Here is a 72,089-nt window from a genome sequence, read left to right on the forward strand (position 1 = left end):
TCATGAGTGGAAATGTATTCACTATATTTACCCTTCTGAATTCTTTATAGTATGACTCTATTAAAAATGAATATAAGCTCATAATTCCTCAGCTCTGACATCTCTGTTGTAAATTTGTTTTGCATGTTCTGAGTCCTTCTGTTTTTTATTGTATGATATTGGGAACATGGTACTTGTATGCTGATGGAAGGGAGATGATTTTGGATTATTTACACAATTCTATGATTGAACTATAATCACATATTTGAGGTTGAATTTGAAATCTAATTTATTTCCATTTTCCTTTTCGTATACATTGTTATTTGAGAAAATATTGCTTTAGACAAACAAATATTGAAGTCACATTTGAAATCTGAGTGTCTGTTTATTGGGATGTACAGATTGATTGAAGCAAAGTTGATCAACCTGCCTTATTCTTCAGAAGATATTAAGTGCAAAGAAAGCAGTTAGTGGAGGATTAGAAATATTTCAACTTTCAGCAGAAGGACAGTTGAGTAATGTGAAATTGATTTTAATGACTTTTTTTAAAGTATAACAAAGAAATAGCTTAAGCCAGCATGCATTCTTTATGGACTGAGACAAGTGGGATTGTATTAGGAATAAAGAAAGCAGAGAAATTAAGCAAATCTTGTTCCCTCATTTCACAAAAGTTTTCAGGAGACAAGCCTGGGGTGAATGGGGAGTTCAGAGAAATTAACATTAGTTGAAAAAATTATTGGAAAATTTCTGGAACTGAGAAGCATTAAACCCTGAGGGACCTGATGATCTGTACCATAGAATTTTGGAAGGGCTTGTACAGTTATGGGTGGAAAACAAGGCCCTTTTGGCATTGACATACATCCATACTAATAGGCTTAAAGTGTTCTGTGCCTTGGTAATTCAGGTGGTTATCTAGATGCTGCTTAAATTCTGTTAGAATACTTGCTTCCATTATTCTTTCAGGCAACACATTCCAGATTCTGGTCTCCTACTTTTATGTTTTTTGTAGGATTAGTGAGGAATTGAAATAAATGTGTCTGTTTCCAAAAGGAATAGAAAAATTGACAGCTGATGTATTACAGTTGTCAGAGATATGTTGCTTGAGGAGGTAATTTTCACTGAGTCCTCAATGACCACCTTTTGTGAGCCCTTCAAAATTCCATCGGTTTACACCTGGAATGACTACTTTGCAGACTAACTTGAACCAATGACCATACTCCTTAAATTAGAGAACCATAGTTTGGCTGTTTATTTTCATCTTATGAGAGTCAAGTTCTTATTTGTGTCCTTGTAATTCCAGTGGTGGGAGGTCTAGTAAAGGAAAATAGCATTGTGTATAATCTAATTCTAATGAATTGATGTTTGACTGTGCAAACAATCTCGATCATCAAATGATTCACATTTTTGCTAACAGTGGAATTAGATTAGTGATGTAAGAGCTTGCATGAAAGCTGGTTAGACCATCTGATTTTGAATGGACAGTTCTGTCTACCTGGTTAAGGAATTGCATCATTATTGATTTTAAAAAAATACACAAAATGTTGCCATACTTACGAGTTTATGTATTTGTTCATGAGTTTGCTGGCAATGCTGATGCTTATTGGTCTTTACTAAATATCCCTGAATAGAGGAGGCAGATAAAAATCAATCTCTTTGGATGTTGAGTCACAATTGAGCCAGATCGAGAAATGATAGCGGATTACCTTCCCTGTCTGATGTTAGTGAAACACTTTTTTTAATCACAGTCTGGTAGTTTCATGATTCTTTTCATTTCTGATTGACTTGCTATTTGACTGTAAATTCCTTGGTTATGTGATATGTTCATACACATACAAATAGATCAGAGGTCTAGAAGTGCTTACTGTTTTATGAACCTTGACCCATTGGTAGCTACTGCTGTTTCCTGCCTCACCAATTGAAGCAAATCTTTTATTTAAAAAGTCAATGGATATTGAATATAAAGCTGAGTTTAAAAAACAGGATCTCGTGTTTTCCTGGCGTATATGATGAATAAGCTTGACTTGGGTTTCCAGCCGGGTACAAGTATCTATTTTAACCAGCAATTTTGACTGCAAACTCTTCCTTCCACATCAGGGATAATTTGGATAATCCAGCTTTTTTGTACGGCTGGAAAAAATTAACTCTTTTTGAATAGATCAAAAAATATAATGAATGGAAAGGCAAATTAAAGAACGTTATGTTCTGTGTGTAGTCCATTTATACTGTACTACATCATTCATCGAAGCTTTTACATATAGCTTGTGAAAAATTTTTTTTTCAGAAATTTAACCTGAATCCTAAAATCTTGAACCTACTTTTGTGGTAGAAAATCCAGTGAGGGTCCTCTTATCTAGTACATAATGTTCCTATTGCATTTATTTTATTGGAATGTTAGGCTTAACTTAACAAAGATGATGCCAGTATCCAATGCTCCCTCAGGCAACATCTTCCAGACAGTTCATGAAAACAACTTTTTATTTTTATGTTTGTTTTTCACCTTAAATGTGTTTCTGGGACTGTTAGAACCTCTTGCAATTTACAGCTTGGAGATTGTTTGAGTGATCTAGCATTTTGCTGGCTCCAGGAAGCAAGCGCATACTCTAGTCTCGATGCAACAAAACTTTGAGACTGGGCGTGAACCTATGTTTGACTCTGTTTCGCCATTTAAGGCATCCATTAATTGCCAATTGAAGCGTTGAAGACTGAGACATCGAGGCGAATGCAGAAGGTGAGTGAGAGTTTTGGCGCTGACTGCTGGAGAAGGAGTCTGTGAGGGGCCTATCACTGTGGCAGGTGGGTCGGCCACTGCATCGTGTGGTGTCCCTTTCTTTCGATGAAAGCCGGTGATATTGTGGTTGTGCTTTAATGATTTGGACTATTGCATTTAGGGACCATGGATCTTTCCAGACTTGTGGTTTTTGTATTCTGTTTTTTTTATCATCCATTCTTTTACTATTTTATTGTGTGACAGGGGGGAATTTGGGAGTTGATGTTCTGTTAGTTTGGTTTTTGTGTAGGGAAGTGGTCCTTTTTTTTGGTGTTGACATTCCTGTTCTGTTTTGTACAGGGGGGGATTGATGATCAGGATGCTGTTCTTTTTTGTATGGGGGTGGGATGGATTTGATGTTTCTCTTTGTGGCTATCTGGAGAATACACATTTCAGAGTTGTTTGTGGATACTTGCTTTGATAATAAATGAACGTTTGAATCTTCTAACTTCATGCAGACTTAAATAGAACTGCATAGTACTCTGTTAAAGGAAAACCTGATATAGAAAAGCATTGTGGAATGGGTCTTGTATTTCAGAGATTTGTTCAAAACCTGTCTAAAATACTGCCTCTTTTGCTGTTAATTTGCATGTTTAGAATGAAATCTAACCTTTTGGGATAATAGCACGGAGTTGGCTTCCAACAGTTGTTGGCCTTCAAATCGGCATATTTTGAAAGTCAGGCTGATAAATCAAATTCCAGACATGTGATTACATTTTGAAATCTGATTGACCAGCTCTGGAATTTGTATGCCTTTATATTATGTGTGTCTTATCTTAGGGCTATATTCAAAAGAGATCTAATTTATAAATTGGACAGTTCTTGAAATTAGGGAAGCACAAATGTTCTTAAGTGATCTAATTGTGTTTAACAAGTTTACTAATAAGGCAGCGAGTCAACTAAGGCATAATTCTGTATTCACTTGGAGCAATGAGATAAAGTAATGGGTTCATGCTCTGCCACTTCTGACCTTTTCCATTACTGTGCTGGATATTGGAAAAGGTTCTATTTAAATTGACAAATAGTTGGTGTAAAAATGCTTATTTATTTATATATTTATTCATTGTGACAGCACGGGATGGACCCTTCCAGCGCTTAAAGCCTCTCCATCCAACAATCCCCTTAGTTAATCCTATCAAATTATGAGACAATTTACAATGACCAAATAACTTACCAACTGGTACGTCTTTAGACTGTGGTAGGAAGCTGGAGCACCCAGAGGAAACCCAGATGGCCACAGGGAGAATGTACAAACTCTAGAACCCTCGAATGTCTTTTAGAATGGCTGTGAGGTCAATTTGTGCCAATCTGGATACCTCAATACAATTAAAAACAAAAATTTGAGCACGGCAATATGCAAGACATGATAAGTTAGAGTTATCAGTTAGGTGAAGGCCAATTGTTACAACAGTGGACTGAAAATATACATGTTTATTTTGCGGAATAGTTCAAGGAAACACAGTACCAATAACATGAGTTTAGAGCAGATGCTATCTTTGGCAATATACAAGTAGAAAGGATTCAAAATTGTTGAAAATTCTGGGTGGAGTATGTCGCCTTGTACAACATCTAAGCATACTGAGATGTTGTACAGGAGGACATTGCAGATGTGTCAGAATTGGCAATTATCATTGTTTAAGTATTTCTATTTGACCGCTAATTGAAGTGGAGTGTTCTGACTTCAGTGAAAGACTAATTGAATGTATTTGCTATATTTAGAGATGGTCAAAAGAGCAACAACTATTGTAGTACTTAATTAACTCCACAATGTAATATTACCATTTGATTTACAGTGTTTCTAAGGAAATTTGCTCATCCTATCTGCATTGTTTTAATTCCTAAAGCTGAGAATATAAATCCAAAATTTATCACGTGCAGAATCTAGCACTAATTTGATGGGGGCTGAGGATGGGGCAGTTGGTCCAGTGTGTATTGAGACTGAGGAAGAACAGGCAAATGATAGGCCAAAATTGAAGTCAGCAGGATGAGTTGAAATGCAACGTAAGGGCAAAATCGAAAAGGGTGATTAATAGAGGTCTGAAAGTGTTGTATTTGAATGCTCACAGTCTACTGAAAAAGATAGGTAATCTTATAGGTAGGGATTGGCAGGTATGATGCATGGGCATTCTCTGAGTTGTGACTGAAAGAAGATCATAGTTGGGAGCTTAATGTGAAAGAAAAAGGGCATATAATATATCAAAAATTAGTGGGAAGTTAGTGATTGGAAAGCTTTTAAAAATTACAGAAGGCAACTAAAAAAGCCATGAGGAGGGAAAAGATGAAATATGGAACTTAGCAAGCCAATGGTATAAAATGTAAAAGAGTGGCAAGAATAGATATTGCTGAAAAATGATGCTGGAGAGGTAGTCTTGGTGAGCAAAGAAATGACAGACCAATTGAATAAATATTTTCAATTAGTCTTCATTATGGAAGACTCTAGCAGTATGCCAGAAATTTGAGAGTGGGGATGGGCATGAGTGTTGATGCTATTAAAAGGAGATGGTGCTTGGAAAGTTGAAAGGTGTAACGGCAGGAGGTAGCTGACGAGATTGTGGAGGCATTAGTAATGATTATTAAAGAATCACCAGATTTTGGAATGGTTCTGGAGGACTGGAAAATTGCCAGTGTTACTCCAATTTTTAAGAAGGGAGGAAGGCAGATGAAGGAAGTTATAGCCAGTTAGCCTGATGTCATGGATGAGGTCACAGGCTACTTAGGACACATGATCTATTAGGCTGAAAGGGGATGTGAGGGGTAAGAGTTCGACTCAAGGAATTGTGGATGCCTGGAATGAGCTGTCTGGTATGTTGGTAGAGGCAAATACATTAGAGGCTTTTAAGAGACATTTAGATTGGCACATGGCTGTAAGGAAATGGAGGGATATGGACATGATGCTGGTTGGAAGGATTAGTTTGGGTGTTCTTGATATGCTTTTTAGCTGGTTTGGCACAACTTTGTCAGCATGGTTTTCTTCAGGAGAAGTTTTGCTTGACAAATCTGTTGGAATCCTTTGAGGAAATAGTACACAGGATAGAGGAGAATCAATGGATGTTGTTTACTCGGGCAAAGGAGTGGCAAATGGAATGTAGTGTGGGGATGTGTATGGCCGTGCACTTTTGTAGATGGAATAAAGGCATTAGACTACTTCTCAAATCTGGAAAAAATTAAAAAATCAGAGGTGCAAAGGGAGTCCCTAAAAGTTAACTTGCTGGTTGAGTCAGTGGTATGGAAGGCAAATACAATGATCAAAGTACATTTATTATCAAAATTTATATGCAGTATACAACCCTAATATTCGCTTTCCCTCAGACAGCTACAAAGCAAAGAAAACAGGACGTGTTGTAATGGAAAAGGGTGACAATATTGACTGGAGGTGTTATATTTGAATTTGCGCAATTTACAGAATAAGGTAGATGAACTTGCAGCACAGTTGCAGATTGACATATATAGTGTTGGAGACATCACTGAACCATGGCTGGAAGATTATAACTGGGAGATTAATGTCCAAGGATACACATTGTATTGAAAGGACAGGCAGGAAGGCAGAGGGGGCAGCTTTGCTCTGTTGGTTTAAAAAAAATGAAATCAAATCAAATCATTAGAAAGAGATGACATAGGGTTGGAAGGTGTTGAATCATTGTGGATAGAGCTCAGGAACTGCAAGAGTAAAACGATCCTGATGGGATTTATAAATGTAGCCTCAAGCGGTAGTAAAGCTGTGGTCCACAAATTGCAATTCAGAGATAGAAAATGCAAATCCAAAGGGCAATGTTACAATAACCATGGGGATTTCAATATGCAAGTAGATTGGGAAAATCAGATTGGTGCTACATTCCAGGAGGGGGAATTTCTAGAGTGCCTATGAAATGACTTTTCAAATCAGTTCGTGGTTGAGCCCACCAGTGATTAGTTATTCTGGATTGTGCAAAGAACCAGAATTGATTGGAGAGCTTAAGGCAAAAGAACCCTGAGGAGAAGTGATTATAATGTGATCAAATCCACCCTGAAATTTGAGAAGGAGAAACTAAAGTCAGATATATCAGTATTACAGTGGAGTAAAGGGAATTACAGACGCATGAGAGAGGAGTTGGCCAGAATTGATTGGAGAAGAACACTGGCAGGGATAACAGCAGAGCAGCAATGTCTGGAAGTTCTGGAAGGAATTCAAAAGACACAGGATATATACATCTCAAAGAGGAAGAAGTATTTTAAAGGAAAGGTGACACAACCATGGCTAACAAGAGAAGTCAAAGCCAACATAATAGACAAGGAGAGGGCATATAACAGACAAAAATCAGAGGAAAGTTAGAGGATTGGGAAGCTTTTAATAACCAACAGAAATCAACTAAAATAGTCATTAAGAAGGTAAAGATGGAAGACAAAAGTAAGCTAGCCAATAATATTAAAGAAGATACCAAAAGTTTCTTGAGATACATAAAGTGAAAACCAGAGGTGAGAAGGGATATTGGACTACTGGAAAACATTACTGGAGAGGTAGTAATGGGGGAACAAGGAAATTGCGGGCAAACTGAATATGTAATTTGCATCAGTCTTCACTGTGGAAGGCACTAGCAGTATGGTGGAAGTTCTAGACATCAAGGGTCATGAAATCTGGGAAGTTACCATAACTAGAGAGAAGGTTGTTGGGAAACTGAAAGGTCTGAAGGTAGATAAGTCACCTGGACCAGGTAGTGTGCAACCCATCTTCTGAAAGAGGTGGATGAAGAGATTGTGAAAGCATTAGTAATAATCCTTAAAGAATCACTAGATTCTGTAATGTTTCCTGAAGACTGGAAAATTGCAAATGTCACTCTACTCCTCAAGAAGGGAGAGAGCCAGAAGAAAGGAAACTATAGTGCGGGTAGTCTGACCACAGTGGTTGGGCAGATGTTGGAGTCGATTAGTAAGGATAAGGCCTCAGTGTATTGGATGTGCTACGATATGGCAACAATGAATATAGAATTGAGGCAGGTTTTTTTTTATAAACAAATAAGCATTTATTTAAACCCTGCTCAATAAAAATGAAAAGTAAACAAACGACTAACTTAACTGGAAGTTAACTGCTATATGGCAACTCAAACAGTTCTTAAAGTGATAAATGCGAACACAGTTCTTAAAGTGATAAATGCGAAAGTCCAAATAATTTATACAGTCAATTAGGAGGGACTTTCCTGAAGTAATGAATTCCTCGACGATGTGATGTTATTGCTGATCCCAGCCAAAATATGCCTTGCCTGAAGGATTCACGATGAAGGAAATTAAAACGGCTTAAAGGAACTGACATTTTCCTTGGTGAATAACACTGCGCACAACCCTTTCTGCTCTCATAAGGCAGGGGCTATCTCGGATGCAGGTTACTATTTCCTGAATGAAGATCCAGTAAGGTCGATCCTGTATTAAACCGCCAATGACACCAACTTTACTTGGTCCTTCGGGTTTCTGTACTTTGATAAATCTTCATTCTCCAATACTTAGACTTTAACATTAAATCAAAGATACATCAAACATAACTGGCAGTAGAAATTAAAACTCCGCTTTAAAATGAAACTGCGTCATGAAACCAAAATCACAGCAGAACGGAGTAATGGACAACTTAACCAACATCCCAACAAAAACTCCTGCATCACAACAGGCTTTCCCCATGTTACACCTATTAGAACAGGCCATCACAAGACCTCAGTGGCGGGAAAATTACATCATGTGACCTCACACTGACGGGAAAATACATCACCCCACCATCACAAGACCATTACATCATGCCTACCAGATACTCAATTACATCATGGTCATAAGACAATCACAAGATACCCACGAGGTATGTAACAGATGCACATAATAAAATAAGCCATTGTCAGCATGGTTTCTTCACTGGAATATTTTGTCTGACAAGTCTGTTGGAATTCTTTGAAGAAATAAGAGGCAGGATAGGTAAAGGAGAATTGGTTAATGTTGTGTACTTGGATTTTCAGGAGGCCTTTGACAACATGCCAGACCAGGCTGCTTAACAAGCTACGTGCCCATGGTATTACAGGAAGATTCTGGCATGGATAAAACAGTGGCAGGTTGGCAGGAGGCAAAGAGTGGGTATAAAAGGAGTCTTTCCTGGTTGGCTGCTGGTGACTAGTGTTGTTCCACAGAGGTCTGTATTGGGATCAGTTCTCTATGTTATATGTCAAAGATTTGTATAATGGAATTGATGGCTTTGTGCAATGTTTGCAGACGATATACAGATAGGTTAAGGAAGTAGAGAAGTTACAGAAGGACTTGGATAGATTAAGAGAATGGACAAAGAAATGGCAGATGGAATACAGTATTGGGAAGTGTATGGCCATGCATGTTGGTAGAAGGAATTAAAGGGTTGACTATTTTCTAAATGGAGAGAAAATACGAAAAACGGAGTTACAGAAGAGACTTAGGAGTCCTTGTGCAGGATTCCCTGAAGGTTAATTTGCAGGTTGAGTCTATGGTGCGGAAGGCAAATGCAATGTTAGCATTCATTTCAAGAGCACTAGAATACAAAAGCAAGGAAGTAATGATAAGACTTTATAAAGACTAATTGTGAGCAGTTTTGGACCCCTTATCTAAGAAAGAATGTGCTCAAACTGGAGAGAGTTCAAAGGAGGCTCATGAAAATAGTTCCAAGATTAAATAGCTTGTCGTAGGAAGAGGGTTTGATGGCTCCTTGGCTGGTGGTGCAGTGACATCAGTGCCGGACTCCGGAACGGAGGTTCCCGGTTTGAATTCAGTCAGGCCGTTCCTGAGTACGCTTTCTATCCATGCCAGGTTGAGTGTTGAGCTTGCAACTCGCCCTCGTAAAAATAAAGAAAAATACTGTGAAGTGTCTGTGTGAGGAGTGGCACACCACACAGTCTTTTGTTCCACGCCTTGTAAGGCAAGAAAGTGCCCAACGCTGGCCTCTCAGGCCTGAGTCGATGTCGTCATTGTCATCATCATTTACACAGGATGGTTTACACTTGAACTGGAACGGTACTAACATTCTTGCAGGGAAGTTTGCTAGTGCCTCTTGGGGGGGGGGGGGGGGTAGTTTAAACTAAATTTGCAGAGGGCGGGGATCCAGAACGTGAGAGAGGATAGCAAGATGAAGAATAAAGGACAGGTGGGGACTAAACGGTTCCAGAATATTAAGTGTGTAGTAGAGAAAGGTGAGACGGAACAAGTGATAAGGAGGACACATGTACAGAGGGATGGTCTGATGGAACATGGAGTTAAATGTGCAGAAAGAATAAATAAAATTTGGAAGGACAACAAAATTCTAAGGGCGTGTAGCCCGATGGGAGTTTGGGGAGCTGGGTTAAGCACAATAGGCAGCGATTCAAACAGAGAGAGGAGGAATGGGCTAAAAATTCTATATCTGAATGCACGAAGTGTCAGAAATAAGGCGGATGAGCTTGAAGCTCAGGTGCGAATGGGTAACTGTGATGTTGTTGGGATAATGGAGACATGGCTGCAGGGAGATCAGACCTGGGAAATGAATGTACAAGGGTATATGTGCTATCGTAGGGACAGAAATGTGGGCAGAGGGGGTGGGGTGGCCCTGTTGGTGAGGAATGAGATTCAGTCCTTTGCAAGGGGGGGACATAGGATCAGGAGAAGTAGAGTCTATGTGGATAGAACTGAGGAACAGTAAGGGCAAAAAGACCCTAATGGGTGTTGTCTACAGGCCACCAAACAGTAGCATGGATATTAGGTGCAAGTTGAATAGGGAGTTAACATTGGCATGTGGCAAAGGTAATGTCGCAGTAGTTATGGGGGATTTCAACATGCAGGTGAACTGGGAGAATCAGGTTGGTACTGGACCCCAGGATAGGGAGTTTGTAGAGTGCCTACAGGATGCATTCTTGGAACAGCTTGTATGAGAGCCGACCAGGGACAAGGCTATTCTGGATTTAGTGTTATGTAATGAACAGGATTTGATAAGCGATCTTGAAGTAAAGGAGCCATTAGGAGGTAGTGATCATAATATGATAAGTTTTTATCTGCAATATGAGAAGGATAAGGGCAGTTAAAAGGTGTCAGTGTTGCAGTTGAACAAAGGAGACTATGGAGCCATGAGGGAGGAGCTGGCCAAAGTTAACTGGACGGATATCCTAGCAGAAAAGACAGTGGAACAGCAATGGCAGGTATTCTTGGGAATAATGCTCAAGGTGCGAAATCAGTTCATCCCCCGGAGAAGGAAGGATTCAAAGGGCCACAGTGGTTGACAGAGGAAGTCATAGATTGCATAGCATTAAAAAAAAAGGAAGTATGACAGAGCTAAGGTGAGTGGGAGGACAAATGATTGGGAAATTTTTAAGGAACAACAGAACTTAACTAAAAAGGCAATAAGGGGAAAAAAAATGAGGTACGAACGCAAGCTAGCCAGGAATATAAAGGAGGATAGCAAAAGCTTTTTGAGGTATGTGAAGAGAAAGAAGATAGTTAAGAACAATGTTGGGCCCTTGAAGAATGAATTGGGTGTAATTGTTATGGGAAACAGAGAAATGGCAGAAGAATTTAATAAGTACTTTAGATCTGTCTTTACTAAGGACGACACAAGCAATCTCCCAGATGTATGGATGGGCCAAGGACATAGGGTAACAGAGGAAATGAAATAGATTGACATTAGGAAGGAAAAGGTGATGAGTAGACTGATGGGACTTAAGGCTGACAACTCCCCAGGTCCAGATGGTCTGCATCCTAGGGTACTAAAGGAGGTGGCCCTGGAAATTGCGGCTGCATTGGTAATCATTTTCCAATGTTCCTTAGATTCAGGATCAGTTCCTGAGGATTGGAGAATGGCTAATGTTATCCCACTTTTTAAGAAAGGAGGGAGGGAGAAAACAGGGAACTATCGACCTGTCAGCCTAACATCAGTAGTGGGGAAGATGCTAGAGTCCATTATGAGAGATGAAATAGTGGCATATCTAGATAGCAGTGATAGGATTGGGCCGAGCCAGCATGGATTTACCAAGGGTAAATCATGCTTGACTAATCTATTGGAGTTTTTCGAGGATGTAACCAGGAAGTTAGACAAGGGAGATCCAGTGGATGTAGTGTACCTCGATTTTCAGAAGGCATTTGATAAGGTCCCACATAGGAGATTGGTGGGTAAAATCAAAGTTCATGGCATTGGGGTGAAGACACTGACATGGCTAGAAAACTGGTTGGCAGATAGAAAGCAAAGGGTAGCAGTGAATGGGTGTTTCTCAGAATGGCAGGTGGTGACTAGTGGGGTACCACAGGGCTCGGTATTGGGACCACAGCTGTTTACGATTTACATCAACGATTTAGATGAAGGCATTGTGAATAACATCAGCAAGTTTGCTGATGATACTAAGCTGGGTGGCAGTGTGACATGTGATGAGGATGTTAGGAGAATTCAGGGTGACTTGGATAGGCTGGGTGAGTGGGTAGACACTTGGCAGATGACATTTAATGTGAATGAGTGTGAGGTTTGGGAGTAAGAACAGGAAGGCAGATTATTATCTGAATGGTGTAAAGTTTGATAAGAGAAAAATACAAAGAGATCAAGGAATCCTTGTTCATCAGTCACTGAAGGTGAATGAGCAAGTGCAGCAGGCAGTGAAGAAGGCTAATGGAATGTTGGCCTTTATTACAAAGGGAATTGAGTACAAGAGCAAGGAAATCCTCTTGCATTTGTACAGGGCCCTGGTGAGACCATACCTGGAGTATTGTGTACAGTTTTGGTCTCCAGGGTTAAGGAAGGACATCCTGGCTGTAGAGGAAGTGCAGCGTAGATTCACAAGGTTAATTCCTGGGATGTCAGGACTGTCTTATGCAGAGAGGTTAGATATCTGTCCAGTCAACTTTGGCCAGCTCCTCCCTCATGGCTCCATAGTTTCCCCTGTTCAATTGCAACAATGACACCTCCGAGCTGCCTTTATCCTTCTCAAATTGCAGATAAAACCTTATCATATTATGGTCACTACCTCCTAATGGCTCCTTTACTTCAAGATCGCTTATCAAATCCTGTTCATTACATTACACTAAATCCAGAATAGCCTTGTCCCTGGTCGGCTCTCATACAAGCTGTTCCAAGAATGCATCCTGTAGGCACTCTAGGTATAGCTCAAATACCATCTATAAATTTGCTGATGATACAACCATTGTTGGTAGAATCTCAGATGGAGACGAGAGGGAGTACAGGAGCGAAATATGCCAACTGGTGGAGTGGTGTTGCAGCAACAACCTTGCACAACATCAATAAGACAATAGAGCTGCTTGTGGACTTCAGGAAGGGTAAGACGAATAAACTCATACCAATCCTCAGAGGGATCAGAAGTGGAGAGAGTGAGCAGTTTCAAGTTACTGGGTGTCAAGATCTGAGGATCTAACCTGGTCCCAACCTATCAATGCATTTATAAAGAAGGCAAGACAGTGACTATACTTTATTTGGAGTTTGAAGAGATTTGATATGTCAACAAACGCACTCAAAAACTTCTATAGATGTACTGTGGAGAGCATTCTGACAGGCTGCGTCACTGTCTGGTATGGGGGTGGGGGTCTTCTGCACAGGATCAAAAGAAGCTGCTGAGGGTTGTAAATTTAGTCAGCTCCATCTTGGGCACTACCCTACAAAGTACCCTGGATGTCTTCATGGAACGGTGTCCTAGAAAGGCAGTCTATTATTAGAAAGAAAGTCCATTATTAAGGACCTCCAGCACCCAGGACATGCCCTTTTCTTACTGTTGCTGTCAGGTAGGAGGTACAGAAGCCTGAAGGCACACACTCAGCGATTCAGGAACAGCTTCTTCCTCTGTGCCATCCAATTCCTAAATGTTCATTGAACCCATGGACACTACCTCGCTTTTTTAATATGTATTAGTTCTGTTTTTGCACAATTTTTAATCTATTCATAATATGTATACTGTAATTGATTTACTTATTTACTACTATTTTTTTCTTCTATATTGTGTATTGCATTGAACTGCTGCTGCTAAGTTAAAAAATTTCACGACACATGCCGGTGATAATAAACTGATTCTGAAACAAAAAAAAGCAAAATGCGGAATATAAAATGCAAAATCAAAAGAGTGCAGATATTCAGTTCAGCTTAGTTCTGTTCAATCTTGCACTGTGTTGTTTGTTATCTGTGTTATCTGTGTTATCACCCCAATCAAAAATGCCCAAAATAACAACAAAAAGAGGAGCGATGATAAATGTTTCTTAACATGAACTACGGAGTCCAATCCTCAAACTGTGTTGTTTAAACCTTCCTAAAGACCCAGGGCTCCAGCAAAATGCTCTGGCAGCTTCGAATGGGAGAGGACAAACCCACTTGCTTCAATGATTTCAGTCTTCCTTGATGCTTCATTCAGTGAGATCAGTGAGAAATGGAATCAATTATGGGCTTGCGTCTGATCTCCAGGCTTTTTGGCCTCGAGGCTGCACAGTTTGCTTGAAACCTTGCCAAACACCATTGGAGACAGCAAAACACCTGATCGCTCAATCAGCCCGATAACACATCATCAAAATGTAGATCACAGGCTCCAGCAGTAGCAGAATCACATTTGAAAGGAAATGAAGTGAAAGAAGTAGTTTCATGAATCCTCTAGAGGATGTTGCCTTTGGTCACCTTGTTCACTGGCACCATCTTCATTCAGTGCATTCATTTTGTGAAGACTTGAATTTAAGAGCAAGGATATGATGCTGAGGATTTATAAGCACTGTTATAAGTACATTTGGAGTATTGAGAATAGTTTTGAACCCCTTATCTAAGAAAATTTGTGCTGGCACCAGAATCGGTCAGAGGAGTTTCACAAGAATAATTCTGGGAATTAACACATGAGCGTTTGGCTCTGAGCTTGTATTCGCTGGAGTTTAGAAGAATAAGGAGGGATCTCATTGAAACCTATCGAATATTGAAAGGCCTAGCTATAGTGGATGTGGAAAGGATGTTTCCTATGCAGGGGTTTGCTACCTTTTTAATGCCATGGATCTTTACCATTAACGGAAGGGTTTGTGGACCCCATGTTGGGAACCCAGAGGCCAAGTCTTTGAATACATTCAATGTGGAGGTATAAGTTCTTGGGTAGTAAGGGTATCATTTGTTACAGGGAGAAGGCAAGAGAATGGTGTTGAGAGAAGTAATATATTAGCCATGATGGGATGGTGGAGCAGTCTTGGTGAGCCAAGTGGCCTAATACTGCCCCTATGTCTTATAGTCTTATGGTCTTATCTGTGCAGTATTTCAAAGTTATTGTAGAAGTCTTCTGACCCTCTGTTTCACTCCCTTTTAGTAAAAGGAAGTATTTTGTTATTGTGTTTCAAACAACATTCAGCAATAAAATACTCAGGTAAATTTTTGAACTGCAGATGGTCTACAAGTGTTGTTTCACTTTGGACATTCACGAGTTCAACGTGGAAGTATTTTTCTTAACTGGACTACTAAAGCATCCCACTGTCTCTGTTTATTTGGAATTAAATGCCCCATCTGAAATCTAATCCATGAAATGTAACTAGATCATATTTTTAGAAATCATTTTTACAGTTCCTTAGTCTCAACATTGACTAGTGAGAAAATTGACATCGTATATTGTGTGCAATGATAATTGGTTGCCTTCAGTACTGAAAACTGGATTTTAGGGATATGTCACTGACCTGCACACAGCACGATGGTTTTGTCCTATTCTGGGCCGTGTTAGCTCACTGAAATACATTTTTTTCTGTATCTTTCTAAAAAGTCAGAAACATCGGGTTTTCAAGGGTATAGGGAGGGTAACTGGATGGATTTCTGTCCAACTTGGCCATGATGTTTGTTTCCTTAGCCTGTGGGGAAAAAAACACAAAAATGAATGAACTTGCTTGTCTGAGCAGACTAAACAATACTTTTGAAAAAGGATCTAGTGCTTTATACCTTTGTTTCCTAATGGTGATAGTTTAAAAAATATTATCCTACTTAATTTTGTGATTGGTGTGTTATTTGTGAAGCCAGTTCTTGCAGTGTCTCTGCTTCTGTATTTGTCAGAAAGTCTCATCTACACTTTTGCCAATAGTGCCCTTCCGCTCTCACATTCAGTCAGCTTAGCTGAGTGGAAAGCTGGAAGGTTTAAACTGCACCAATTTTGCAGCAAGTTTCTCCATTATCTGGCACTGGCCTTAAGAGGATTTTAATTTAACAATGGAAAGTGAATCTTAATTTGTCTAGTGAGTGATTTGAAGAATACATTTCATGATGCTCTGAACACTTCAGTGATGTAACCTGAGGTCATCTATTGTTTAAATTCTTTCAACATCAGACTCCCTCGCCCAGGCAACCCAGCCATGGTTGATCAAGCCATGACTTGTATTCAGTTAGCATGTGCTGCAGATCCCCATGGACTTGCCCTCTTCAATCAGAGCCATCTTGTCAAGGTGATGTTGCCGGTAGCTCTCTGCCTCCTTGTGCTAGCGATGCCCAATGCATTGAGGACTCCATGAAGCAAAGCCCCAACAGCCCACTTCAATGGGTATGCATTTTGCCTCTGACAGTCGCTGACTAGTTCCTCATATTTGGCAAACTTCCTCTCATGAGCCTTCTACAGACTCTCCTCCCAAGGCACTGTCAGCTCCAGCAGGATGATATATTTTGCTGCTTCTGAGACCAGGAGCATGCCTGGTCTCGAGGTGGTCTTGATGTGCTGTGGGAACTTCAGTTGTTTCTTCAGGTCAGTCATGAGTTCCCAGTCATGAGCAGGTGCCAGAATCCCCGTGGGTGGCTTTATTTTTGCTTCTGGTTTCTCCCCAGCTCTCACAAAGATGAAGGCTTGATTGTAGGGTTGATGTTTGCTGTTACTGATTCTTCAAAAGATAGCTTCTGCAAGAGGCTTCAATACCTGGTCATGTCCGCAGTGCTATCGGCCCTCTCCTAGAGCCTTTGGGCAGCAGATCAGGATGTGCTGTAAGGTTCCTCTCCTGGAGCACAACAGACAGTCTGGGGCATCAGCCTTCCTCTGTAGGATGCTGGGTGGACTGGGCAAGATATCATACACTGCCTGGAGAAAGAACTTGATTTGGTATGTTTCTGCTCACCAGAGATCAGTCTATGTCACTACTTTCCCTAGCCGGCTCCCACCTGGTCCAAGCTCCCTGCTGCTTCATGCCCACTGCTTTGGTGGATCTCTCTTCATCCATGGCTGCTCTAACCTCCTCCTGGCTGAGCCTATACTTCTTGCTCCCCTTAGCCCTGTCACTCCTGGGGACTGGAAAGCTTCCCAGGCCAGCTCTTCTATAGGTCACTGCTCCCACCGGTATATTGTGGCACAGCCAAGATTCAGCCTGCTGCATGGCCTCTTCTGCTCTCCACTTCCTCTCAGTCTTCACAATGACCTTTGTCTGTGCGACCTTTGAGTTGCTAGACTCCCTATACTATATCAACTCTCTCGCTCTTGTCACCTTGAACTCTTCCTCCAAAGATTTAAAGAGCAGCTACAGTGTTCTTTTGCAGAGGGTGGTGCTGCTGAGAGTCCTAGGTAATCTCGGCCACCCCTGGAGAAAGCTGCTGGCCTTTCTCTTTAGGTTCTTGACAGTGGAATTTAGAACTTCATATACCAGCAGTGGCCAAAGAATCCCTGGTAGAGCTGTGCTGATACGTCTGTCCCTTGAACTTGCCAGGGACCTGCTTTCAACCAGTCCTCCAGCTCCTGACAAGTTGCCTGGATTAATGACATGTCTTTCAGGCTGCTGTCAAACATCTTGCCAAGGCTCTTCACTGTGGGCTTGTACGTTTGAAATTCATCCTTCCCCAGTTGATGAGGTTCTCCAGTCCTTGCAGGATCCTGACGAAGGGTCCCGGCTCGAAACATTGACAGCGCTTCTCCCTATAGATGCTGCCTGGCCTGCTGTGTTCCACCAGCATTTTGTGTGTGTTGTTTGAATTTCCAGCATCTGTAGATTTCCTCGTAGTTGTATTCTTTGTTTTGTTTGCCACCAGTAAGTAGTCACTGGGCTTCACCAGTACCATCTTAAACTACAAGTTTTACAGCATGGTAATGGAGTAATATTTTCTTAAAATAAAAAATAAAATTAAAATGTTGAAGTAAGTTTTGAATTATATAACCACATGGAGGGACTTTCCAAAACCACGTTCAGTCAGGTTGACTTTGAAATTTTTTTTTCAACATTTAGGTGTACAATTTGATTTAAATGGCTTGTGTAGAAAGGCCACTGAGATGGTAAGAAAAGGTAATATTGAAGTCGGCTCTGATTCCCATGAAGGAATAACCTATTGATGGGATCAGCAGACAACAAAAACAATTGATGGCAATTGGGTGAAATGCTGGATGATGACCAGAATGTAGAATTGCATAACAGTAAAACCTTCAGAAGTGGACAAATGGGAAGAAAGAAAAGAGGAAAAGACATTGGTATAGTAATGTAAACCTGTTCAATTTTACTGTGTTTAAAAACACAAATAGGTTTTAGTTTCACCACACTGCATTCCCGTAACCCCAGTGCAGTGTGTATTTTAAGTTTCTTTGATATTTTGGGATGTGCTTTTCAGGGGCCAAGTCATGTGTGTTTCTATTCAGGGAGACGTATTGTTAGCAAGGGTATTAAGGACCCAAATCCCATGGTGTGATTCAAATTTTTGAGTGATACCAACTCTCTATATCTATATTCCTACCTCTTTAATTAATATTTGAGGTGAGCCTAGTGTACCTTGAAAGTAATTTGAAGACCTTATGCTGTTGTGTCATATTCCAAGTCTAACAATCCTCTTATGATTTTGCTCAATTCTAATGAACTTCCATTTAAATGAAGTTTTAGTTCATGAGTGTGACAATTAGAATTATTATGGAAAGTTCTTTACTTCTCTCTCAAACATTCTTAACTTTGGTAACTCAGGAGGGGCAATTATGCTTTATTAAATTTTGACTAATATTATTATAGTGTAAGTAATGTTTGACCCAAGAGAGTTCTGTAGATGTACTAGTGGTTTAGCTTTTCAGAGATCGGTTATTAAAAGAAGATACTGCATACTGTGCATTATTATCCATAACAGAATGATTAATATATGGTTCTATTCTATAAATTTGTTTTGTGTTTATAAAGTGATACCATAAAGCCTTTGGTTTATTTGTTATTGTAAACTATGTGCACTTAAATCCATAGATGAGTAACAACTGTTCATTTGTTTTTACTGTAGGTACCAACAAACAAGATGTGTGTGTGTGTGTGTGTGTGTGTGTGTGGTTTATTATTGCACCAATCGTAATAAAACTTGGTCCCTTGTTCAAATTCATCCTAAATTTGTTATCTCTCTGTGTGTGGGTGTATATTTATATTGTCATATAGTACCTTGAGACTTTTTTTCTTATAGGCGTTTACAGGAAAAAATAATAACAGAATTGATGAAAAGCTATGCACAGATACTGCCAAGCAACCATAGTAGGGGGAAAAAAGACAAATTGTGTAAATAAAAAAAAAATGCAAACATGAGAAAATGATGTAGAATCCTTGAAAGTGAGTCTGTGGGTTGTAGTATTTGTTCAGAGCTGAGGCCATGGAAGTTAAGTGAGCGAAGTGTCACCTGTTTATAGACATCCAGGAGAGGGTGTCGGAGCAAGTGTGCTCCACCAAAAGCGGTGTAACGCAGTGTCCGAGCTGGAGTCCGTGCTGCCACACAGTGTTCACCCAGCAGAAGATAAGCTGTATTGTATTCGACTGCAGATTCCTGCAACATTCATGGACTCGACTTGACCTCGGACTACATTTATTTTGTGTGACTATTCTACTTTCATTTTCTATGTGTTGTTGGACTGTTTGTACTGAGTTTTGCACTTTGGCCCCAAAATTTTGTTTGGCTATATTCCTGGGTATTCATGTATGGTTAAATGACAACTAAACTTGAACTCTAAATATCCACGTCGGTTCAGGGGCCTGATGGTGTAGGGTAATCACTGCTCCTGAAACTGGTGCTGTGGGATCTCAGAATCAGGTTTAATATCATCGGTATATGGCATGAAATTTGTTGTTTTGCAGCAGCAGTACAATGCAATAGATAGCAATAAAAGCTTTAAATTACAGTAAAAGTTAATATAACAATAAACTAAATGGTGCAAAAAGAGAGGGCAAAATCACTGAGGAAGTGTTTGTGTTCGTTGTCCATTCAAAAATCTGATGGTGGAAAGGAAGAAGCTATTCCTGTAACATTGAGTGTGTGTCTTCGGGCTCCTGAACCACTTCCTTGTTATTAGCAATAAGAGGCCATGTACTGTGTGATTGTGGGGTGGAGGGGACCTTAGTGATGGATGCCACTATTTGAGTCATTGCCTTTTGATGCTGGGGAGGCTGGTGTCCATGATGGAGCTGGCTGAGTTTATAATATTCTGCAGCTTTTTCCTGTCCTGTGCGTTGGCCCCTCCATACTAGATGGTGATGCAACCAGTTAGTTAGAATGCTCTCCATGGTACATCTGTAGAAATTTGTGAATGTCTTTGGTGACATATCAGTTCTCCTCAAACCATAATGAAATACAGCTGCTGTTGTGCCACCTTTATAATTGCATCAACATATTGGGCCCAGGATAGATTCACATATGTTGACACCCACGAACTTGAAACTGCTCACTCTTTCCACTTCTGGTCTCTAGATGAGAACTTGTGTGTATTTCCTTGACTACTTCTTCCTGGTCCAAAATCAATTTTGTGGTCTTACTGATGAGTGCAAGGATGTTGCTGTGACTCTACTCAAATGACTGATCTATCTCACTCCTGTACACCACCCTGTCGCCATCTGAAATTCTGCCACAATAGTAGTGTCGCTGACAAAGTTGTAGATGTCATTTGACCTGTGCTTAGCTTATTTGCGTAGAGAAAGTAGAGCAATAGATGCACTCATCCTGGAGGCAACCAGTGTTGATTGACAGCAAGGAAGAGGTATTATTTCCGATGCACACAAATTGTACAAGGCATTGGTGAGGCAAAATTTGGAGTATTGTATACAGTTCTCGTCACCGAATTATAGGAAAGATGTCAACAAAATAGAGTACAGAAGAGATTTACTAGAATGTTACCTGGGTTTCAGCACCTAGGTTACAGAGAAAAGTTGGACAAGTTAGGTCTTAATTCTTTGGAGCGTAGAAGGTTGAGGGGGGACTTGATAGAGGTATTTAAAATTGTGAGGGGGATAGATAGAGTTGACATAGATAGGCTTTTTCCATTGAGAGTAGGGGAGATTCAAACAAGAGGACATGAGTTGAGAATAAGGGGCAAAAGTTTAAGGGTAACACGAGGGGGAATTTATTTACTCAGAGTGATAGCTGTGTGGAATGAGTTTCAAGTAGAAGTGGTAGAGGCAGGTTCGATTTTGTCATTTAAAAAAAAATTGGATAGGTATATGGACAGGAAAGGAATGGAAGGTTATGGGCTGAGTGCAGGTAGGTGGGACTAGGTGAGAGTAGGCGTTCGGCACAGACTAGAAGGGCCGAGATGGCCTGTTACTGTGCCGTAATTGTTATATTGTGGTCTTGCTGTGGTTGGGTTAAGTATTTAGTTGGAAGCTTGGAGCTTGTTGATTAGAACTGAGGGTAGGAATATGTTGAATGCTAAACTGTAGTCAATAAACAGTGCCTGACCTAAGTATTACTATTGTACAGGTGATCCAAGGCTGAGTTGGAGAGTTTGTGAGATTGTGGTGATTGTTAGGTTGCAGCAAGTCCAGGTCCTTTCGGGGGTGTAAGTTGATTATAGCTATGATCAAGTTCTCAAAACACTTTATCATAGTAGATGTTAGTGTCACTGGGTGACAGTTGTTAAGGCAATTCACCCTTCTGTTTGTCAATGATATGACTGTTGAAGCATGAGGACCTGAGGCTCTTGTATTTCCCACCTAATGGTAGTAGTGAAAAGAGACCGTGGTCTGGATTGTTAGATTTTTTGACAATGGATGCTGTTCTCCTGTGACAGTGTTCCATATAGATGTTCAATGGTGGAGAAGGATTTTCCTGTGGTGGACTGGGTTGCATCCACCACATCCACCAGGAACTTTTACGTTCCTGGCCACTAGTGTTTTCAGACTAGGCTGGGGTGCAACCAGCTATGAAACTCTATACTGTGCACATATAAATTCTTTGTAAGTTTTAGGTGACATGCTGAACCACGCAAACTTTAAAAAAAAGTATAAGTGCTATTCTGCTTGCTTTGTGATGGCATTTTCATGCTGACCCCAGGGTAGATCCTCTGATATAGTAACACCAAGTAATTTAAAGTTGCTGACCCTCTCCACCAATCCCCTAATAAGGACTGACTCACAGACCTTTGGCTTCCTCCTCTTCTAGTTGTTAAACAGCTCTTTGGTTTTGCTGACGTTGAGTGAGAGGTTGTTATTGTAGCACCAATCAACCAGATTTTCAATCTCTCCAATAATTTTGCAAACAAGGATAAGACCAAAACATGTGGGTCAATGAAGCTACTTCAGAATGACATCTGTCACAGGTTGGATTAACATGAGAGTAAAATCGAGCAAGTTTATCCTTGGACATGTGAGCCCTATGTACAACCGTAAATTGTATTAGGGCATGTTTAGCACAAATAGAAGAGGAATTGACTAATTGTAAAATTTTCTCCCACTGCTCAGTGGGTATAAGACAATGAAGTTCTTTTTCCCATTCCTTAATTTTTTCTGATAATTCTGGCTGTGTTTTCATGATCATATTATAAATGGTGGCTACTGAACCCTTCTGGCAAGGATTCAGAGCTGAAAATTTTTCCGTAATGTCCATTGGACATAATTTTGGAAAAGACTGTAACATATTATTCAAGAGATTTCTAATTTGCAAATATCTTTAAAAAGAATGAGTTTTAGGTAAATTGTATTTATTAGATAGCTGTTTAAAGGACATAAAACTATTATCTAAAAATAGATCACGAAAACATGTTATACCTTTTGTTTTCCATAATACAAAGGCTTCATCGATAAAAGAGGGTCGAAAAAAAAACTTAGATATAATAGGGCTTGATAAGATAAACCAATTCAAGCCAAAAAATTTATGAAATTGAAACCATATTCAAAGATATTTTCGGTATTATTTCAACAGTTCTGAATATCAAATTGCAACCGCATCCTATTACTGCAATTTTCGGTTTACCAATGGTGGATAATATCTGTTTATCCCCCTCAGCTTGACAGATGATTGCATTTGTTACATTAATGGCTAGAAGATCTATCCTATTGAACTGGAAAGAAATTAATCCTCCAACTATATTTCAGTGGTTTTCTCAAACTATCTCTTGTTTGATCTTAGAAAAAATTAGAAGTGTTGTGTTTGATTCTTCAGTTAAATTTGAAGAAACTTGGAGACCATTTATCCAACATTTTCATATCATTTAAACTGAGTTTTCCTAAACCCTGCTTCTATTATCCTTAATTATTTGGATGGAGGTGCGGAGTTATTGACGCTACTGTGTATATTTGACATAATGCAATGGCCCATGTTGGTTAGGTTTTTTTTCCTTTGGGGATTTTTTTTTCTTCTTATTTCCTCCCTGTTTTTGTAATTACTATGAGTTTGGGAGGTTATTATATATGGATTATCATCTATATGAATGTATACTTAACCTATTAATTATGTACTTTCAAACTCTCTGTACTCGTGTTTCATTTATGTTTGTTTAAAATTAATAAAAAGATGTAAAAAGAAAGATTTTCAATCTCTCTCCTATGTGCTGATTCATCACCATCTTTGATTCAGCCAACAACAGTGGTGTCATCAAATTTAAATATGGTGTTAGAGCTTTCTTAGCCACACAATTATAGATATAAAGTGAGCCAAGCACGAGGGTAAGCACACAGCCTTGCTAGGAATCATCAATAATTTACAAATAAGAATGAAAGTTCTTCAGGTGTACTCTCTATTCTTTTCTTGGCCTTAGTGACCGAGCAGATGGAAGTGAGTTTCATTAAGTTTTGTTAATGCATTCATTGAAATAGAGAACACAAGATTTTCTGGAAATTCAGATGGGTCCAATCCAGAAGATAACGTTTGTAGTCAATGTGCAGTATTACATGATGAAGTATGGATCTGAGTGTTCAAAAATCATAAGTTAGTGAGAGAAACTGGTGGGCTTCTGTTGTTTGGATATTGTGACAGGCATTTGAAAAAGCTTGAATGCCAAGATTTGTAAAGCCAATCAAATCTAACTGTGCTTCAATAATATTTTGTTTGGACTTTATTTCATTTAGAGATGCAATATTGAACAGACCCTTCCAGCCCACTGAGCCACATTGCCCAGCAACCCACCTATTTCACTTTAGTCCAATAACAGGACAATTTAGAATGACCAATCAACGTACTAACCAATATGTCTTTGGAATGTAGGAGGAAACCTGAGCACCTGTAGTAAACCCATGTGCTCACGGAAAGGACATACAGATTTCTTACAGACAGCATCAGAATTGAAATCTGATGCCTTGAGGTGTAATAGTGTCACACTTACCGCTAGGTTATCATGGTCCCCCAGGGAATCGATGTTTGTGCATTGCTCTTTCCAGTTCAACAGTGAGCTTATGGAGTTTATATTGGTTTATAAGCTCAAATTAACTATGAAACAAAATAGGAAAAATGCTTTGCTTGGAGCTTCAGAGATCTTCAGAGCCTGCTGCTTCTCACTCCTCTGTCTCTGATCAAGCTCAGATGTCTGCATTTTGCATTTTAAAGGAATCAACTACAAACAGGAATACTTGCGTTCTAATATGAATGGCCTCAACTAATTTGTTCACTTTTATGTAGCACAGTACATGTACTTGAGGTACAAGACTAACCCTGTTTGCCTTATGAAAACTCTTAAAAAATTACTGTTTTGTTTAGCCTTGTATGTCATGTAATCCACCACTACTTGTTTCCCTTCTCTTCTGGAATCTTCTTTCTTCCACTAAACACCTTTTCTAAATGGGTGCTTTGAGCTTCGAACACAAGTTGAAGGTGCATGTTAATAATCTTCCAATGAAGGGCGTCCAACCTAAAATATAGACTTTCTCTTCCAACAGATGTGATCTGACCTGCTGATTATTTCCAGCATTTTCTGTTTTAGCTTTAGATTTCCAGTATCTGATTTGCAATTTAAAGTAAAATTTGAGCGCTTAAATCTATCTGCACAATTCCACCCCATTCTTAGGAAACAGTAAACGTTAGGAGCATCAGGTCAGGCTGCACTTTTCAACAGGCAACAAAGGTATTATTTCTGACTAAGAGTACTTCACAGGACTGGGAAAGTTAAGAACACAGGTTAGTTTTAAATTACAAGGAAGATGGTAGAGAGAGGGATATAATCAGAGGAATATCTCTAAGATGAGGTCAAGATTGTCTTTTGTGATATCTGCCTACTGAACTTAAAAGATAGTTAGAAAGAGAGAAGACAAATGAAAGTAATACAATGGTGTAATCCATGTCCGATCTGTTGAAACGAATTTAAAGTGAAGTGCTAGAAATGGCATGGCTCTGCTTGTTCTTCCAAACTCCTGGATTCCTCTACGAAAGCCAGATTATTTTACTGCCATATTTCACACTTTACCACTGTAACCGCCCTATTTTGTCTTTTTAAGTTTTAAGTGACGTCTGGATTTTTTTTCCCTCAAATTTGACTTCCAAATTCCTATGCCTCTTACCCACCAACAATACCCTTCCAAGCAGATTCCCATCTATCACGCAATATCATCAAGAAGATGTTTGATCAGTTCCAGCTTCATTCTACAGCAAGATAATGGTCATAAAGAGCTATCTTCAGCGAAAAGAAAAAAAGCAAATGGCCTCCACAGAACCCTGATCTCAGCCTCATTAAGGCTGTCTGGGATTACATGGAGAGACAGACAAGTGAGACAGCTGACGATTGCAGAAGAACTGTGACAAGTTCTCCAAATGCTTGTCACCGGCTGATTTTAAGATTGATGCAATTTTAAAGACAAAAGGTGGTTGCACCAAATATTGATTTGATTTATTTTTCTTCTACTGTTTACTGCTTTTTATAGTTTTTTTTAATATAAGTAACTTTTCATTTCTTCACTCTTAAAAGTGTCTTTGCTTTTCAGACTTTTTTTATATTGCCTAAGACTTTTCCAAAGTACTGTAGTAATTTTATGTATTGCATTGTATTGCTGCAGCAAAACAAAAACAGATTTCATGCATGACATGAGTGATAAGCCTGATTCTGATATGGGTCTGTATTATAGACTGAGAGTTGGGGGGGCAAGGAGGGAAGAATCATGGTTCAGAAAAGGGGAAGGAAGCCACACATAGTTGTTTTTTGTTAAATATATCCTTGCCCATGAAGACTGCGAAGTGTCACTGAGTAGATACTGTAAAGATATGAAAGAAGGTCTTGCGGTCAGATAAGGCTAAAATGGAACATTTTGGCATCAACATTGAAGTGTGGCTTATATCTAATACTGTGCATCAGCCAGGTAATACCATCCCTTCTATAAGGTATTGTGGAGGTAGCATCATGCTATGGGGATGGTTTTCAGCAGCAGGGAGTGGAAATCTGCTCAGGTTTGATGAGAAGATGAATGCTGCTAAATAGCAAGATCCTGCTAGCCTCTGCCAGAATGCTTAAACTGAGGAGGAAGTTCGTCTTTCAGCCAGACAATGACCCAAAGCATAGTGACAGAGCAACCATGGAGTGGCTTCAATGAAGAAAATTGATGTCCTTGAGAGGCCCAGTCAGAGTCCTTAGCTTAATCCAATTGAACATCAGGCAAGACCACATGATTGCTGTCTTCCACCACCACCACCATTCCCCAACTAACCTGGCACATCTTGAGTAATCTTGCTCTATCATGTTGTGCAAAGCTAATAGAGACTAATCCAAAATGACTTTTGGCTGTCATAGTTGTGAAAGGTAGTTCAACTAACATTGAGCAACTAGGATGAAAACTCTTGAACTGTTGACATTTCATTTGGTGAATTTTTAGTTTTTCATGATTTACACTTTTCCCTTTTTTGGGTTCAATTGTGAAAAAAGGAGCATGTGATTCACAAATAAAAATGCTCAGTTAAATTGATCAAATTTGTTGGTTGTATTGCTATTTACATGAGCAAAGGGTTGGGGGCTGAATACCTTTTCAAGACACTATGTATCTGGATGAGTCAACTTTTCTGGAACATCTGGACAGCAAAAATACATACATCAGGATGTACTTAATCGATTATAGCTCAGTGTTTAACCCTCAAAACTAATCAATAAACTCCCCAAGTCCTGGGCTTCAATACCCCCTTGTTCAATTGGATCCTGGATTTCCTCACTTGCAGACCCCAGTCAGTTTGGGTTGCCAAAAACATCTCCTCCATAATCTCCATCAGCACTGGAGCACCAAGGGGATGTGTACATAATCCCCTGGTCTACTTGCTTTATACCTATGACTGTGTGGTTAAATACAGTTCCAACACCATATGCAAGTTTGCTGATGACACCACTGTTGTGGGCTGTTTCAAAGGTGGTGATGAATCAACATGCAGGAGGGAGAATGAAAATTTGGCTGAGTGGTGTAATTACAACAACTTCTCACTCTGTCAATAAGACCAAAGAAAAGATTAAGAGGGAAACCAGAGGTCTATGAGCCAGTAATCATTGGATGGTCAGGTGGAGAGGGTCAATACCTTTAAATTCCTGGATGTTGCTATCTCATAGGACCTGTCCTAGACTGACTCATTATATAAATATAATTCCAAAGAAAGCAGGACAGCTCCTCTACTTCCTCCAGAGTCTGTGGAAATTCAGCATGTCATCAAAAACCTTGGCAACTTCTATTGAGGTGTAGTGGAAAGTGCAATTCCACCATGCTGGCTGGATTTACAACCTGGTATGGGAACACCAATGCCTTTGAGCGGAAAATCCTACAAAAGATAGTGGATTCGGTCCAATACATCATGGGTAGAACCCTCCCAACCATTGAGAATATTACATGAAACATTGCTGTAGAAGAACAGCATCCATCATCAAAGATCCTCACCATCTAGGCCATGCTGTTTTCTCACTGCTGTCACCAGGTAAAAGGTACAAGTACCTCAAGACTTACACCACTGGATACAGTTACAGTTACTACCCCTCAACCATTAAGCTCTTGAACAAAAGTGAATAACTACTACACTCATTCTACTTCTGGTGTTTCCAAAACTGGTGGTCTCACTTTATCTTGTTATTTCATGGTCGTTATTTTTTGCTATTTATTTATGCCTGCATTTGCACAGATTTTTGATTAATCCTGTTTACAGTTACCGTTCTGTAGATTTACTAAGTATATCTGCAGAAAAAGAATCTCAAGGTTGTATATGGTGACATGTATGTACTCTGATAATAAATTGAACTTTGGTAGCTTCCTTGGAATGTTGATGACACAAAATTCAGTGATGCTGATAGATTTGAATGTGGAAGTAAGGTGAAGCAATGCCATCTTCTCAAACAAAGATGTTCTGAATCAGTGTGTTTAAACATGATGGATTTCACAAAGAAGGATGAGTGTAAATTTGTTGCAATTCATTATTTGAACCAGTTTTATTTTCCAGTACCTTCTAGACGAATTTGTATAAAAAGGAGCATTACGACTTCATTGCATTTTGTGAAGGGTGGTTGATATGTCTATGATCAATTCACTTGAATGGGCATTTGTGACATTGTATAACATAATCCAGAGTTTTAGGTCACTAAAGAATTATGCAATATCTGTAGACTTTGAAAACGTTGGCATTTTGCACATTCATTTTACCTTTAAGATTTGTACAATTAATGTTAATTTAATGCTACTGTAGCGGTGTGCTACATGTAGTGCTAAAATTACGACACGGAGTCGGTAACTGCAGTCGAAGGAAAACTTTATTCAAAATCTTCAGCCTCACTTTTAAGCCTCCCTCAACCTGCCCCCCGTGGCGCAGAGGCTCCAAAGTTCTGTGCTCGCAAACCCCCGTAGGCTATCTAATTGTGAGCCGGTTCGGATGTGCCAGGAAATGGGTCGCCAGACTACATACTTTAATTGAAATGCAGTTTTTATGTCAGCTTCAAAATTCTCTAGAAAGAAGCAACAGATCTAAGTTTACTGGGTAGTCCATGAGACATTTTAATCCTTCATTCTCAGGCAGGAAAATGTTTTGCCTTTTGCATTGTTGCAAATAGAAGTGGAGAAACAAAATAATGAAGCAGTCAGTATTTCCCTGTAGTACTGTTGCAATTACTACAATATCTTTTCAGCAAAAAATTGGATGATGTCATCACCTATAATAGTGATGATCTTTGGAATCTGTTATTTGGCCCAAATTCTGGGTAGTTGTTATTATACAGATGTTTATTCATTCTAAGAAGATTGTTTTGCTGTCAAGGTTTACAATGTTCTAAGAATTATTTACTTCTTGGTTAGCCTTTCTTTGATGCATTAGTATGCAAAATAATGATGAATATTAGCTCAAAATAGCTTTCTATTACCTATGGTATGAACAATTGTGAGTTTAATATATTAGAACAATGAAACTAATAGTTCCTAATTGTGTTTTAGATTTTCTTCATGGTTGAAATCATGTTTGTCGATGAGGTACAGGAGAGGAAGTATAATGAGAACAATAGAATTGTTCAGGTAAATTATAAAATAAACTTTAGGATTGTGTAAGTTCATACATTTTCATTTAGGAGTGCCTTCAAAGGGAATATAAAAAACAATGATCACTTTGTCCAATTTCAGTTGAAAACTGATATTCACTTTGATTACTCACCTGTAACAAACTTTATGATACAACACATTAATGCAATCACAAAGAATGCATGCCAGTGGCTATACTTTATTCAGAATTTGAGAAGATTTGGTGTGTCAGCAAAGACTAGCAAATTGCTACTGATGCACCATGGAGTGTTTTCTGACTGGTTGCATCACTGCTGGTGTCGCAAAGGATCAACAGAAGCTGCAAAGGTTTGTAGATTCAGCCAGCTCCATCATGGGCACTAGGCTCTCAACCATTGAGGACATCTTCAAAAGTGGTGCCTGAAGAAGGTGACATCTGGCATCATGGACCTTCATCCAGAGATTCCTCCTCCTCAGGGAGGAGGCAGTGGACCCTGAAGATGTACACGCTAAGAAAATCTACTTCTCTGTTTCTCCACTATCCATGAACCAACAAACACTGTCTCACTATTTTGCTCTCTTTTTGCACTTTATTTGTTTTTTGTATTTCTTATTGTAACAGTATTTTTATGTATTTCACTGTACTGCTGCAAACTAAGAAATTTCATGACATGGCAGCGATAACAAACATGATTCTGATCTCAATTGGGCAATTTTATGCAGGTCTACAGAATGCTTTTAACTCTTCATGGTTTATTGTTTAAAACAAAGCATGCTCAGAGGATTAATCTTCAAGGTTCAAGTTTATTTGAATCAGAATCAAGCTGAATATTACTAGAATATGTTATGAAATTTGTTGTTTTGTGGCAGCAGTACCACAGTGCAATACGATGTATGTGTGTGTGTGTATATATATATATATATATATATATATATATATATATAGTTTTTTTTTAAAGTCAATTGTCCATCGAAATCTGGTGACAACGTCCACTCTTTTAACAATGAGGTCTTTGATGACTGTACAGTCCTATCCTGGACCCACAAGCTCTATTGCAGGTGGGACATGTATATGTGATAGCGGTGGTAGTGATGGCAACCATGGCTGCATTTCTCCTGGCTCTCTTCTGGTTGTTCTTTCCATCTCCAGAATACAAACCCCGTCTCTACACAGCTGTTGCCAAGTGGTACAATCAACAGCAATATCCTCCAGGTCCTCGGGTCTGATCTTGCACTTCCTTAAAGCATTCTTCATCTGATCCTTATGGTGCTTCTTCTGCCTTCCAGCTGAGCATCGACCATGATGTAGCTGGCTATATTACACTCTGTGGGGTAGCTGACATGGGGGCATCCTTATCACGCGTACAAACACACATGCATGCGCGTGCAGAAGTTTGGGCACCCCAGTCAAAATTTCTGCTACTGTGAATAACTAAGCGAGTAAAAGATGACCTGATTTCCAAAAGGCATAAAGTTAAAGATGACACATTTCTTTAATATTTTAAGCAAGATTACTTTTTTAATTCCATCTTTTACAGTTTCAAAATAACAAAAAAGGAAAAGGGCCTGAAACTAAAGTTTGGGCACCCTGCTTGGTCAGTACTTAGTAACACACCCTTTGGCAAGTATCACAGCTTGTAAATGCTTTCTGTAGCCAGCTAAGTCTTTCAGTTGTTTGGGGGATTTTTGCCCATTTTTCCTTGCAAAAGGCTTCTTTTTCTGTGAGATTCTTGGGCGGTCTTGCATGCACTGCACTTTTGAGGTCTATCCACAGATTGTTGATGATGTTTAGGTCAGGGGACTGTGAGGGTCATGGCAAAACCTTCAGCTTGCATCTCTTCAGGTACTCCATTGTGGATTTTGAAGTGTGTTTAGGATCATTATCCGGTTGTCGAAGCCATCCTCTTTTCATCTTCAGCTTTTTTACAAATGGTGTGATGTTTGCTTCCAGAATTTGCTGGTATTTAATTTAATTCATTCTTCCCTCTGCCAGTGAAATGTTCCCTGAGCCACTGACTGCAACATAAGCCCAAAGCATTATCGATCCACTCCCGTGCTTAACAGTTGGAGAGGTGTTCTTTTCATGAAATTCTGTACCCTTTTTTCTCCAAACATACCTTTGCTCATTGCGGCCAAAAAGTTCTATTTTACCTTCATCATTCCACAGGACTTGTTTCCAAAATGCATCAGGCTTGTTTAGATGTTCAATTGCAAAATTCTGATGCTGAATTTTGTGGTGAGGATGCAGGAAATGTTTCCTTCTAATGACATTCCATGAAGGTCATATTTGTGCAGGTGTCATTGCACAGTTGAACAGTGCACCACCACTCCAGAGTCTGCTAAATCTTCCTGAAGGTTTTTTTGCAGTCAAACAGGGGTTTTGATCTGCCTTTCTAGCAATCCTATGAGTAGTTCTCTGGGAAAGTTGTCTTGGTCTTCCAGACCTCAACTTGACCTCCACCATTTCTGTTAACTGCCATTTCTTAATTACATTATAAACTGAGGAAATGGCTACCTGAAAATGCTTTGCTATCTTCTTATAGCATCATTTATTTTAATTTTCAGAGTGCTAAGCAGCTGCTGATTGTTGGGACAAGTCAGGGTATTTATAAAGCTTTGAAATTTGCATCATTGGCCTTTCCTAATGATGACTGTGAACAGGCCAAAGCCCTAACAAGCTAATTAGGGTCTGATTAGGGTCTGAGACCTTGGTAAAAGTTATATGTGAGCTCAAATCTCTTGGGGTGCCCAAACTTTTGCTTACCACTGTGTGTGTGTGTGTGTTTATCTATTTATTTATTTATTCATTCATTCATTCATTGTGTATATGTATATCATAGTTTAAAAAAAAGAAACAAAATCCTGAGGAAGTGCTCATGGGTTCACTGTCCATTCAGAAATCTGATGGTAGAGTGAATATCATACACATACAGTACTGTTACCCAGAATAGTCTCTGGCCATGGACTTGGGCCTGTAGACAACAGGCTTCGATCTCCCCAGTGGACTTGTAGAAATTTGCAGATTCGACCTGGCCCTCAATTCTCAGCATTGATCCCAGGACACACCAATCACCGAACTCCAGGCTTTGAACCCTTTACTTTCCAATATTGCAATCCCAAACACAAGACCTTACGCATTGGTCTCACTGATATGCGATTCCCAGGGGGTAATTAGAACTCGTTCCTTTTGCCCACAGAGAACTCCAGCTCTGGAACCTGAAAACAACTGAAAGACCTGGGTGTTTCTTGTCCACTCTCTGCCAATCCTGCATCTGATTGTTGATGTCCCCGTCCGCATAGCTGGTTTTCAAACAAATATTTGAGACTTGGACTCTGGCCTGATATCTGATTCCTCCACAACCATGTTACTAAGCCCTAACCTGACCCCTAATACCCCTCCCTGTCTCTAAATTCATCCTTATGAACTTAAATAAAGGCAGTTAAAAAATTCCTAATTTGAACAATTGAAAATCAGGAATACCTGAGTTGATACTTAAGAGATAATACGTACACGATGCTGGAAGAACTCAGCAGGTCAAGCAGCATCCGTGAGAAAAGAGTAGCCAACGTTTCGGGCTGAGACCCTTCATCAGGAATGGGGGGGAAGAGAGGGCCGAAGCCCATTAATATGGGTGGGGGAAGGGGGAAGAGTTAGAGGTGCCAGGTGGACAACCAATCAGAAGAAGGATAAAGGGGGAGGGGATAAGCATGAAAGAACTGTAGAGGTAAAGGAGCAGAAAGTTGAAAGGGGAGAGAGGCAGAGAGGGACCTGGGAGGGGGGAGGGAATTACTGGAAATTGGAGAATTCAATGTTCATACCACCAGGCTGGAGGCTACCCAGACGGTAGATGAGGTGTTGCTCCTCCAACCTGAGTTTGGCCTCATTATGGCAGTAGATGAGGACATGTATGGACATATCTAGATGGGAATGAGAGGCAGAGTTGAAGTGGGTGGCAACCGAGAGGTCCTGTCTATTGTGACGGACGGAGCGGAGGGGCTCGACGAAGCAGTCCCCCAATCTGTGTCAGGTCTCGCCGATCCGAGAGCACCGGATGCAATAGACAACTCCAGCAGACTCACAGGTGAAGTGTTGCCTCACCTGGAAGGACTGTCTGGGGCCCGGAATGGTGGTAAGTGGGAAGGTGTGGGGACAGGTGTAGCATTTGCGCTTACAGGGATAAGTGCTGGGTGGGAGTTCTATGGGGAGGGACGTATGGACCAGGTAGTCACGGAGGGGACGATCCCTGCGAAAAGCTGAGAGGGGTAGGGAGGGAAAGATGTGCTGGGTGGTGGGGTCCTGTTGAAGGTGGCGGAAGTTGCGGAGGATAATGTGTTGGATTCGGAGGCTGGTGGGGTGGTAGGTGAGGACAAGGGGAACCCTGTCCCTGTTGTGGTGACGGGAGGATGGGTTAAGGGCCGAAGTGCAGGTGGTGGAGGAGATGCGGGTGAGGGCATCTTTGATGATGCCAGAAGGGAAACCGTGATCCTGAAAGAAAGAGGACATTTGAGAAGTCCTGGAATGGAAAGCCTCATCCTGGGAGCAGATGTGGCGGAGACTGAGGAACTGGGAATAGGGAATGGCATTTTTGCATTGGGCAGGGTGGGAAGAGGTTAAGTCAAGATAGTTAAGGGAGTCAGTGGGTTTGTAGAAGACGTCAGTGGATAGTCTGTCTCTGGAGATGGAGACCGAGAGATCAAGAAAGGGGAGAGAAGTGTCCGAGATGGACCAAGTGAATTTAAGGGCTGGGTGAAAGTTAGAGGCAAAGTTGATGAAATTGACGAGCTCAGCATGGGTGCAGGAAGCAGCACCAATGTAGTTGTCGATGTAGAGGAGGAGAAGTTGGGGAGAGGTGCCAGTATAGATTTGGAGCATAGACTGTTCCACATAACCCACAAAGAGGCAGGCATAACTGGGGCCCATGTGAGTGCCCATTGCTACACCCTTGATCTGGAGAAAGTGGGAAGAACCAAAGGAGAAGTTGTTGAGAGTTAGAACAAGCTCCGCCAACTGGAGAAGTGTGGTGGTGCTGGGGAACTGGTGGGGTAGCAGAGGGCTTTGAGGCCTTCTTGATGGGGGATGGAGGTGTATAAGGATTGAGTATCCATGGTAAAAATGAAGCGATCGGGGCCAGGGAATTGGAAATTATTGAAGAGGTGAAGGGCATGGGATGTATCCTGGATGTAGGTGGGGAGAGTCTGAACTATGGGGGATAAAATGGAGTCCAAGTAGGCAGACACAAGTACCTGGTCCACACGTCCCTCCCTACAGAACTCCCACCTGGCATTTATCCCTGTAAGCACAAATGCTACACCTGTCCCCACACCTCCCCCTTACCACCATTCCAGGCCCCAGACAGTCCTTCCAGGTGAGGCAACACTTCACCTGTGAGTCTGCTGGAGTTGTCTATTGCATCCGGTGCTCTCGGATCGGCGAGACCTGACACAGATTGGGGGACTGCTTCGTCGAGCCCCTCCGCTCCGTCCGTCACAATAGACAGGACCTCCTGGTTGCCACCCACTTCAACTCTGCCTCTCATTCCCATCTAGATATGTCCATACATGGCCTCCTCTACTGTCGTAATGAGGGCAAACTCAGGTTGGAGGAGCAACACCTCATCTACCGTCTGGGTAGCCTCCAGCCTGGTGGTATGAACATTGAATTCTCCAATTTCCAGTCATTCCCTCCCCCCTCCCCCTTCCCAGGTCCCTCTCTGCCTCTCTCCCCTTTCAACTTGCTGCTCCTTTACCTCTACAGTTCTTTCATGCTTATCCCCTCCCCCCTTTGTCCTTCCTCTGATTGGTTGTCCACCTGGCCCCTCTAGCCCTTCCCCCTCCCCTATCTCTATTACTGGGCTTCGGCCCTCTCTTCCCCCCCATTCCTGATGAAGGGTCTCGGCTCGAAACGTTGGCACTCTTTTCTGACGGATGCTGCCTGACCTGCTGAGTTCTTCCAGCGTCGTGTACGTATTCTTTGATCCACAGCATCTGCAGTTGTATTTTTGTGTTTTGATACTTAAGGGAGGCCTGTCATGGTGCCATCTGGAAGGCTACTGTTGAACTTTGTAGATCTGATGGCATTTGTGACAAGAAAAGAATGACCAAACAATTCAGTTCAGTCAAGTAGTATATGATGTCAATTGAACAACAGTTCTGATCATAATGTTGTTACTAGATTATTCTGTCATTCAAAACTTTGCAACTAATATTGTTGACAAAGCTGTCTTTCCTTTGTTTGAATTAGTGATAAAAATGGAAGTGCTGATATAGAAGTTAAAATACTACAATTTTAATATAGATACGACAGTTGTAAAACTTTAGCTAAGGGGACTGGAAATTTGAAACACTTACCTGTTGAGACTAGATGAAGTGAAAGTGCCGGAGCTGAAATTGGTAGGGTTGTGTCCGATAGGGGTATTAAGCATTCTACAATGTGGATGTCAGGTATAGATCAATTATGATCTAGTTGAAAACAGTGGTGAATAGCTTATTCGTATTCCTGCATCTATAATAATATTTCTTAATAAAGTATAGTTAAAATATAAATGTTACCTGGATAATTTGCAGACCATCCCAAATAGGTCAGTACTACTTCATTATGGTTGGAGCTCAATCATAGAGCTACACAAGAATAATTGCATTCTCGCTGCAATGATTTAAGAAGCTGCCAGCTTATCATCATCTCAAGGACAATCATTGATGAGTAATAAAGGAACTTTGTCAGTGATAACCACATTGTGTAAAGCAAATATAGGCATGAATTGCCTTGATTTTTAAAAAAGTTGCATTTGGTCTTTCAATTGTCAAACCAAAATTAAATTGGAACAATCTAATGGAAGTCCTGAATATTGGAATATTAAACAAAATGGTTTGCTGATTTCCCGGTTGTACTGCAGTGTTGGGGTTTTCATGGAGTTCATAAACTTGCTAGAGTTCCCATTAATTAAAGTTCACCAATAACAGACAGCCATCAATAACTATGTCCTCTACAAAAATATAAACACAAATAAGCCTTTTTAGTTAACTCTGTAGATGAAATGGCAACCAGTGAAAGCAAAGGGTTCATTAAATCTGCAAACTTTTAATTTTATACAAGAGTTAGAAGATGGGTTGTTATCTCTCTGACTTTAAAAAGTTAAGGCAAATGTCGATTGTTACGTCTTTTTGAATGGTGGAAAGAAAAGCTATGTGAACAAATCTGTGAACAAACTATTCTCAACTTTAATCGGAACATATTATTTAATTATTCCCATTTTTATGTCAGAAAATAACTGGTGTAGTTGGCATCCCAAATTGGATACACTCCATGAAGCTGCTTCATCATTCATCTTCACTGTTCTATGTACAGTATGTACCATACTACATTTTGTTTATAAACAGTAGATTTGAGTCATGAAGGAGTCAAGTCCATAACTTGAAAGAGGAAGATTTTGGCCTACAAGGTAGATATATTTCAATTTCTAAATGCTGAGGAAAGTAAGAGCGAATGTTCTGGAAGGACTGCTGTGGCTGTATTGCATATATCGTCATGAATTGTATATTAATTGCTATTAAAACAGTTGGTAATTATTTGTGCATTGATGTTGTGATGAAGGGTTTTCAAAACGTTAATTGACTCTTTTCTTTTCCTTCCCTTCCCATTATGCTACTCCATCTCCAACTTGGGGGGGAGGGGGAGGGCCGACTGCAAACATCTATTGCAGGATTATTGAGTCCCACATTTATCTGGACTGCCTCTGCCCTTGTTCCACTTAGGACTTCATTCCATTCTCCCAGTTGATCTGTTGTTGTTCTGAGTTCTGCTGGTTGTCATTTTGCAACCTAGTGGCTTAGCCTTTAAGATGAACTGTAGGAGGACAGTTAGAACATTTGGTCCATAAAGTCTGCTCTGCCCCTTCATGTTCTCAAGGGATGTCCTTGTATTCTGAGGTTGTGATTTCTGGTTTGAGACTTCCCACACTACGAACCATTCTCTTCATGTCTATTTTATCTAGGTCATTCAATATTTGATAGGTTTCAATGAGATTCCCCCCACCCTCCCATTCTTCTAGTGAGTACAGGCACTGCGTCATCAAATGCTCCTTCTCCGTTAACCCTTTAAGTCCTGAGATCATTCTCATAAACCATCTCTGGACTCTCACCAATGACAGCACATCTTTTCTTAGATAAGGGGCCCAAAACTGCTCACAATACTCCAAGTGTGGTCTGACCAATGCCTTACAAGGCCTCTACATTCAACAGATCATCCTACACAATTTTTGCCAGTTGAAGTAAGATTCCACATCTTCTCCTTTACCTTCTCTTATTGTAGTTCAAGGAGAGCATCCTCTTTTCAACTCCCTATTTGCTTTGTGCTAACCTCTCCTCTTGCTGTGGTTTCCCATGCAAAAATAAGATGTTTGAAACCTCCGTTAGTCAGGGTTGACCACGGATGTTGCATCTTAGCTATCCAGATATGCAAGCCAGGGCAGTACAATATTATCCTCTGCAACTTCCGCCACCTTCAACAGGACCCCACCACTAAGGACATCTTTCCCTCTCTACCCCTCTCTGCTTTTCGCAGGGATTTTTCCCTCCGTGACTGCCTGGTCCACACGTCCATCCCCACAGATATACTATTTGGTACTTATCCCTGCAAGGGTATCCCTGTCCCTACTCCTCATCTCTTACCACCCTTCAGGGCCCCAAACAGTCCTTCCAGGTGAGGCAACACTTCACTTGTGAGTCTGTTGGGGTAATCTATTGCATCCGATGCTCCCGGTGCAGCCTCCTCTACATCGGCGAGACCCGATGCAGATTAGGGGACTGCTTCGTCGAGCAGATACGCTCCATCTGCCACAGCAGACAGGATCTCCCGGTTGCCACTCACTTCAACTCTCCTTCACATTCCCCTTCGAATATGCCCATACCTGGCCTCTTCTACTGCCATGATGAGGCCAAACTTTGGTTGGAGGAACAACTTCTCATATACCATCTGGGTAGTCTCCAGCCCCTTGGTATGAACATCGAATTCTCCAACTTCCGGTAATTCCCTCCCTCTCCCTTCCCCCATCCCACCTTCACTCTGTCTCCTCTTCTAGCTGCCTATCCCCTCTCATGACTCTGCCACCTTCTACTACCCATAGTGCTTTCCCCTTAGATTCCTCCTTCACCTCTCCTGCCTATCCCCTCCCTGCTTCCCCTCCCCCACCCCTTGATCTTTCCTCTTATTGGTTTTCCATCCTCCCCCCACCTTCTTTATAGGGCCCCTGCCCCCTCCTTCTTTAGTCCTGATGAAGGGTCTCGACCCAAAACATTGACTGCTTCTTTCAACGGATGTTGCCTGACTTGCTGAGTTCATCCAGCTTTTTTGTACGTCTTGGAGAGTGAGCTGTTGCCCATGTAGCAAGCTGCCCCTTTCTAGTCATCTGATGAACCCAAATGAACGGTAGAGACCCATACTGTTTGGAACCAGCAGCGACGCAGGAATTGCCAGTTGGCATTGAACTCAATGTAGGACTGCCTTAGGGGATTCTGCTCTGGATTTTTCCCTTGGAATTTACTCTCAAAGTCTTCCCCATGAGTGTGTATAGCCTCAAGGCAACGGAGGTTGAGATCTGAGTTTTCCTTCTAGATGAACTGCCAACCACAGCTGACTAGCCCAATCTGCTCGAAGGGACTGGTTTTCAGGCACCAGTAACCCCCTCTTTCCCCTTCTCCTGTCAGTGGAAACAGTTCTGCCAGGCTTAGTAGCTAAGCCACACATGAAGCCCAGGAGGTGGATTTGGTTGTCAGCGGCATCTGACGAGATGTAACACCTGTTATTTCACTTCTCTTCCCATCATCTGAGGACACAAATAATCCTTCCAGGTGAAGCAGCCATTGAGATTCATTTCTTCTAATCAGTGTTCACAGTGTGATCATCTCTTTACTGGGGAAATCAAGCATATTAGATGATCACTTTGCAGAGCACCTGCATTCTGTCCATCGGGGTGGGCGGGTGAAACCTGAGCTTTCTGTTGCCTGTCATTTTAATGATCCATTCCATTGGCATTCTGACCTATCTGTCTGTGGTCTCAGGTGTTCTTTTAATGAGGTCCAACACGCACGTGATGGTCAGCTGCTGGTCTTCCATCTGTGTATATTGCAGTGTCCCAGACCTCATAGAAACTTGCTCAACTTCAGACCACTTGATTTCTCTGCAGAAGACTTGGTCATTATCATATTAGCTCAGTTTCATTTCCTCTTTGACGCAGCTTGATTGTTCTTGTGCATGGTGCCAAAGCCCTGCATATTATAATATTTTATACTTGTATTATTTCTCTACAACTGCAACAATTAAACCATTGACTGAAGGATCTCTATAATTTATCCCTGTGGCAAATCTGGCCTGACGTTGTCACAGTTATTCCTTCCCTTTAACTTGATTTTTAAACTGCTTTTATTTTCAATTCACCTGGTGAACATTCCCTACACTTTATTTTTTTATTTCAGATTTCTAGTATCTAGAAATGCCAGAGTAGTTAAAGAAGGTAAGTTGTTTCTCAGATGGAGATCAGTAATTATAGGTTTAACACAAACAATCGTTTTGTGGTTACTATTATGAAGGCCAGCTTTTTATTCCAATATAGGTTCATTACTGATTTAAGTGAATCAGCTGTTGCAGTGAGATTTGAACTACATTCTCGAAATCAATGGTTCAGGCTGTTGATAACTTGTCTAGTAATTTTGTCACTAAATACAAATTCTTTGTTTCTTATTTAAATTGATAGTATAGCGAAAATGCCAGATATATCAATTGTTAAAACACCAATGTAAGTTTCCAAATTTGTATCAGTCTATCTACTTCATTCACATCAGTACTTTCTTATTTTTCTGACAAAGTTTGTAATAAAACCAATTGGCTTCCAATTCAAAGCATATACTATTTAACTTAATGATTTCAGTTCAAACTTAAGAAACATTGTACTACAAGATTCAAAATATAGTTCAATGAAGACCCATTATTTCCTTCTATTACATCAACTTTTACAAGCTTCTAGGGAACAAATGTTTAAAGTTCAACATCTTAAATCTGAGAAATGGCTCATGCTGATGGTTGAACTTAATTGGGAAATTCTTTGTGGCATTTACAATATTTGGGTGTGCTATTTAATTTATGTTGTCATTAGGCAATGCAGTATTACTTGAGACCTTATTGGTAACTAACAGGATTCATTTCAAGGGCATAAGTCTAACAGTTTTTAAAACTCTTATGATGTTTGCATAATCACTGCCAAGCATTTTGAGCAGCTGTGTGGAACAATACTTGATTAGAGAATCTTGTATTCACCCTTAATGAATTGTTTATTTTTAAAGCATGTACAAGAAATACTTTTGACAGTATCCTTGAAATCAGTGTTATCACAGCAGACAGTTTTCAACCAGATTTGTTATTTTTCCTTAATTTTCCCTTTTCTATTGTAAAATGGTTCAGTTTTTGACATCTCCAGAGAGCTTCTGAAGCACTCCTGCAAATATTTGCATCATTGCATCTTCAAACCAAGGACTGGAAACTATGAAATTATGAACTATCCATTGATGTTGGACTACATTGTAGTTATTGGCCTTCCAATTTTTCTTTCAATTTTAAATTGATCATTTCCTTAGTAATTATACTAGTTCTACTGTTTAAACCTGTCAGCTATCATCTTCATTTTGTGATCATTATAATAGAACATAATGGGAGTGAACTACAGAGGGAAATCACACATCAATTACAACTTTATCTCATATGTCATATTTGCATATGTTCCAGGAAATTTGTCAGTCAAATGGTATAGTAGAATGGCATCTTTTGTTTCTATTTGCCTCATTTTTGAGCTGAACAAGGTGTGAAATACCTGTCACATTCAGAGGATAGGAGGCAAATATTGTGCTTTACATTATTTTTAAGAGTACAAGAAGAATTCTGAATAAGTGTCATCTTTGACAATCTAAAATTGAACATTGATTGCACTCAAATGAGCTTCTTGTGCAAGTTTTCTTGGAGGCCATGGCTTTCTAGTGCAAGTTCACTTGCTGATAATTTTTGTCAGTAGCCTCCAGTGTAATTTGAAAGATAGCTATTTGCTTAAGGAAAAACAAGTAGTTTGGTGCGAGAATTATTGAAAATGTTTCTCAATTGTTTAAAGAAATCTTGCAATAGAAAATATGCTTTTGAGCCCTCCAAAATCAATTTCTTCTATCAACTGGCATATTAGATGGAAACCATAGTCAATTTGGAATACGCAAGCTCCTTAGCATGAATGTTGGGAAAAGTAGAAGATAGAGAACTGCTGTTTGTACAAGTTATGAACAAGTGGTCACCAGAGCCAAAACAATACATCCAAAGAGACCATAAAACTTAGGAGCAGAATTGGGCCATTCAGCCCATTGAGTTTATCATGTTTCAGTCATGGCTGATCTATTATTCCTCTCAACCCGATTCTCCCTTTGTCCTTCCTTCTCTCAGTAATCTTTGACACCCTGGCTGTTCAAACACCTATCAACATCCACTTTAAATCTACCCAATGACAGCCTCCACAGCTGTCTGTGGCAATGAATTCCACAGATTCATTACCCTCTGGCTAAAAGAATTCCTCCTTATACTTATTCTATTGGGATGCCCTATTCTGAGGTGGTGTCCTCTGATCCTAGAGTGTCCACTATAGGAAACATACTCTCCATGTCTATTTTTCTCTAGGCCTTTCAATATTTGATAGGTTTCAATGACTTCTCCATCAACAAAAGGACCACTTCCTGTTTCCAATTTTGTTGCATTATTTTGTTCCAACTACCAATGTGAAAACAAAAATCAGAGCTTTCCTTCTCTACCAGAAGAAACATCTGACTTCCAACATGAATTTCATCATCAATCTATCAAAACAAATGGCCTCAGTGGAAATTAGGAAAGAATAATGCAGGAAAGGGAGAGAGAAGAAATGTCATTAAGTGGTTCCTCAGATAGCTATTGTACCAATATAATGCAATCGATAACCTTGAATTTTGGCTCAGCAGGTGAATACCTTGTATGGGGAAACTTTTCAACTCAATGTACAGTGACAATATCTGCAACTTTGGAAGAATTTGCAGAATTGGAAGCAAGCCTGATCATCTTCTGTATTTTGCTTTATGAAGTATGTGAAATGCTAAGAGCTGCACACTAAGTTCATTAAAATACCCCCCCCCCCCCGCACCCCAGCTCCCGGTTTGGTCAACGGCATTAGTCTAGGGGAAGTCACTCTCTGGCTTGCCAAACTTATGAAATCTTGTTATTGTGGATGCTGCATGATGTTTTCCCCTGTTACAAATCAGTACTACGAAATAACAAACAGTACACCATATGCAATTAAACGATTGAGCTTTATACATACTTAATTTGACTAGAGAGTTAGTAAAGAAAACAGAAAGAAAAGGGCCCATTTAATGAAAGAGTCTAATGTGCACATTGGCACTCACGACTTCATTGATTTCCCCCAGGCGTAGTCGACTCCCGACCCCATTCCACGTCCACTCAGTCCTGCAGTCTGAGGCCTCTCTGTTCTGGCATCGTCTCTCTCCATCTTCCGCCAAACAAAAGCCTGTGAATTCCTTCTCTCAGACCCACAAGAAAGAAACAACACACCTCTCATTGGATGGCACACATTCCAAAGCCCCGTTATTTCTAGTCATAACCCAAATACTGTTGCTACAGAGAAACCATTACATTAGCAGGAAAACATTAGAGTGTTATACTCCCCCCCTCAACCACCATATTTAGTCATGTCCTCATGATGTTGAGATAATTCGCCAACCCTTCCTACAAAGCACAAAGTCCAACCCCGATGTAAAAGGCAGTCACATAGTTTCGCAAAACAGTAGAGGCCACACTCTATTCCCCCAGTGCTACATAGGCCAGTCTATCCGGAGGTCTCCTTGACCTCTCTGTATCTTGGCTAAGCCCTGCTTCATCCCTTGCAGGGTCCCACTGCAACCCAGGCTGTCCACTGATAGCCTCCCTGATTTCACCTGACTCGGCATGAGAAGGGTTGGGAGTCTCTTCCTCAATCAGTAGTGAGTTAGCAAAAGGCAGCAGATACCACACCTCCATGTCCTCATCCTCCGAATCGGTATCTCTCTTAGTGGCAGGGGCCAGCCTAACCTCTCATTTAGTCGCCCTGCATTGCCGCAGAGTCCTCTTATGAAGTGTAGGCTCCAGATTGGTCTCTGGGTCGACCTGTACCTCTTGTCCCAGAGGCAAAAAGTGGTTCCAGTGGAGAACTTTGACAGGCCCATTCCCATCCTCTGGTTTCACCAGCAAAACTGGTAGGTTTGGCATCTAACTCACCATCACATAGGCTGTGGCTGTCCAGCGGTCAGCCAACTTGTGCTTCCCAGATTCCTTATGAGGACTCAGTCTCCCGGCAGGAGTTGGGAGAACCTCACCGTTTGATCATACCTCCTCTTATTTCCTTGATTCTTCTTGGCAGCCGCGACCCCAACTAATACATAAGCTCTTTTCTGCTCCCTTCTCATATCAGACACATACTTCAGATAGTCTTCGGTGATAAGTCGCCCTCATCAGTCTCAAAACAAAGTTTAATGGGCAACCTCGCCTCTTGCCCCAAGCATCAGATAGCCTGATGTGTACCTGGTAGCTTAATTTCAGGTACAGTTGTTACTGTGGACTAGGTGTCTAATATGTTGACTCCACCTGCTCTTCTCGCTGATCTCCAAGGTTCTGAGCATGTCCAGCAAGGTTCGATTAAATCTCTCAGGCTGGGGATCACCCTACGGATGATAGGGAGTGGTCCTCGACTTCTTGACTCCTTGACTTACTTACTGCCAAGTAACTCATGGATGAGCCTGCTCTCAAAATCCCATCCCTGATCACTATATATCTGCCTGGGGAGGCCATAATAAATTAAATACTTCTTCCATAAAACCTTGGTCACTGTGGACACCCTCTGATCCTTAGTAAGAAAAGGCTGAGCATATCTGGTGTAGTGGTCCGTAATGACTAAGACATTTGCCGTATTGCTGGCATCGGGTTCTACGGACAGGAAATCCCATACACACCAGGTCCAGGGGCCCTGCACTCTGTAAGTGGGACAAGAGTGCTGCCCGCATATGCATGGAGTGAATGCACGACTTACAGTATTCTTTGACCACTGGCTTCTTCTGGGGCCAGTGAAACTTATTTCTGAGCAATCCATAGATCGTTTCAACCCCCAAATGTCCAGAATCATCATGAAGTGACTTCAACACAATCCTCCAATACTTCACCGGCAGAACCAGCTGGGAACGCCAAGATTGGTCTGGTGGTGACATGACCCCGTATAGGATCTGGTTACGCAACTCCACCTGGGACCATTCCCTCAGTAATGGAGGCACCACGGTGAGTTTCATCTTCTCTGCCTGAGCCATGTCTCCCTTTTCAACAGCTGACCAAGTGGTACCGATCCCCGGGTCATCTTGCTGAGCCACTGCCACTTCCTCAGAACTCAATTGCGGCAACTGATTTGTCTTCAGAGCAGTCAGGTTACAGTAAACTTGTTGAATGGCTTCACCAGAAGCTCCCAATTGATCCTCTGCTCAATCCTGCCCCTGTTTTCTGTCTGCCTTCACTGTGATGGCAAACTGACTCTTGGCTTTCACCCCCGGGCAGGAACGCTCTCCCACTTTTCGTCCCTGCCCTGCTCTTCATGCACGCGTTGGGACAAAGCATCAGCATCAATGTTCCTGCTTCCCGGCTGGTACGTCAGCTGAAATCATGAGCAGACAATGCCGCCAACCATGGATGGCCTGTGGCATTCAATTTTGCTGAAGTTAGACTATAAGTTAGGGAATTGTTGTCTGTCCTCACTTCCAACTTGCGAGTGGGATAGTTTTTCTCGGAGGGTGACAGACTCCAGCTGACAAATGCAGTGGGTTTCAACCCGGTGCCCTGATCCTGATACAGGATGCTTCCTAAGCCCTCGCAGCTGGCGTCCATGTGCAGCACATACGGTAATCAGGGGTCCGCAAAAGCCAGTACCGATGCCTAGGTCAACAGCTCCTTCAGCGACTGAAAGGCCTCTTCATATTTTGCATCCCTCCTTAGTCCAAATGGCTCCGACAGGCTAAGACACTCTCCACCCTCCTGTCCTTTTTCCCCCTCCCTTTCTTCCCCAAGGGAGCGTAACCATACAGAAGTTAATTCAAAGGCTGACTCACTTTCGTGTAGTCTTTCACAAACCTCCGATAGTAACCACAGAACCCAACAAATGAGCGCAGAGTGCTTGCAGTCTGGGGCCTTGGCCAGGTGGCCACCGCCTCTATCTTAGTTGGATTGGCTATGTGCCCAATCTAGCTAACAGATGTTTTGTAGAATTGAAACTGGTCCAGGGAAAGTTTCAACCCTTCAGCTTTCAGGCGGCTCAGCACCAACAGTAGCCTCGCTTCAAGTTCTTCCAAGGTGGACCCAAACACTGTGAGGTTATCCAGGTATATCAATACCTCAAGCAAGTTCATATCCCCCACTGTCTTCTCCATGACCTGCTGGAAGGTTTCAGGGGCTCCTGATATGCCCTGGGGCATCCTTTCGAACTGGAAGAATCCCAGGGGACAGTACACCTTTTCAGAGTCCTATAGTCCACACACATCCGTACCTTTCCATTCTTCTTTCGGGCCACTACTATTGGGAACACATAGGGGCTTTGGGACTCGGTGATAATCCCAGTTTCCTTCAACTTACACAAATGCTGCACGTCTTCCAACTCTGCAGGGGCTAGTCGCCGCGACCTTTCTCTGAATGGGGTATCCTCAGTCACCCAGCTAGTGTGACGCATGCTCTTGGCACAACCCACATCAAACTCGTCAGTGGAAAAGACACCTTCCAGCTTCAACATGTTCTTTACCAACCTCCTCTTCCAACCTGCAGGAACCGGGGAGTCCCTGAGGTTGAATGACTCAGTGGTGAACACCCCCCTCCCCCTTTCCATTAGTTTCTACCTGGCATATCTCACAGTGACTCTAGACATTACTGTCACTGGGAAAAGATGTACTGGGGCATCCCCCACTTGAAGGTGACTTCCCTCTTCATAGCGCTTACTGCCATCCTGCTCGCCTGTGCAACCGAGGGCTTCTACAACTTGGGCTTCACCAGTACCCCAGCAGGAAATCCTGACTCCCCCTCGTGGTCTTCTGGAGTGTCCACTAATGCTAGGCCACCAGCATTCTGGGAAATTTAGGGGTCCCCATCACTCTCGCTACTTCCCCAGGCCATAACACTTTAGGCTTCGACTGGGTGAACCACACAGTCCCTCGTCTAAATTTGGTTTCCAGCCCAATGCAGCCATGCACTTCCTCAGAAGCAGCTCGAAACACCGGGTGCATAGACAATGTTCCCAGAAAGCTTTCCCCAGCCCTTTCCTTGCTGGCCCCCATAAGCTGCCTCACCAGAGGAGTGCTGGTCCCCACCAGGATTGAAACCGCCCATCTCAGCAGGGTCTGGACAAACCAGCACCAATGTATCAAGGACCTCAGACATTCCCACATTGGCCTCTGAAAGCTGCAGTTTCACTGACAAATAACCATCATATGGATAATCACCCATACCTAGACTCCAGATCTCTAGTGCACTGAATGGCATCAGATACTGGTTGTAAAACAAACGGTCCAGCAATGTGACCTGTGATCTGGTGCCGAGTATGGCTATAGCATTAATACCTTCTATCTGTAGCGACACACTGGAGCATGGTCCCACTAAGCCTTCAGGAATAGGGTCTTTCGCTTTCAGGGGTTCCTTGGTACATTGCTGGGAATGTGTTCCCTCAGAGACACCAGGCCATTCCCTCAATGGGTCTCCTCTAAGTTTTCCCAATGACTCTCTCTGCTTAGGTACCCGGGGGCTCACTCTCCTTTTTGCATGACACTGGCTGGCAGCAGCTCTATGCATTGTTCGTCCCCTTAGAAGATCTGCCCCCTTATCAGTTCCATCATATGGGGGTGGGGGGGGGGGTTGCGTCACACCTGCTGATAACAACCGGGACATCTCAGTTCTCAACTCGGCCACAGTCTCCTCTTCTACTCCCCAGGGCAGGCTATCCACGGTCACTTCACTGCAGGGGTCCACTACTGAGGACTACCCTGCTGACTGAGGCTTCCCATGCCTCTGACATGTTCTCCTCCTCTTGTACTTCTTTGATCAGTTCAACAAAAGAGGGACTTTTGAGACAGTCTGAGACCCCAAGCAATTAGGTGCTGGGACTGGGTGCCCTTTTATCTGGTCCACTCCTAACTGATCCACCTCACCCCCCTGAATGAACCCTCTGCGCCGAAAGCAATTTAGCTGCCTCTCTATCTGAAAAATGTTGGAAAAACATTTCTGCCGCATGTTCTGAAACACTGTCATGAGCTCCATTGGGCTCCGTGTTGTGCCAAATGCCTTTTCCATTGCCCCCATAGTATCGACAGCTTTAGCTATGGGAAACTGGACTTGTGATTTGGCCTGCTCCGCTACCATTACGTCAGTGCTAGTCTGCAGTAAAACGAGGTCTGTGCCTGCCATTTTATCAAACCTCCGCCCCACAGTTTTAACAGTACTTAACAGGTGAATTAACAATTCACCTGGAGTATGAATATCTACCCCACTCAACTCCCACATGTTAGTTACCGGTAATCCCTGTGGATGAACACCACCGCTCCACCCCAGTAGCATCCATACCAGCACAGACTTAAGCACACAACCCACTGGTTCAATGCTCAGGGCAATCGCGCAGCATCCAACAAAATCATTCCTGAACAATACTCCTGCAATTGTAACCCTCAAATACAGCCAGCGGCGTTAGTCTCGGGGAAGATACTCCCTGGCCCGCAAAACTTATGAAATCTCATTTGTGTGGATGCTGTGTGATGTTTTCCCCTGTTACAAATCAGTACCATGAAATAAACAGTACACCATATGCAATTAAACAGTTTAGCTTTATACTTAATTTGACGAGAGGGTTAGTAAAGAAAATAAAAAGTAAAGGACCCATTTAATGAAACAGTCTGATATGCATGTTAGAGCTCCCAACCTTCCCGTCCATTCATTCTCTGTCAATTTCCCCCAGGTGTAGTCGACTCCCGACCCCATTCCACGTCCACTCAGTCCTACAGTCTAGGACTTCTCCATTCTGGCATCGTCTCTCTCCATCTTATGCTGAACAAAAGTCCGCGAGTCCCTTCTCCCAGACCCACAAGAAAGAACCAACATGCCTCTCATTGGATGGCACACATTCCAAAGCCCAGTTATTTCTAGTCATAACCCAAACACTGCCACAACAGAGAAACCATTACATTAAGAGGGAAACATTACAGAGTGTTACATTAGGCATCTTAGTTTGCTTCATTCAAGTAGCTGAACAATGTAATTTTGGCTATTTTATTGGTCTCCCATTTTCATTTTGTTTAATCTTTTGGTCAGTTTTGTAACTGAATGCTTTTGACTGTTGAGAATTAGCTTAAGATTGCACAAAGTAATCTGATAGAAGTGGGGGAGAAGAGATTTGTGTTCCTAGCATTTCTTTCAAACAGTGATTTGGGTACATATCGGACAAATGTTTGGATATTATTAAACCATTGTGCTACTTGATGTCCTTGAATTAAGTGAGATGAGTTTGTATTCGAAGTAGAGCATAGTAGGCAAAGAGAAGTAATTTAAGACTTAAGCTTTTGATAGCTGCTTCTGGAGCAAGATTTCACTTGTCCTTTGGCAGCATTTAATGTTTGACGACCCTTTTAAAATATTCATGTTAAGCAAACTACAAATTAATTTAAGAAAATGTCATCTGAAAGATGCATTTCAACGACTTGGCTGCTTGAATTCACTTGTCTTCATTTTATGAAATGACTTTTATTGTCCCTTTTATTTTCCGACAGCCTTGAGTCACCCAGTAATTAAATGAAAATGTTGGGATAGAATTGATTGCAAGTAGTTGCCAAAATTGCAAAAAAAAAATTGCAAACATATAGCCTGAGTTGTTACATCGTACAACAAAAAAATGGAGCTTAATATGTCAGCTGTGCAACAAAAGAGTAAACCCTGTTTTTTGTATATGTTCAATATCACACACGCACTGAAAGTGTAAGGCCAAGATTTTCATTCTGTAGATTTCCCATTTTGATTGGTCACCAAATCATCAGAGAAATGTTCTATTATTTGTTTTAAGCTAGAGTTACTAAATATACAACACTAAATGTGATAGTTTACTTTGAATTGTGTAATTTTTTTTGACAGAGCAAATTTTTGTTTTAAAGGAGTCCTTCCCTTTCCAACCACATTAAGTTAATTGTAGAGCAATGTAAACTACATGTGCATTTTCCACTAAAAATGGGCAAGATGTAATTTAAAAATGCAAACCATTGCACACTTTATAAGTACTTGCAGCTGGGCTTAAACATTGTAATGAATATTTGACAGAATAGTAAGCCCAGAACCATTGCATTTCCTGCACAATGTGAAGTGATGTATACCTCTGTCAACTCTATGTATTTTCTTATTTTACAACAATAATTGCAACCTAAAAAGTAAACAGTCTCTGTCTGCCACTTCGTATGAGACACCCTTATGTAAGCATCATATAGTGCTGTGCAAAATACAGTTAGCTCACCATTTATTAGTAATGATTTTAGATTATTAAAAAATAGTTATAAAATATAGCTAGCTCACTATTTATTAGCAATGATTTTACATTTTTGTTGCCCTTACAACTTGACAATTGTTAATTTCAGATGTGTTCACAGCAGGACAGTCCTGGTTTCCTTGGTATCTTGATGAAACTTTTTACTTTCTTCACCATGCATTGAGGCATTGACATATTTCCTTGTTACACTGTTCTCATTATGACCTCAACTGATTTGTGTAGTTTCAACCATTCCTGTGTGCAGTTGCCATCTCATTGAATTGAATTGGCTATTTCTTACATCCATCACACACATAAGGAGTAAAAAACCTTTATGTTACTTCTCCATCTAAATGTGCAATCATAGTAATTTATAATAATTTATAATAAATGGAACAGCCAGTGTAATATAGAGTGCACTCAAATCAGCGTGAGTTCGTCAGTCTGAAGGCCTGGTGGAAGAAGCTGTCCCAGAGCCTGTTGGTTCGGGCTTTTATGCTGCAGTACTGTTTCCTGGATGGTAGCAGCTGGAATAGATTGTGGTCAGGATGGCTTGAGTTCCCAATGATTCAATGGGCCCTTTTAACACACCTGTCCTTGTAAATGACCTGAGTCATGGGAAGTTCACAACTACAGGTCTGCTGGGTTGTCCGCACCACTCTCTGCAGAGTCTTGCGATTAAGGGAGGTACAGTTCCCATACCAGGTAATGATGCAGCAAGTCAGGATGCTCTCAATTGTGCTCCTGTAGAAAGTTCTTGGGATTTGGGGGCCCATACCAAACTTCCTTAACCGTCTGAGGTGTAGGAGGCGTTGTTGTGCCTTTTTCACCACACAGCTGGTGTGTACTCACCTTGATTACAAACTTTAAAGATGTGCTAATCTTCTATTGCTCTCCTTCCTTTAATTAAAGATTTGCCACAGAGATTTTTTATTGCAAATTTTTTCCATCATTCTCAAAATGGCTCAGTATCAGAATCAGGTTTAATATCACTGGCATATGTAGTGAAAGTTATTTTGTGGCAGCAATACAGTGCAATACAGAAAATAAAACTATAAATTAAATGTGTATGTATACACATATATGTAGGTGTATTTAAAGGAAAAGCAGAGTAGTGTATATTGTTGCAAGCATGACTTTAAGAATTGAGTGGATCATGTGATATGGTTTTGCTTCAGTGCTGTCCAAGCTTTCGGTATTTTGCTTGACAATGATCCTCTGATTTGGAGAATGCAAGAAACTTTTAAAACAAATTTTGACTACTTTGTTGTGAAGTTTCAAATTCAATCTGAGAATTTGCCATGGAAGTTGCTGAGAAATACTTAAGTTTACAATTGGTATCCAAGACTAATGGAGTGGATTGGTATTCAATCCTGACTTACCCCTGTGTAGAATTTACACCTTCTCTGCGACTGTGTGGCTCTGGTTTCCTCCCACGTAACAATGATGTGGGGTTTGGTAAGTTAATTGTTGAATGCAAGTTTCCCCTAGTGCAGGGGTGGGCAAACTTTTTGACTTGTGGGTCACAAAGGGTTCTAAAATTTGACAGGGGGGCCGGACCAGGAGCAGATGGAAGGAGTGTTTTGGTAATACACCTCATAAGAGAAAATAAAATATCATGGGATATGTAGAAAACATGTGCTTTTATTTCAATTGAAAATGAACAAATGCATTACAACAAAATATCTGTCTTTGAAGTCCCAAGGTATTTAGCTATTTATTGAAATGACTTTTAAAACACTGAAAATTAAATGAATAAAATACAGCTTTTTTTAATGGTAACAGTTATTATTTTAAAGCACTGAAAATTCTGTTATCCTTCAAGATATTATCATCATCACTCTCCTCCTCACTGTCTTTATTTCAAAAACGGTAGGAGATGCAGGTCTACTTGTCATGCTCCTTCTTATTCAATTGTCCCCTGTGCCAAAACTCAACAACGAACAGCACGAGGACAGAACAGTGACAGCGCGCCAGTATGCGGAGTGCGTTATTTGATCTGGAGCGCATTTTTTATTTTGAGAACGTACGTGCACCTGCGCACTACTCATGTCCATCACTTAACAGAAATGACATGTAACATGTAAGGCTTATTGAAAAAAATATTTTAAAATACATTTTTTACATAACACAACGAAGAAACTTATTTTTAATTTCAGTGGGAACAGTGTTGTTGGTCTCCCTTTTTAGCCAGCGCATCAAAGTCTGGATTTAGTTTTGTTGTGGCGATTCTCAGGATGGATCTGAGGTGTTGGTCAGTTAACTTGGATCTGTGGCTGGCTTTGTTGATGTTCATGACGCTGAATGCCTGTTCACACAAATAGGTCGAGCCGAACAAAGTGTAAAGCGCAAATGTGGAGTAATACGCTGCACCTCAACAAAGGTCAATGTATATAGAGTGCGTCATCTATTGGGAAAACGACAGATTTGCGGGGAAAAAACGTTAACAAGGTTCATTAATATAATTTCATCAAGTTCTGCGGGCCGGATTAAAAAGCTTAACGGGCCGCATATGGCCCTCAGGCCGTAGTTTGCCCATGCCTGCCCTAGTGGGATGGTTGATCGGTGTTCTCAACTCAAACTTGATGGGCTGAAGAGCCTATTTCCACACTGTATTCTTCAGTCTATGACTTTGCCATTATTCATCCTGTATTCTCAAAGCTGCGCAGAACAATGGTCGGTGCTCAATATCTAGCACATACTACCTTTAAAGAGAGCTGTACACAAAGAGCTGCATTGAAGAACAAAACTCTTAGTAATTCGAAAGCTGGAAACAAAGCCTCTAGGTTTAGATATATAAAAATAGTTTTCATTCTTACAATATAGGTATACTGAATCTCTTAACAAGTACTGAACAGTTTGCATCTTTTTAGCAATCGTGCTATCTTGTCATTAAAATAAAGCTGCCATTTTTAGTTTACACTAAAATCTGAGAGTGTGAAGTAATAGTGTGGAAGGGATTCATTTTAAAGGAATTGTTGTATTTAAGGCTTAGGGTATTGCTTGTGAGGTATTTACAGAGATTTCCATACATATAATTCTCTGGGGTGGTTAAAAAATGACTGGCTTGTTGTCTGAGGGATATTGTCAGGAAGTTGGATACTCTGCTTAATTATTTTCTCACAAATGCGGTGATTGTAAAATATTCTTAATGGTGCTGCTTCATTCCAGGGGCTATTATTGCACTTTTGCTTTTGTGATTGATCAGAGACAGCAGACACATAGAGAGCAAAGTGATGAAGGGCTCATCCTAGGCCACACTTGAGAAAAAAAGTGTGCCAAAATTGAGTTGCTGGGATAAAGGAATAAAAATAAATCAGGTAAATTGTGCATCATTCTCAAGTGGGTAAGGATTGGAAACAAGGAATTTTGTTAGGACACGGGGGCAGGTTGATTATTCAGGTAGTCTTTGGTGTAGCAGTATTCTGCTGAATACTAATGAACTCCTTTTTCCAAAAATGAAAAGCTATCAGTTCTGAGATAAACTTAAAATAGAACGTGCACAAAATCTGAGATTTGTATTGGGAGAAACAATGATGGCATGTGGATAGAAAATGCACAGTTCTAAGTTTCTTAATGACCCCTGTGTTAATGGTACTGAATAATTAATTCAGTTGATGGTGTATTGTGAATTATTCATGTTTCCTGTTGGGATAACATGCTGTTTGTGAGTTATTCCAGTTGTTTCATTGTTTCTCCTGTGTAAGCAGTTACATGCTAACTTCACTGCAATTTGAAGAAATTATAAAATTTATTTTTGTGTGCATGCTACATTAATTTGATATCTTGAAATCTGTTTAATTGTGTTGCAACTTCATGCATAAGAACCTATTCTGAGGTAGGCTGAAGTACCCCTGGATTATTCAGTTGTCTACCACTACTGTACCTTAAATATTTTTTTATGATAATGGTGATGGAGTTTAGTCAAGAGGTTGTGAACGTCTAGAGTTATAAGAATAAAATCTAGACCTCCCCCCTGCTTAAACTGAGGGTGTGTTGCACTATCAAAACAGAACACTACAGCACAGAAATGGGCCCTTTGTATGTGCTGAACCTTTAATCTGCCTTGTCCCATTGACTTGCACCTGGACCAGAGTCTCCATACTTCTCCCATCCATGTACCTATCCAAACCTCTCTTTAATGTTGAAATCAAATCCACATCCACCACTTGTACTGGCAACTCATTCCATACTCACCACTCTCTGAGTGAAGAAGTTCCCCCTCATGCTCCCCTTAAACATTTCACCTTCCACCCATGACATCTAGTTGCAGCCTCACCCAAACTTGGTGGAAAAAGACTGCCTGCATTTACTCTATCTATACCCCTCATAATTTTGTATATCTCCATCAAATCTGCTCTCAGTCTTCTGTGTTCCAGGGAATAAAGTTTTAGTCTATTAAACCTTTTCCTATAACTCAAGACCTCAGGTCCAGCAACATTCTTCTGAATTTTTTTCTGCACTCTTTCAAATTTATTTACATCTTTCTTGTAGGCAGGTGACCAAAACTACCTCGCAGTCCTGAAGAAGGGTCTCTGCCCAAAACTGTGACTCTTTATTTATTTCCATTGATGCCTCCTGACCTGCAGAGTTCCTCCAGCATTTTGTTTGTGTCACAATACTGCAAATTAGGTCTCACCAATATAGAGGACAATTTGAACATAACATCCCAACTGCTCTACTCAATACATTGAGTTATAAAGACAAATGTGTCAAAAGCTTTATTTACAGCCCTAGCTACTTGTGATATCACTTACAATGAATTATGAATCTGTATTCCCTGATCTTTTTGTTCTACAAACCTCAGTGCTCTACCTCTCACTGTGTAAGACCTACCCTGGTTGGTCCTCATATCTGTCTGCATTGAATTTCATCTGCCATCTTTCAGCTAATTTTTTGGCTGGTCCAGATTCTGCTGTAAGCTTTGGTGTTCTTCATTGTACATTGAACCACCAATCTTGTCATCTGCAAATTTGCTGGTCTAGTTTACCGCATTATCATCCAAATCATTGATGTACATGACAAACAACAACAGACCCAGCACCAATCCTTGTAGCACTCAACTAGTCACAGGCCTCCAGTCAGAGAGGCAACCATCAACTATCACTCACTGGTTTCTCCGAAGAAGCCAGTGTCTAATGAAATTTACTACCTCAGCTTGAATACCAAGCAACTGAACTTTGTGTCAAAGGCCTTCAATGTAGGCAACATCCACTGCCTTGCCTTCATCAACTTTCCTGGTAACTTGCTCAATAAACTCTATGAGACTGTTTAAACACAACTACCATGAACAAAACCATGTTGAAGATACCTCAAGAATCTGTCTATCCAAATACATGTATATCTGTTCCCTTAGAAAACCTTACAATAACTTTCCCTGGTGTCAGGCTCACTGGCCTATAATTTCTGTGATTATTCTTAGACTTTCTTAAAGAGTGGAACCACATTACCTAACCTCCAGCCCTTTGGCACCATATCCGTAGCTAATGATGTTTTGAATATCTCTGCTAGGACCCCTGCAATTTCTGCAGTAGCCTCCCATGGGTCTGAGGAAAGACCTTGCCAGGCCCTGGAGATTTATTCACCTGAATTTGCCTCAAGACAGCAGCAGATCTTCCTCTGTAACCTGTACAGCGTCCGTGACCTCACTACTGCATTGCTGCATGTTATAGACTCTGTGTCCATCTCTCGAGTAAATACAGATGCAAAAAAAAATTGTAAATCTCCCCTCATTTCTTTTGGCTCCACACATAGATTACCACTCAGATCTTCCATAAAACTGATTTTTTTGTTATTGGTTCCTTGTTATCCCTTTGCTCTTAATATATCTGTAAAAGCTCTTAGGATTCTTCTTCACCTTGTTTGTTTGAGAAATGTCATGTCTTTTAGCCCTTCTGATTTTCTCATCTAGTGTTCTCTTGCATTTCTTATACTCCAAGAACCTAATGTTCAGACTTTCAAATGAAGAGTTGATCTGTACCCTGTCTGTTCATCTGCAGGCTTGTGTAAAATTTGCTTTGGTGTTATTTGAAAAAAATAAGGGAGGTTATTTCTCTTCAACTTCCTGGTAAATATGTAGGTCAGAACTACTCTGATTGTCATCAAATTGCTGTTTGTTGGATCTTTAAGTGTTTGAGTTGACTGGCATTTCTACTGAACATGTCAATGACTATTTGAAGAAATTAGTGAACTGTGAATTGCATTGATATTGCCGAGGTATACAAATTGTTTCTCTTTACAGCTGAACCACTATTCACCAAACCACATGTAATTGAACACCATCTTTATTTAAACATGCGAGATCTAGAACTGTGAAGGTGTTGATGGCAAAGAAGAGGAAAGGGGCTGTCAGTGAAATTGAGATTAATGAAGAGGAGAGGAATTTACATGGCAGTGAAATGTAGTGTCTGTGCACAGCTACATATTGATTAGATCAATACAACATACAATTGTATATGTACAAAACATTCAATTTCCTTTCAAACTCATTCCAATTAAACATCCTTTCACAAAACAGTTCATAAACTAACTTCACAGTTCTACAGGTTCAGTCTTTTGGGTGGTGCTCTATTTCTTTCAGGATAGGGCCTTTGGAACTGTGGAGTGGCATCAGATTTGGCAGGTGTCTTGTCTAAGACAATATTCTTGGTTTCCGGTGTCACATTGCTGTCAGTGACATCATCACTGAGAGTCAAACTCGGTGACTGTAATATGTCCATCTTGTTAGATGGAATAGACTCGGATGTGTTCTTCAGTTGAGCATCCAAAATCTGGTCCACATGATGATGCCCTCCAGCATCCACTCTGTACATCAGTGACCCAGTTCTTATATTAGGTGTCCAGATTGGACTTCCTGTCCAATGTCAAACCTCCTTGTTGCTTCACTTGGCAACTGGCCAAACTGTTTATTCTGTAACACACACAAAATGCTGATGAAACGCAGCAGGCCAGGCAGCATCTATAGGGAGAAGCACTGTCGACGTTTTGGGCTGAGACCCTTCGTCAGGACTTGATGAAGGACCTGACAAAGGGTCTCAGCCCGAAATGTCAACAGTGCTTCTCCCTATAGATGCTGCCTGACCGCCTGCGTTCCACCAGCATTTTGTGTGTGTTGCTTGAATTTCAAGCATCTGCAGATTTCCTTGTGTTTGTTTATTCTGTGGAGGGAAGTACCCCTCTGGAGGGGTCTTGTTTCAGGAGGTTTATGTGAGGTCTTAGATTCCTGCTCACAAGCAATATTGCAGGTATTTGATTTGTCATCACATTAACAGAGTTCCAATACCCAAAAAGGAGTTGACCACCTTGTGCTGTAGAGAAATGTTCTCTTTGACTATCACTTTAATAGACAACTTGAATGTTTGGATAAACCTTTCAGCTAACCCATTTGTTCCTGGATGGTGAAGAGCTGACTTGAAATGTCTAATGCCATTTTCCTTCATGAACAGTTGGAATTTTTCTGATACATATTGTTGTCTGTTGTCACTCAAGTTTGTTCTGGTAAGCCGTTTCTGGTGAACATAGTCCTCAGAGTGGAGACAGCATTTACTAATGTACTTCATTTCATTGGTATGACCTCTGGCCACTTCGAATGAGCATCCACAGCACTCAGAAATATGGAGTCCATGAACAGCCCAGCAAAGTCAATATGTACTCTTTGCCATAGTACCAACAGCACTCCCACGGGTGTAACTGTGCCTGTGGGAGTGCATTTTGAATGTTTTGGCATCCCAAACACATTTTAGCCAAGTTTTCAATCTGTTTATCTACACCCGACCACTATACATAGCTCTGAGTGAGACTATTCATCTTGACTGTACCCAAGTGTTCTTCATGCAGATTCTCTAACACTCATTTTAGAGGGATCCACAACTCTAGATCTGCACATCAGAGTACATTGGCATATTGACAGTTGGTCTTGTCTCGCTGAGAAAACTGGGCTACCATGTGTTAGCCATCCTTGCATGGTGCATTCATAGACTTTTGACAATGTTGTGTCATTCTTTGCCTCCCTTTGTATTTCAGAATTTGTTACCGACAAGTAGTCTACCAATCTGGGGTGCAACGCTTCTGCTGGGTCACAGAGTGAAGACTTTTCTTCAGTTGCCAATAGTGGAAGATATGTCAAGCCATCAGTGTCGCTGTGAAAATGGACACAAGGGGCTGGCAATCTGTCAATAGAGTGAACTCTTGTCTTTAGAGGTAGTGGTGGAACTTCTTTATTCCCCGTAGTTGACTAAGGGCCTCTCGGTCGATCTATGCGTATTTGTGTTCTCTGCTTGTCAGTGTCTTTGAAGCAGATACAATCTGGCATTCAGATCCATCTTTTTTTTCTTTTTTTTTCAATCTTTTTATTAGTTTTTTTAAAAAAACATAACATAATATTATATTAAATAGGTTATGAATACAATAGATTTGAAATTAAATTGGTAACAAGATAATATCTTATTAAACTATCAGTGAAAAAGGATCATACAATATCAATCTAATCTATATTGATTATACATGAAAAGATTAAAAATAATCATCAAAAGAAAAAAAAATGTAAAATATAAGAAAAAATGTATATTTAAGGAAATAATAAAAAAAAACCTAAACTAACATGGGCAGTAATAATAGTTTATAAGTATATGATAGTGTCAAAAACTCCGGAACTCCATACCAGAACAAGAATAATAAGAGTAAAGGTCTGGAAGAAGTCAAATTAATTCATATGAAAGTGTTGAATGAACGGTCCCCAAGTTTCTTCAAATTTAATTGATGAATCAAAAATAGTACTTCTAATTTTTTCTAAACTTAAACAAGAAATAGTTTGAGAGAACCACTGAAATGTGGTAGGAGGATTTACTTCTTTCCAATTTTGTAATATAGATCTCCTGGCCATTAATGTTACAAAGGCAATCATTCGTCTAATTGAAGGGGAGAATCGACTATCATCTTCATTTGGTATACCAAAAATTGCAGTGATAAAATGAGGTTGTAAATCAATATTCCAAATTGAAGAAATGGTAGCAAATATGTCCTTCCAATGATTATGTAAAGTAGGACATGACCAAAACATATGGGTCAATGAAGCCACATCTAAATGACATCTGTCACATTGAGGATTAACATGAGAATAAAACTGAGCAAGCTTATCTTTAGACATATGAGCTCTATGTATAACCTTAAATTGTATTAAAGCATGTTTAGCACATATAGAAGAAGAATTAACCATTTGTAAAATTTTTTCCCATTTTTCCGTTGAAATATTGTATTGAAGTTCTTTTTCCCATTCCTGTTTAATTCTACCTGATATCTCTGGTTGTATCTTCATAATCATATTATAAATAAGAGCCACTAATCTCTTCTGACAGGGATTTAAAGTAAAAATCATATCTGAAAAATCTATCAAAGTTGAATTAGGAAAGGATGGTAAAATTTTATACAAAAAGTTTCTAATTTGTAAATATCTAAAAAAAATTAGATTTAGGTAATTTAAATTTGTTAGAAAGTTGATCAAAAGACATCAAACTACCTTCAGAAAAAAGATCGCGAAAACATATTATACCTTTCCTTTTCCATATACTAAAAGCTTGATCTGTTAAAGAGGGTTTAAAGAAAAAATTAAGTAAGATAGGGCTATCAAGAACGAAGTTTTTTAGAGTAAAAAATTTACGAAATTGAAACCAAATTTGTAATGTATGTTTGACAGTAGGGTTAGATATCTGTTTATTAAGTTTAACTAAATCAACAGGGAGAGAAGAGCCAAGAACAGAAAGTAAAGAATATCCTTGTGTACCATTACATTCTAAATTTACCCACTGTGGGCACAATGGTAAATCTAAATCTAATTTCCAGTATAATAAATTCCGAATATTATTCGCCCAATAGTAAAATCTAAAATTGGGTAAAGCTAAACCACCATCTTTTTTAGATTTCTGTAACTGTCTTTTATTTAATCTGGGGTTTTTATTTTGCCACACAAATGAGGAAATTTTTGAATCAATGCTATCAAAAAAAGACTTAGGAATAAAAATTGGTAAGGCTTGAAATAAATATAAAAATTTCGGTAAAATCTTCATTTTAACAGCATTGATCCGACCAACCAATGATAAGGATAAAGGAGACCATCTAGTAGTAAGTTGTTGAATTTGATGAAGCATAGGTAAAAAATTCAATCTGAATAAATCTTTATATTTCTTGGTAATTTTTATACCTAAATAAATAAAATTATCAGTAACAATTTTAAATGGTATCCTGTCCTTCAGTAAAGTTTGTGCATTTAAAGAGAAGAGTACACTCTTATCCAAATTTAATTTGTAACTAGAAAAACTACCAAATTGAACCAACAAGGATAGAATAGCGGGAATAGAATTATCAGGATCAGAAATATATAACAACAAGTCATCAGCATAGAGCGATAACTTGTATAATTTCTCATTACGGGTAATACCAAAAATATTAGGGGATTCACGAATAGCAATGGCTAAAGGTTCTAATGCAATATTAAATAATAAAGGACTTAAGGGGCAACCTTGTCTCGTACCACGAGATAATTGAAAAAAAGAGGATCTATAATTATTCGTAAGAACAGAAGCAACAGGTTTATAATATATTAATTTAATCCATGATATAAAATTAGAACTAAAATTAAAATTCTTCAAGGCATTAAATAAGTATGTCCATTCAACTCTATCAAAAGCTTTTTCAGCATCTAATGAAATAACACATTCTGGGGTTGTGGGTGAGGAAGTGTAAATTATATTAATCAATTTTCTAACATTAAAAAAGGAGTATCAGTTCCTAATGAAACCAGTTTGATCTCTTGAAATAATCTGTGATAGTACCTTTTCTAACCTAATAGCTAAAATTTTTGTAAGAATCTTAGAGTCTACATTTAGTAACGATATAGGGCGATAAGATGCACATAAAGTAGGGTCTTTATCTTTTTTAAGAATTAAAGAGATAGTAGCTTCATAAAAGGACTGGGGTAGTCTCTTCTTAATAAATGCATCATTAAAGATTTCACATAGCGAAGGGGAAAACAAAGAAGAAAAAGTTTTTAAAAATTCTATAATATAACCATCAGGGCCAGGAGCTTTCCCTGAATTCATTGATGAAATAGCCTCTCCTACCTCAGCCATAGAAATAGGAGCATCAAATAAACTTCGATCTTCATCTGTCAATTTGGGAATATTCAAGTTGTTAAAAAAATTATCCATCATAGACAGATCACCATCAAATTCTGATTGATATAAAGATTTATAAAAATCTTGGAAAGTATTATTAATTTCTTTATGATCAGTAGTCAGATTACTGTCTTGTTTACGAATTTTAATAATTTGTCGCTTAGTCGAAATAGCTTTTAATTGATTAGCTAACAATTTACCAGTTCGATCACTATGGATATAAAATTGAGCCCTGGTCTTAATTAATTGATTCTCAATTGAAGAAGATAACAATAAGCTATGTTCCATTTGCAGTTCAACTCTCTTCTTATAAAGTTCCTTGGTAGGAGTAACGGAATAAATCTTATCAATTTCTTTAATTTTATCCACCAATAAAGCTATATCTAAATATCTTTATTTTCTTTTACCAGCAGAATATGAGATAATTTGTCCACCAATAAAAGCCTTAAAAGAGTCCCAAAGTATTCCTCTGTCAATCTCTTCGGTATAGTTTGTTGAAAAAAATAAGTCAATTTGCTGTTTTATGAAGGTAATAAATTCTGGATCTTGAAACAAAGTAGCGTTGAATCTCCAAGATCTAGTATTAATGAAAGAGTCCGAAATCGTGATAGATAACTTCAAAGGTGCATGATCCGAAATAGCAATAGAATCATATTTATAATCAATAACATCTGCTAATAAACGATGATCAATAAGAAAATAATCAATTCTAGAAAAACTATGATATACATGTGAAAAAAATGAAAATTCTTTATCTTTAGGGTTCAAAAACAGCCATATTTCAGTAATTCCCGAATCAACCATAAAAGAATTAATAAGTAAAGCTGATCTATTCGGAAGAGTTCAAATAGGTTTAGATCTATCCATCAAAGGATTCAAACAACAATTGAAATCTCCACCCATTATCAACATATATTCATTTAGATTAGGAAGGGTAGTAAATAAATGTTTAAAAAAATCAGGGCAGTCAAAATTTGGAGCGTAAATATTAACTAAAGCCACTTTTCGGTTAAAAAGTGAACCAGTAATCAACAAAAAATCTGCCCTGTGGATCAGATATAATTTCATGATGTATAAACGAGATTGAGGGGTCTATAAAAATAGACACACCCCTAATTTTAGCAGTACAATTCGAATGAAATTGTTGACCCTCCAGAACCTAAAAAAGCGTTGATTATCCTCCCTCCTAATATGGGTCTCCTGTACAAAGATAATATTAGCATTTAGTCTATGGAATACTTTAAATATTTTTTTACATTTAATTGGATGATTTAAACCATTAGTATTCCAAGAAATAAAATTAATAGACTTATCCATCATGCTAATATTAATTGTATATATCATGAAAGGTTAAAAAAAACACATAACCCATAATTCAGGAAGAAGGAAAAATGGTACAGGAGCAACCGGAGAACATAACAGCTCACCAATATCAATAATTTGAAGTCGGCTCATGAACTAAAAGCAAAAAAATAAAAAGCAAAAGCGTGAAAAAAGATCCCTACCCCCTCCCCCCACCCCTTGAAAGAAAGTCAAGCGGCAGGCGCATAAACTAACACTGATATTACCCCCATTTCAAGATGGCAGCTCCATAAAAAGGTAAAAACAACTATATAACACCCAGATTTAAATATAGGGTTGCAAAGAGAAAATATATATCAATCAGAATGAAAAATAATATAATAAAACAAATGATCATTAATAAAAAAGTATAAACATTAAAATTTGAAAGTGTAATATACCTTAAAAAAAATTCCATGTTCAAATACAAGAAAAATGACGTTTCAAAAGCAAAGACTTATGGGAAGAAGAAACGACATTTTGAAAAAGCCATATTACAAAATATAAATGTAAGTTCAACAATCTATTAAAAAATTTAATAAAGAAAGTTATCAAAATAGGATTAAAAAAAGATTTAATAGGCACTACAACATATAATAAAAAAAGACCAAAAAATCCAAAACATTCGTCCCATTTCCAAGTGCAGGCAAACAAATAAATGCAAAGTCTTATGGGAAGAAGAAACGACATCTTAAAAAAAGTAAATTCTTATTACAAAATATAAACGTGTATATCCGAAACAGAAAAAAGAATAATAAAAAAAAGAGATATTATAAAAAATTAAAAGAGCATCTATAAACGATGATGATAGTAAAAAAAAAAGAAACCAGACCCGTAGATCAGGATAAGAAGTTATAACCCAGCTTCATAGGTTAAAACTTAAAATGAAATGGCATCTTCTCTCTAAAAAATCTTCAGCATAACACATAGTTCAACTTGCACTAGAAGATCGATATTCTTCAATGAATTTCTTTGCTTCTTCAGGAGTATTAAAAAATTGCTGACTGTTGTCGTTCAACGTAATTCTAAGATTCGCTGGAAATCTTAAAGCTTGTTTAAGTCCAATCGAATGAATCTCTGCCATCACTGGTTTAAAAGCGATTCTCGCTCTCATTACTTCGAATGAATAATCTTCAACAATTCGAAATGTGTTGCTATTGTGAGAAATCATACCTTTTTTACGAGCTAATCGAATTAAAAGCTCTTTCTCCCGAGGATAATGAAGGCGAACAATCACAGCTCGTGGTTTGCCACTCGCAGCCGAAAACCTCGCAACTCTGTGAGCGAGGTCGATAACAGGTTTAGTATGCAAACCTTCACCACCGAAAATTTCCCACAATAATTTAGAGAAAAATTCAGTTAAATCACCGGACTCAACTTTTTCAGGGAACCCAATAATTCGCAAATTCTGTCAGCGAGATCGGTTTTCGAGATCAGTAATTTTAAACTTATACTGATCTAATGTTTTAACAGTCGAATGTACCTTCTTCTCCAGCACTTCAATTGTATGTACTTTTTCACAAATTAATTTTTCAAGAGTCGTAATCTTATCTTCATGCCGCTGAATATCTGATGCCTACGATTGAAGCTTAGTATCAAGCGATCTAACAATTCCTTCGAGTTCAGATATTTTCGTGGTAAGCTTATTTTCCAAACTTGCCAGTTTACTTTCCAATTTACTTTCTAGCCTGCCTTCCAAAGTTGCAAGTTTAGCATCCAGAAGATGAGAAATAGCGTCAATGGATAAAGGATCCTTAGACGATTTTTTGCTTGTAGCCATTTTAAGTTTGACAAGATTAAATCAAATATTGTTTTAGGAAAAAAAATAATCAAAAGTATCAACTCATATGATTAGGTTCGAAAAGATTTGATTAAAGGGTGATTATAGTTGAAAAAATGAAGAGCGCCTAAAAGGCAGATGCTTACGTCGCCATCTTGAAACTCCACCCCCAGATCCATCTTTCATTGTGTATGATAAAACGGTTCCAAAGCCATAAAGGGATACATCGCACGCCAGTCTGATGGGCAGGGATGGGTCATAATGGTTGAACAGTTCATCGGATGTTATTAGTCTCTTTGTTTCCATGAATGCTTTTTTATATCATTCTAACCATTTCCACTTTGCTGCTGTCTGTAAGTGTGTTCAATGGAAGTAGCACTTTAGCAATGTTTGGAAGAAAACTGGTGGTTGTAGTTTACAAGGCCCAAATATGACCTTAAGTTGTGACATATTTTTCAGTTTGGATGCTTCAATCTTCTCTTGTGACTTGTGTAAGGAATGCTTGTCAATGACATGCCCACAATATGAGATTTCATTCTTTAAGAACTCCGGTTTCTTTCTGTTTGCATACAGACCATACTCACTCAGCCAGGTGAGCACTTTACCAAGGATTTGGAGGTGCTCTTCATCTTTCTTGCCAGTCATAACAATGTCATCAAGGTGCCATTGTGTTCCTGGGATATGTTGGAGCACTTGTTCCATTGCTCTTTGCCAATTTGATGGGGCTGATACAATGCCAAAGACGAGAGAATTATACTGGAACAGTCCTTTCTGAGTGTTGATTGCTTGACTCCTCGATCTCCATTTGCAGATAGGTTTGTGACAAGTAAATCTTTGAAAACCTGTTCTCGCCTGCCAAAGATGCAAAAATGACCTCTTTTTGTGGCAGGGATACTGCACAGCATGCAGCATGGGTTGATGTTCAGCTTGAAATCCCCACGTATGTGAACAGTGCCGGCCTTCCCTTTTGTGATCACTGGGAAAATGGGCATGGCTCAAGTGCTTTACTCAACCTTGGACAAAATTCCAGACGCCTCCAAGCTTTGCAGTTCAGCATTCAGTTTGGGATCTTGTGTGTAAGGTACTGGGAGTGCTTTATGGGATCTTCGTGCTGCTGTTGCATCCAATTTAATTCTGGCCTTCATGCCTTTAAGTTTACCAATACTCTTCCAAAACACTTTTCATTAGGATTAAGCAGCTGTGCTAGCCTCTGGTTAGCGCTACCATTTGGGCTGCCATTCCCTATTGATGCCTCACTGACAGCTTTGTATGAGTGCCAGTCTAGTTGGATTTTTCCCAATCATTCATGTCTGAAAAGTGCTAGTCTTCCACTTTTTAATACATAAAGCTCTAACTGTTGTGTTTTGGCCTTCACCAGAAACGGCTTACCAGAACAAGCTTGAGTGACAACAGACCACAATACATGCCAGAAAAATTCCAACTGTTCATGAAGAAAAATGGCATTAGACATTTCAAGTTAGCCAAGTTTTCATTCTGTTTATCTACACCCGGCCACTACATATAGCTCTGTGTGAGACTCTTCATCTTGACTGTACCCAAGTGTTCTTTGCCTTTGGAAGGTGCTTTTTTTTTGCCTGTATAAGTCTTTAGCTTTACTGAGGTCTTCTCTAATGGTTCTTAGAAAACAGTCTGTTGTAGTCAGCCTCTGGAATTATGGACAAAACCTACCCTGTATCCAGTTCCATTTCAGTTTTACATCAGACCCATCTATTGTGATCTGCTTCAGTTATACTGTGCAGTTCAAGGCATGACAGCTCACTTTTGTCAGACTCTGTTTCTGATTTACATTTGGTAACTTGATGCATTTGTTAGTTTTGCGTTTGAGACTTTTCACTCTGTTGTGCTTTTTGTCTGCCTTGCACATTCTCTGCATCTGATGTTGTCTGTGACACTTTCTGCAGACTTTTTTTCTTTGAACCAGTGGTCATTTGCATCATAGGAGGATTTGTCAAATTATAACATCTTCGGCTTTTTGCACCATTCAGGGACATTTTGTGCATTACACATTCTAAACTTTCTAGGCTGTATCCTTTGCTGCAGTCTCTAACGATACTGCAATGGTCAATGCCCTTTCTAAAGTTATGTCTCTTTCAGATAGTAACCTATTTTGAGTGCTTCAACTAAGCATGCCATGTATAAGCCTGCCCCTGAATGCATCAGAAAGTCCATCTCTTAAATCACAGTATTGAGAAAGTTTGTGCAGTTCTGCAATGTATTCAGAAATGCTTTCTTCCTTTGGTTCCTTTTGTAAAATATAAATCTCTCAGCTATTACTAACGATTTAAGGCTCAAGTGATCTTATAAAGTTGTAACAATTCCATCGAATGTCTTGCTGGCTTGCAGGGGTTACTCAGATGCATAAGGGACTGTACATTTTTGGGGCCCATCGAGTTAAAATGTATAACATTCTAAACATATTGGTCCATTTTTATGCACAATATAAATATACTCCTTAAGTGCCAGTGAAAATTATTTCTGGTGAGTCAGGCTTTGCAAATGAGCATCAGGTTCTCAAATATTTTCAATTTTCATTAATTCTGTTATTTCTTAGCTCCACAAATAAATGAAGGAGTAGCTTTTATTTAAGTGGTATCCTCATTGGCATTAAATGTGTTCAAACATAGTGATACTACTTGTTTTCTGATTATAGTAACAACCATGTGCTATAATATTGACGGACCAGATCTTTAATTCAGACACTGATGCGAATGCCAGGACTAGCATGTGGAGTTGCTTGTTCAAAAGCTAGTGTTTGTCTTCTGCTTTGCTTGGGTGAACTGCTTACAGAGACCAATGGTGACAACATGATCTTCTGTGGATTTATTTCTGCACTCCTGCTGGGAATTCTGTCCCTGAACCGATGTTGGATTACAACAAAAACACATCATACCTCCAGGAGAAAGACAAGTGCTTGCTGCTTTTCATTATGTATTTTTAAGTTTTAATTATACCAGACTATAAAGGTTCTGTTTCCTAAATACTTTTAGCTGTATCTTATGAATTTGTGGCTGCTAATCATGAAATTCACCATGAAATTTTCCTATCATTCATGTATATTTGTTATTTCAATTCATAATTCAAGTCAATTAATATGTTGCCCACAGCGCAAGCTGAAAAGTTTTCTATCTTGTCCAGTCATGCCTGGGCAGGGAGGATACTGGTGGCAGGACAGGTTTTAGTAAAATAGGACATGGAGTCTAGAGGAGGCAGAGAAGGATGAAATGATGCACAAGCCGGGAATGGAGAATGACACTGATACAGATTTTGAACCCTTTAAGTCGAGTGAGCCTCATCAGATAACTCAATCTGAGTGAAATGACCTCGTTAGAGACTTCAGTTTGTCAAAGGCAGAAGCAGAATTACTGGTTTCAAGACTGCTGTCAACAGCCAGAAAAATCTCCATGAAGGATTTTGATTTTTGAGACTGATATTTCCCAGAGTAACTTATGCCAAGAGTGAGAAGGCATTTTTGTTGGTCCACAAGTCAAACAGGTCATCAGTGAGAGGAAATTTAAAAAACTTCTAGTTGGACTGGTGAAAATCACACAGAAGGCATTCAAGGAAGTTGCTGAAAATTTTCTTGGCAACTATAGAACACCATGCTATGCACAGCTGGTTAACAACATGCTTCAAGCATACAAAGTCATGAAGTGCGACATAACAATGAAGATTCATTTTCTATATTCCTATTTAGACATCACTGAAAATCTTGGCGCGGTCAGTGAAGAGTATGTTGAAAGGTTTCACCGGGCCACTGCAGTCATGGAGAAACAGTATCAGGGCAACTAGATCCATCAGTGCCGGCTGATTATTGTTGGTCACTTAATCGAGAAGCCTCAGGCACTGAGTACAAATCAAAATCATCAACAAAACATTTTTTATCTTAGTTGAACTATTGCAAAGAGTCAGCACCATTATTCAATTAAATGCATTATATTCAATAAAAGTTAATTTCTTGTTTCTCCAAATTCCTACATGATACAAGTAGTATGAAATTATGTCTTCAGCTTCAAGCAGGCTATTTTTTAAAAAATCTGAGAAAGCAACACTTTTTAGAAAAAAAAATTGTCCGGTGTTATCCTTTACTAAGCGGAAAATATTGTATTTTTTAGAAACATATGCCAGGCACATACACAAAAGTTTAACTGATCTGATTACTTAGACAAATTTGAGAATTCAGGAGTTGAGGAAGAGGGCCTCATCAGCTGTGCAGCTACAGCTTGTGCCAAAGTACTGTGAGCTGGGGTCCCAGTGGAAGATCATCTCCGAGGCTGTGCTGGAACAAACAGTGTGGCTTGAAGGCAAGCATCAGCAATTCAGCAGCAACGGAAGTTGGTCCTAATTTGTAATTTCAGACCCGTGGAAACAGAGAGCAGCACACCCATGTTTTATGTGTTTCAAGTCCTGATCTCCACTTCTGATTTATTTTCTCTTTTAAGTTTGCCTAAAATTTCGTTTTCACCCAAGTTATCGATCACCCATCTTAGTCTTCCCATGAATTGGCATTTTGCCCTCAGGAATATAGCCATGGGCGGCTGGTTAAATATAAAAATTGGTATAATAAATTCTTTTGGTTAAGTACCAGCAAGAGTACATCTTTAGGGAGGTTCCTGACTTTTCATTGAAGTATAACAAATTATACTTTCTGTAATTCCTGACATTTTTAGTTGTGCTGTACAAACAAAGAAAAAAACTTAATATACTATCACATTATATTACATAGTCAGTCAGAGGTGGTACTGTCGTAGTTAGTGCTATGCTTTACAGTGGCAGCTGTAAGATCGGGTTTCAATTCCTGCTGCTGCTTGAAAGAGTTTGTAAGATCACCCTGTGATTGCATAGGTTCCTCCAGATGCTCTGAAAAAGATCCCACATTCTGAAAAAGTTGTCGGCATGCCATGCTGGTGCTAGAAGCTTGGTGACACTTATGAGATACCCAGCACAATTCATACTGATTTCATTTGGCACATATGACAAATAAAGCTAATCTTAAAAATAAATGGGAAGTGGAAAAATGGAGGTGCTGGATTTAATGTAGTTCAATTTTCAGTTGATCAGACTGCATCTGTAGAGGGAGAGTACAGGTGTTACCATTTTGGAATCACCTTTCAGCAAGCACTCATAAACTGCAAAGTTTTTGATTTTCTGTCCACATATCCTACATTTTTTTCTGGCATCTTAAACACACAGCATATCTCCACATGCTTAAGTAGCAAAGTGCCACATTATGGGAAAGTCCAGGAGTGTTGATTGATATCTTGGACAAATTTTTAAAGTGGAAATATGAGCCAGCAGTGTAAGAAGTATGGTTATTTCAAGAGAGCAGAACTTGAAACATATTCCTTAAAATAGGTGGTAGTTTAAAAGCAATGCCTAGGAGCTGATGGTAAAAGGAGGAAGAAGCTGCAGAATTAGGATAGTCTAAATCTTGGAGAAATTATAACATGAATTTTCTAAATGAATCAAAGGGAGTGTTATGAGTAGAACTCAATATAGCCCCATTGAACTGAACAATGGATGGAAGATAATATTATGGTTGATATTTACTTGTTGATAACAGAAGAGGAGAGGTGATGAAGTGATATGTACTACATTATTGTAACTACTATGGCCTATAACTGCAACTAAGGGATTTGTGTATTATTCTTCCCATTTGTAGGGCATCTTTACATTAAAAATATCAAGCAAAGTTTGATGCCAAGTCCTATAATGGGAAATTTAGATTGAATGCCTTAAAATAGAAAGAGAAGCTAAAAAATTTTGGAAGCTAATTTCAGAACTTAATGGTGTTGGCAGCTGAAAGCAAAGCTGCCAATATTGGACTAATTAACTTTGGGGAAAGTATGATGCTTTGTTTGAGCATGTCCAGATATATTATCATTATAGCGAAATTCAGAATTCAAAATCTCCCTCAGTTTATATTGATAGTGCATGTATGTATCCAATGGACAGGTACTGTGTGGATATAGTAAAACAAATTGATTAATTAAAGGCTTTCATTTTTTCCCCATTTGTCTCTTTGAAATTAGAATATTGCAACTAGATGACAAGTGGAGCTTTATCAACATAGCTGTATGTCTACTTAATCTCCTGCTTTAGCTGCAACATTTTCCTGCAGTGTTTGATATTTAAAGCAAGGTTGAGTCATCTAGCTCTGCCTCCTGTTCTTCAAGCCATTACTAGCACTCCTCTGGAGCGGAGGGAGTTGAACTTATAAAGCAGCCTCAGATTTGAAAACATAACGCATTAAATGCAAGAGTATTTCTGCAGTGCTGCTGTGAGTGAATATCAACCAAAATGCAATGATTAGCTTGTACTTTCAAAGCTAGAAGCCTTTGATATATTCTGATACACAATTTTTAGCATTTTCTATTCCTTTCCATAAATGCCCAATCTGCTGAGTTCCTCCATCTTTTTGTGTGTTTTTGACCTCTGTCTCCTTTGTTTGCATGGCCTGGGACCAGCAAGTCTAGTAATTGTAATTCATGGTTTCCTCTTGTACAGAAAATTCATTCATGTTTTCAGTTTTATTTCTTTTGAGAGCCTGATGGCAGGCTAATGTATTAACGATAGAAACAGAATTGTGAAACTTGAAGTTATTCATCCCCTGAGAAACAGGAGTACACATGGTCCTACTGGACCACATGATCACAGCCGTCCAGTTCTACTGAATGACACGATCATGGAAGTCAATTCAGGCTTTTCTCTTGGAAAGTTATTGATGGTTTAACTGTGTAGTAACGGTAATCCAGTTCAATAATCTTTCCTAAAGGATCAAGCTAACTTCTTCCTCCAGCTACGTCCTTCCACCTCCATTAAAAACCCTTCCTCCCTTCCTTAACAATATGCATGATATTACTTGCATTAATTATTTTAAGATCAAATATTTGTCTCACTCTAAAGTATCATACCCCATCCATTTGATCCTGTTTCCCTTCAGATTATTTAGCATTAAAGAATTTCCTGTCGGTGTTCTTTTAATAAGTGTATCAGGGATCTGATGGCTGAATAAGAAATATTTCCTACTTGCTGCCTACCAGCCCCCAAGCTTATTCAGAATTACTTGACACATGTTATTGCTGACTCCATGACTTCCCTGTATCCTGTAAGGCATTTGTAACAGGAACTTTGAGTTGCTACCTAAACTATAAACAAGCCTTTGGCACTTTGTATAATTAAAAAAACATAGTTGAAGGATGAGCAAAGTATATGCTGCCAACAGGTATCGTCAATGTGGCTGTCTTGGGTGCTGATGGATGCAGGTTATCTGCGATAAGATCATGTGATGACTAAGTATTGATTAATGAACTTGGAATCAGTGTATTTATATTGACATATTTTGCCAGAAATATTTTTCTGGTTTACAAGTATGCAATGTTGCTAAATGTGAACCAATTTGATTTTCTCCAATGTAACTTTGGAATTGCAGTTTAGTTTGACAAACAGTAGATGATTATGGTACTGAACTAAAGATGAAGTACTTTGGGTTGTAATGTTAGCCAAGGTTCAGCTGCTGTGTACTTCAACAATAATTATTTTGTTTCCAACTGTTGAACACACTGAAACTAGGAACTTGAAACTCATCTGGGTTAGCACATGCACAACAGCAAATACGTCATTGAGTCTTGCAACTGGCACCTTTATGTTGTTATTATGGAAATTATGGGCAGATGCCATACTGTTAATCTCTCGAGTATGGCTGTGTGGATCAATGCTTCTAATTCAATACAATGAAATTAATTCAATATTAGTTAGTTTAGGAAGAAAAAGTAATCAGCATGACTGACCCTTAAGTATAGAATGGAGGTCTTAATCGACCTACTGTCTGTGTTGCAAAAAGAAAGCATCTGCAGGTATTATTGTATGGAAAAATG

This window comes from Hypanus sabinus, chromosome 25 (assembly GCF_030144855.1).
Source record: "Hypanus sabinus isolate sHypSab1 chromosome 25, sHypSab1.hap1, whole genome shotgun sequence".
NCBI classification, from domain to species: domain Eukaryota; kingdom Metazoa; phylum Chordata; class Chondrichthyes; order Myliobatiformes; family Dasyatidae; genus Hypanus; species Hypanus sabinus.